This window comes from Callospermophilus lateralis, chromosome 13 (assembly GCF_048772815.1).
Source record: "Callospermophilus lateralis isolate mCalLat2 chromosome 13, mCalLat2.hap1, whole genome shotgun sequence".
NCBI classification, from domain to species: domain Eukaryota; kingdom Metazoa; phylum Chordata; class Mammalia; order Rodentia; family Sciuridae; genus Callospermophilus; species Callospermophilus lateralis.
The window spans coordinates 69,777,830-69,849,918 of NC_135317.1; positions in this window are offsets into that span (position 1 = coordinate 69,777,830).

The window sequence follows — 72,089 nt, forward strand, 5'->3', positions numbered from 1 at the left end:
TTACCAACTGTATAGTCAGTTTTCCATCACTGTGACAAAACACATGCCAGAATCAACTTAAACAGAGGAAAGGATTATTTTGGCTCACAATTTTTGAGGTTTCTGTCCATGGTCAATTGACCCATTGCTTTTGGGTCTGTGACAAGGCAGTATATTATGGAGGAAGCATGTGGCAGAGGAAGCTGCTCACCTCATGGTAGCCAGAAAACAAAGGAAGAGAGAAAGGAATTGGGATATCAATATCCCCTCAAGGACATGCCCGAAATGACCTAACTTCTTCCCACTAAGTACCATCTCTTAAATGTTCCACTACCTCTCAAAAGCTCCAGACTGGTGACTAAGCCTTAATACATGGGTTTCTTAGGGACACTTATCAACAGCAGTAAAAGCCAAGGAGCTATTTTTAATGAGCCTATTAAAAACCTATGGTTTGGCAATTAAATCCTGCTTGGAATTTCATAACACTAAGAGTACAGAACATTCCTCAGCAGAAATTCTATCAATGTTCTATCAACAATGAAAAGTGAACTACACAGTACTTACTTCCATCAAATGAGCTCACATGACAAAGCTAAAAGTGTGTCTAACTTTTGGATAAAAGAATCTAGGCATTTGGGGACACTGAAGAGTATGTTATGGATCTTCAGGATCTGATGATTGGCACTAGGAATCACCACAGTATGTGATGGGAGAAAACATGTTTACAGACAGGTGCAGGTAATACATTGGGTTAGGGAAACACCGGAGCAATGTCACTGAGTGAGGCATGATTTTGGTTGCTGTGCATTATACCATGAAGCATGATAATGCTGTTTGATGTTACCTTGGCAATTAGGCTTCCAGTAAATAGATTAGCACCCTATTATAAGTAAGAACCCAAGGAGTTATTAGGAAACAAGCAATGCCAGAAACAGAGACAGAGTGTGAGAATTGGTCCGCCCATCTAGCAAAGAGACCAGATATCCTGCTGCTTCACAAAGCAGCAAAAAACTTACTGGTGTTCATCTCCCCTCAATGAAATAAATTTCAGAGCATGTGTTTCAATAACAAAAATACACCTATGGACATAGGAAAAGAACTGAAAAATGGCTGTCAGTTATCTAAGAAATGAGGATGGTTTTCGTATGCCAGTATTAAAGTTTGCAATGGTTGGGTGATGCCGGATGCAGGTAAGAACATTATAAACACCATTCATCATGGTACTGCTTACCCTCCAATACCTAAGCACTGGCTTTTATAAGTGTGCAGATTTCACGTGTCATTATTTGATTGTGTTGACTGAGCCCATATCCCTGCTAAGGAACTTAAGTTGGATGAAGTAAAAGACTTCATTCAGAATAGTGCCACAGAAATGCTCTCCATGAGGTTTGAATAAATTAAATTACAAACACAAGCAGGTTGCTGGCTAGGAATCTGGTAAATCTTGGAACAAATATTTTGAAAGGTGAGGTACTCACCAATTAACCTATTATGCAATTTTCACTTACTATGTTTCTTTACAATTGTTTACTTGGCTTTGTGGGTTTTAATTCCTCAAAAAAAAAAAAAAAAAAGAACCAAAAATATATATCAACTATCTTTCTTTAAAGTAAAACAATGACCAACCTCAAAAGAAAGGTATAGTCAGAGTCTCAAGTCACAAGTTTACCATACTCTTTCACTGCTAGATTTGGTGTCCAAACCTATGATGTTAGGGTGATGCTAGGTACTTTTGAAATAAATTTTGAAATATTTAGGTACTAGGTACTTTGCCCAGGACAGTGTAGTGCATACCTGATGTCCTGACATAATTATTAAACACACTCTCTCCCAAAACATCCCAAGTTAATAATGGCAATCCTATATAGAACAGATTCTAAAGAACCAGGAATGTATAGCTTGGATGTTATTCATGTCACCTCCAAGAATAGAAGCCACAGCTTTTTGACTACTCACTTGGGAGGTTTTACTAAGTATCGTCAGTTATCTCTCAGGGTCCTGGGGGATTGATTCCAGAATCACCTGAAGATTCCAAAATCCAGGGATGCTCAAATCATTTACATCAAATGGTATAGTATTTGCATGTCACCTAAGCCAACCCTCACCATCTTCTCCTACACCTTAAATCATCTCTAGATAATACCTAACACAATATAAATATTATACCATATTGTTTAGGGAATAGTAAGAAAGGGAAAAGTCCCTACAGGTTCAATACCTATGCCCCTTTTGAAAATTGTTTTTACTATGTGGTTGGTTGAATCCCTGGATGTGGGGGAGCCGGGGACAACTCAAACCTCCACCTATGAATTTCCTGAGTTTGCATTTTCAGTCCCAAATCAAAATCCTGCTCTTACCTCTCTCTCCCGTGAGACTCACCCTCTTTTGTCAGTGGACAAGGTAGACATGGTCAATATTATTTGCAGGTTAGCAACTGAAATCAATCAACAAAAATTTATTGAACCCCCAAACATACTTCAGAAGATGCAAAATTCCTGGTAGTCTCAATGATTTGACCAAATAATGATTTCTCACCACTTACAATGCCTTTGTACTTGAAATGTGGCTTCTTGGACTTATATGTGGTAAACAGAACTTAAGAGGAAAAATTCATGGTGAACACAGCTTAGTAGCAAATCTAAGATCTGCCCAGCAATGACCACTCACAAACCCCCCTGTGGTGGACACACACAAACTCTCATACACACACACACACACACACACACACACACACACCTTTCTGGGGATAGCAGAGAATCTTCAAACGAGACACAAATTCATTCTATAAATGTCCTATTTTCTGGCTCTCCACATTTTTTTTCCTGTGCTGAATTGGTAATAGAGCTAATAAAGGTTCAAGATTGCTCTTTCTGGGGGCCAAATTTTTCTTTTTTTTCCATGTCATGCTTTTTATTCAGAAAATAATTTTCTTCGCATTGTTTTCACAAAAGCTTTCCAACACCCCCAAATAATGCAGAGAAATTGCCTTTTTATTTTGAACAGGCTTTTTCAATGCCCACTGTATCTCTCAGCATATCTATTATATTAATCCAAGCCTTAATGATACAATGGGTAAAAACAGTGTACGGATGTGTATAAATGAAAAATTTAATAGATTTCCCTCTTAATGTAATAGAATTGGCATGAGGCATTGGGAACAGGAGTGAAAGTAGTCACTCAAGCATTGTGTTTACATGATATTTAAATACAAGTGGCTGGGGTGTAAGTACTGCTAAGTACACCTGAAAGGGATGGTGCCTCCTAATCATTGTTTCAGCAATTGACAGTTGTTTACACAACAGCAGCACATTCGCTGCTGATTTGAATAATAAACATGCTTAAATACCAGCTGGATAATAGAAGGATAATTGAAACATAGTTTAAAGCTCTGATTTACAGGCATTGTAGCAACACTTTTATTTGCTGTACAATGCCACACTTCTGTGCAGTCTCTGAAAAAAAAAAATTTAAGGCATTGTTTCAAACATTGGGGTCTATTAAACTTGATTAATACACCCAGCCTATGTATCCATAGCACAAGCCATGCCTGGGCATACTTGAGACAGCTATTGTGCCATGTGTTTTATTAAAACACTCGAAGGTTATAATAGAACCACTCAAGAGACCCACAATGTATTGTGTCCACAGGGCCCCAGAGTAGTGGATGGGACCACAGGTACTAGAATTAGAACCAGAGCACATTTCCAGATGTCACAATGCACGGGTGAAAAACAGGAGAGTGGACCTGGATCATCTCTGACTGTGAAATTCTACTAAGGGACGATTCTGAACTCTGTCCCATCTGCCCAGTCTCTGCCCCTGTGCCCTTTTCCTCTTTGCATGCCCATTGCCCCCAGGCCAAGTTTACTTCTCACCTGGTCATTCCAAGAGGCCTCATCTGAGCATCTACTTCCAGGGCCTCTCTGATTCAAGCATCCCACCCCATGTCACACCACACAATGGTCCCTTTGCAGATTGGAGCATCACAGCCATGCAGGCTGGCCAGCTCAAGTTGACCCTGAATGTCAGCTGCCACTGTCAGGTGTCAGCTACCACTCAAGTCCTCAGATTTGAGGATCCTAAAATATGATTGAACCTGTTCACGTGGAATGGGTCCTACTTGGGGAAGTTGTTTCATGTAACCGAATTAGCAGGAGCCTAATTTACCAACCAGAATGTTAATCTGCTCATTGATTTATCAATTTATCATGGGAGATACATCTTAGAGGATCATTTACATGGGTCATTCATAGCACTCTCTCCCGGAACGATTGCCTCAGAGGAGCAAATTATGTGTCAGAAAGTTGCTTAATGAACATAAAGTAAGAGCAAAAGGCACGGGATGAATTGCCACTTTCCACTCCAGAGAAAATACTGCCTAAATGTAATGGCATCCAGGCACCAAGCCAGACATCTATTATCTCTTAATTTTTTTAACCCCCCCGAGGAATTATTATTACCTTTTAAATACAAGGGGCTGATCTAAAGCCACACAGTTGTTGAGTTACAGAAAACCACACTATTGCTAACTAATCACTAATCATTATATTGGTGACCAACATTGACACATTGATATATTCCTTGCCTCCCCCTTCCTGTATTAAGTTAAATAAAAAAAGACAGGTGTTTATTTTCTGACTACCTTTTTAGGGAATCACCTGTCCTCATGACAGGGGCTTTTCTACCTCCTGTTAGACCTGGTAGATGGATGTTCCACAAATATTGAGTAAGTGACTAAAGTGAAAGGTTAAATAATGGACCTTAAATGATTGCTACTTAATGCCAGACGTGTCTCTCTGAGAACTGAGTCTCCTACATGGCAAGAGAGTTTGGACCATCATTGTATCTCCAATCCATTAAGAAATGGTGTTGCCTCTGCAAATAGCTCATCTCATCAGGTATGAGTGGTGCATGAAGATTCAGTTTCCATCACAACCATATCTTGAAATTCTAAAGACACATTACCAGCAGCTCCCCATTGCCAAATGCATGAAATCCATTTCCTTCATTTTGTTACTCACCTATTCAAAACCAGATGTGAAACTAGGAGATCCATTTCCAGAAGGAAAGACACCAGGGCGAAGAGTCTTCACTGCACGGCAGGATGGCATCAGTCAATCATGGTGCCATCTTGCCCTCAGAGTCCCTTCTATGAGAATTTGCCCTGGTCACAATCACTATTGAAGCAGTAAATCTGGCTGAGTAGAGAGGTGGGCACCTGATCCCAGGACGGCTGATGCAGAGGTCAGCCAACAACCTGAGACATGGTCTGACACAAAAGAGGAGCTGGGTTAATCTCCCCCACCACACACACACACACACACACTCATATAGTCAGGCATCCAGTGAAGCCTAAGGCAGGAACCCAAACAATGGTACAGCAAAGTGGTCAGGATCATGAACTCTGGCACTAGACAGCCTGGGCTTTAATCCTGGTTAGTTTATCTTTTTCCTAGAGTGCTTCCTGGGGCTGATCACTCTACCTTTAACAGAACATGGCACGGTGAACACGTGTGTATGATGGCACATTAGCCATGAGATGGAACACTCCCACATGCCAGCCAGTGTGTTCAGCCTGCTAGGGGTGCTAACTCCATTCATCCTCACATGACCCGCCCCCAACACTGTCATTACCCCAGTTCTCACATAAGGAGCCTGAGGCACAAGGAGGTTAAGTGTCTCATCTCAGGTCAGGCTGCTGGCAAGGGATGGACCTGGGATTTGGATGCAGATAACCGGGCTCTAAAGCAGCACAGACCACAGGAAGGGAGGGCATGTGCCTTGGGACAGAGACAGCACTCAGGGGATGCTCTGGCAGAGACACAGTCCTGACGCACCTCAGAGTCTTTTGCCTCAGTGGTCTTCGGGATCTCTGTTTCTGGAAACTGCAAGAAGTGAAGCTGGATTGGTCCTGAATGGGGATGGGGAAGGTGAACTCGTGGGATTCAAAACAGGGGGGGACCCAGATCTTGAGCCCACTAGAGACCATCTCTCGAGGCATTTGGTGGCTGGTGGCTGGATTATCTAAGGCTGGGTGGCTAGGTAACATAAAAAGCATGAAATGGTAGCTAATAATAAAATATTATAGATTGCCAGTAAGGAAAAAAGCAGGGGAGGAAAGCCTAAAGGAAAAATAACAACAAAAACAAAGCAAAACAGCAGAGTCCTCCAGAAACCAAAGAGTAGCCTCCTCCCTTTTCTGAAAGAAAAAGTTACCTTTGATTGTACACATAGTATAATTCACACCAATTCATGTCTGTACTTTGGATAATAATGATCATCACATTCCACCATCATTAATTACCCCTTCCCCTCTCATCCCTCAGCTCTATCTAGAGTTCATATATTCATCCTCCCATGTTCCCACTCCCTATGCCACTATGAATCAGCCTCCTTATATCAAAGAAAACATTGGGCATTTAGTTTTCTGAGATTGGCTAACTTCACTTAGCATTATCTTCTCTAACTCCATCCATTTACCTGCAAATGCCATGATTTTATTCTCTTTTATTGCTGACTAATATTCCATTGTGCATATATACCACATTTTTTTTTAAATCTATTCATCTATTGAAGGGCTTCTATATTGGTTCCACACTTAGCTATTGTGATTTGTGCTGCTTTGAGACAGTGACCAAGGAAGCAGGCTGGGGGAACTAACGTTCTGAAAGCTCATAAAGGAGCCAGAGGTCCAGGAACGAGCTTGTCCAACAACTTGAATGGATTGGGAATACAGCAGGGGACAAGAGAAGAAGGAATGCATTGGAATTCTGTAGTGACCAGCCAATCCTCACATCCCTGACTAACTCAGACTTTTGCTTTGTTTTATTTTTGTTTATATTATCTTAGATTTCTTTTTTTTTTTCAAAAAATCAAGTACTTACTGCTAAAATAACTGAGTTAACCAAGTAGAACTAGGACACTTAGCAAAGAATTTTATTTGGACACCCAGGGGTGTCTACCATAGAAGGAAGCCTGATGGGCAACATACTACCCAAATACCTGGGTCTTGGTCCATATTTTCACTGCCTTACTTTATAAATAAATGGACACACAAGGACTACTGGACACTTGAAGACAGGCAGCAACATGAAAGAGAATTTTCAAGATAACTCAAAAGGACCTGTGGGCTGGGGATGTGGCTCAAGCGGTAGCGCACTCACCTGGCATGCATGCAGCCCTGGGGTTGGATCCTCAGCACCACATACAAACAAAGATGTTGTGTATGCCGAAAACTAAAAAATAAATATTAAAAAATTCTCTCTCTCTCTCTCTCTCTCTCTCTCTCTCTCTCTAAAAAAAGGACCTGTAGATAAAACAGGTAATTATAGAATAAATAAAGAACAAATACAAAAAACAAACAAAAAAATCTATCTCATGTATTAAAAATATTTCAAAAGAACCATAAACAAGGATAGGGTGCTATTTCAAAAAATAGAAAGAGAATATAGGAAAGCACATAGATAATAAACATGATTGAGAAAAAAATTGAGAATGAATTTGAAAAATAAAATTAAGGAAATCAACAAAAGTAATTTAAAGAGACACAAAACATCAGAGAAAAGGTGATAAGAAATATAAAACAATCCAATAGCTTCAATATCTACTTAGTAGAAGTCCCGAACAGTACAGAAATAATAGCATAATTGTTCCTGCACCTAAGAACGTAAGTTTTTGACAAATGGATCCATTATGAGTAACACAATGAATCAAAAAGGAACTATAAATGTAAAATTTATTTCTCCAAGGACTAATAAAAGGTTCCAGAGGCTGGCAGAGAACTAACCCCCACCCCCACCCCCCCCCACACACACACGCCTGTGAAGAAATGAGAATAAAATTTGCACCTAATTTCCCAAGAGCAACACTGCATGATAGAAAAAGAATGGAGAAGATAATACTTTAAAAAGTCTGAGAGAAATTGTATTTAATACCAAGTTAAACTGCCAAGCAAGAATGTCATTTAAGATATGAAAAAACTGAAATGTGATCTCCTGCACCCAGTATTAGAGAATTACTTTGAGGATGTTCCCCAGCAAAACAAAAAAGTAGCGCAAGAGAGTGAAAGGCCTGGACTACTAAAAACATTGGCCCTGTGCCAGAAATGAAGTAAGGCCAGAAATAATAGCTTTGCCACAGATTTAGAGAGCAATCACTCTGGATGGACAAAGAACATCAGAAGGGAAGAATCACAATAAATAAGGGATTCCACAAATTTGATATCATGCTTGAGAAGTTGGAAATTTTTTAAAGATAAACTTAAGGCAGAAAGTATGGGGGGTGGGTACAATGATAAACTCAAAGAAAAACAAAAATCCTATTTAAAAGAGAAAGTATAATCCATAAGTAACCACCTGTCTATGATAAAATTATTTCTGTTGCCTGCAGTATACTTTAACATATGCCACCTCCCTTTGTATTTTCTTTTTTATATAAAAACATAATTTTTAAAAGATTATCATACCTCACATATTTACGCACTTGGATTGTGTTTTTTTTAAAATTTTGCATACTATTATTTGAACACCTTTCTGGATATAAGTATAATTCACAGTTGTTCTGTTTAACAAGTTTTTAAGAATGTACCTGAATCATGATGACATGTTCACACATTGCCCTTTCAGTTTCCATAGTTTTGTTATTACAAATAATTTTACTACATTGATACCCTTGTGGGGTTATAGAATAAAAAAAAAATAGATGCTTTCCTAATTTTAACAGACACTTTTGGATTATTTTTTCAGAAGGTTTCAGCAGCTCACACTTACATCAGCAGTACACAAGAATGGCAGTTTCCATGTATCCTTTCTAGTGCTGGATGTTACTAATTTTCGATGGTTTGTGTTTTGATCTACTGCATGAACATGGTATCTGATTATTGTTTTAATTTTTGCAAGTAGATTTTTAAATGTCATAATCTCTAGATATAGAGACATATGGAAGTTGTTTTGGTCCTGTATGTGATGATTAAATGTTGATAGACAGTAACATCTTCTTTAGATCAATGAGTGTGAGGACAAGCAAGAGGTCCTACAAGTGTTCTACATGTGTCAATCATACTGAGAGTAGTGACTGCTACACCTCATCAGAGCCCCCACTGGAGGGGACTGCCATGACACCTGTCTTTTTACTATACCATCACCCTGCCCACCAGTGAAGGAACCTGACCCAGAGCCACAATCATCAGTTGTCTCTAACATGGCTTGGTAAAAGACTGGCTAAGCTAACCACATTTTCAATCTCAGGGATTCAACTTGAGGAAGTGTGCAAAGAACCATGTGACTCACCTTGGCAAATGAAACTGAATGGCCAAGAGGTACCGTTAAAGATCTTGGCAAGCCCAGGTTACAAAGGAGCTACACAATGGAGGAGAGGAGATAGAGCCACTGTGGTGGGCAGGGAGAACTGAGAAGTAACAAAGAACACACAGAATACAAAGAAAAGCTAAGCAACTTGTTAGGAAGAAGAAAATAGCATATATGCAAATTGGAAAGCAGAGATGCCCTCACAATAGGGCTGTCTGATCATGAGAAAAGAGAGGAGCCAGCCCTTCAGTCATCCTGAATTCCTGAGGCTTTCTTAGCTCCTTTCTGTTGCAGTTTCAATTCATACTTTATCATTATAATAATTTTATTGGCTGTGTTTTCTTAATACAAATTAATTTAAATATATTGTAGAATATTAAGAAAAGGAAAATGAGAGGAAGAAAACAGAGATTCATCCATGATTTTATCATCTAAAGCTAACTACTAAATACTCTTTATCTTTTCTTCTACTAATTTTTATAAGATCAGGTGGTCTATATCATTTGGCAAAATAATTTTTCACACTAATTTGAGACCTGGAAATATTAATAATATTAACAATATGTAATGAACATTATCTATGTAATCATGGAAAATGTATTTTTAGTGACCACATGATAATTTGATCTTTAGATAAACCATAATTAATTTAACCAAGTCTCTCATCTTGGACATCTATGGTGATTTAATTGTCACTACATAGAGGAATAAATCTCCTTGTACAGATATCTTTTTGTGTAATCTTTACAAATTCAATAGATCTGACTTTAATTCGTATTTAGTAAATTACTGGGGAAGCTAACCATTTAATGTGTCAATTGGCCTTTTATATCTTCTCCTGTTAATGTCCTATTTATGCAACTTTTTTTGCTAGTTTCTTTCAATTATATCTAGAAGTTGTTTATTTATTGAGGATATTAACCTTTGTCTTACAGAGTAGGAATATTTTCCTCGATTTGCCTTTCAATTTTGTTTATTGTGTGAGGGACATCCAAAAGCCATTTACAACCTGTATCTCACCAGCACCCCTCCTATGATCACCAGCCTTCCTTACAGTGGTCATGAGATCCATTATGGCCAATAAATATGAAAGGAAGTTGCTAGTGAGAATTCGGGATTTTTCTTTAATAAAGAATAGTCTTTGCCGACATACCTCTTAGGGATTTTGCCTATTAGCCTGGAAGTAGAACATGAGCCTAAAGTCAGAGCAAAAAGCATGTAACCAGGAAGTAAATTGTAGAAGGACCGTGTTCTACACTCCCAGGAGAGGAACTGGAAAGATGGAGATAGCCCAGTGAGCCACATCATCAGTCATATTCCCACTTTCCATATTACTAGTTGCTTGAGATAAATCATTATCTGTTTAGCAGAGATTTAAGTAAGGCTTTTTATAATTATTAGCCATAGATATTTTTAATAAAAAATTATGATATTTTTATGAACATAATTTTAATATAATAAAAATCTATCCAGTTTTTTCTAAGCATACAAAGTGAGAACCAAGCTCCAAAAATAAATGAATGAATGGTTTATGGCTTTTGACCTGTGAAGAAATATTTTCCTTACCTTGAGATTCTGTCAGTGTTCAGAAGCATTTGCTTTTAATACTTGTATGTGTTTTATTTTTAAACCTTACGTCCATCTGAGAATTGTGGAGTGAATTGGAGGAATTTTTCTCTAAATGACAATCTAATTTTTAAAGCACAGTTTCTTGAGTAATCTTTGGTATGTCCTGAAATGACTTAGGCTGTCACCTTACCTTACTTTAATTATTCAACTTCTATAACAGATTTATATTATGTACAGTAAGCCTGGTATTCCTCATTATTTCCCCCCAAATTCTAAGCTATTATCTCATATTTAATCATCAAGTTAACTTTAGAATGATTTTATTACATTTCAATATAATCTCTTGGAAATTTTAATTGAAATTGAATTAAATCTATAGATCATTGATATCTTTAATTATTGATTCTTTTTAGCCATTCATTTGTTGTATTTTCTAATAGATTCTGTGATATTAATGCAAGCAATTTTTTGTTTGCTTTGTATATGAGCACCTTCCGAACCCTTTGACTCAGTCTAAATGTTTTTATTTGGTTATTTGTATAATAGATGTATAACCATATCTTCTGATAGAAATGATTTTGTCATGCTTACTCCAGTTCTAAACCTGTAGCTGTTTGTCTCAGTTTATGTATTGTCTACAACTACAGAACAATTGCAAAAGGAAGATAGAAAAGGCCATCATGTCTTTAATGGACCTTCCTCAAGTGTGACAACACTGTTTATGATGCTGAATGTCCATATAGACAAAGTACTCTTCAGCATGTAAAGACAGTACACTTCTATTCTCAGGAGATGCTTAATTTTTTCAAAAATGTTTTTTGGCATCCATTAGAAAGATCTTCTTTCTTTCCCTCTAAACTATTGTAATCAATTATATGAATATTTCCTAATATGGGAAAATCCTGTAAAACTGGAATGAAAATTCTTGGTCGTGATGTATTTCTTGAACTTGCTAGTGTATTTTATTTGTTAACATATCACTTATATTTCTTTTAGAATACAGCTATCATATATGTTCATAATGGACATATTTTCAAAGAAATTAGTTGTGCGTTTCAGTGGTTGTTGTCTTTGTCAGGTTATAGTATAAGATAATGCTCATTCAGGAAATGAAATCTCAAATGTTTCAAATGTTTTCATAGTTAGAAGTAATTTGAAAGCATCTTTAACAGATTGAACATAAACTGTTCACTCAACATAAAAAGACCTTGAGCCTTTTATTTTCTTTGTCACATAACTGAAAACTTTTCCAACTTTTTGATCATTATTTAGTTTTACCTTGACAGTTTTCATAATTATTGGTATTAACTGTAGCTATAAATTCTTAAAAATTTTTAACTTTTTCTACATATTTAGTCAAATCCCATTCTGATTTGTACCTTACGAGTTTTTTCTTTATTTTCTAAGTTTTGAAATCTTAGCTCATAGGTCTATTTTTCATCATTTTTACCTCTTCTGCATATACAAACTTTAACATTAGTCCCCCAACATGATATGATTTTCTGATGTCTCATTTAGTATTCTCCATTGTCTCTAAGTATTACTATTAAAATTTTACAGTTTTTCCTATCCTTCCATATATTCTTCATTTTTCTTTTTTACCTCACCCTATAGCCTCTTCCTTTCATCCATGTTGATTTGATTCTATTGAAGATGTCAAAGGATTTTCTGAATATTAAATCTGGATCCTGACATTGATAATTCTTAGACTTATACATCTGCTTGAATCTTCCTTTTTCACAGTAGTTTGATAGGACATACAAGGTGAGCCACATCTGCCCTTGGAGTTTGTCAAAAAGACATGGTAAATGGATTGCATTAGTTCCGCACTACCTGTGTCTGACAACCTGGTTACAATCATTCCCATGGCTGGGGAGAAGTTCCATGTGAACGTCTTCACATTAAATTCCTAAATACAGTAAGTCCACTTCCAATATATCACCTCCACTCTAGGATCACATCATTATCACTACAATGGTTCTTAAATTTTGATGACGGTTGAGCCACAGATTGATGACTTTGCCAGATTTCTGATTTTGCATTCCTAGCGTGGTCCATGGTGATTCTGCTGGTCCAGGACCACACCTTGAGAACTATTGATCTATAAAATCATGGTCTAGTTCTCTGGACCTCGGAATGAATGTAGGCATAAAATACAATGATTTATGCAACATGTTTCCCTCTGGACACTTTCCCTTCTGCTGTGCTTCACTTGTGGGGGCTTTAGAATAGAAAGTATCACCATAATCCCTCATTCTGCTTCCTACCCAGTTGTTGTAAGATGATGGAGTGTGGAGAGCAGTGGGAGGAGAGAAGATATTGACTCCCCCCGAGTAGTTACATTTTAGGTTGGTATTTATATACATTCAAACCCAGGCACATGGGCAAAGGGAGACCATGAAGGGCCTTCCCTCCATTTTCCAGGTTCTCGCTGTTTCATTTGGCTGGGAAGACATTCATCTTTATCTGTGCAGCTATTTTTATAGTTAGTATAGCTTCTCTTTAAATGTTGGCACTTAGTTGTCTGCCCATCTATTTTTAACATTCATAAATATTTCAGTTGATCTTTGGTGAAAGCCATGCCAGAGAATTGGCCAGGCACCATTTTGAACTAAGACATTGTCTTGAAGCAAAGCCTTTTTTTTTTGCAAAAACTTGACCAAAATAGAAAGCTCAGGGATCCTGATTTCTTAATTTTATATCCAGCCCATTTCTGACTCCATAACTCTAAGAGAGAACCCAAAGTCATCAACCTTGTGCGATTGAAGATTCCTGTAACTAAGAGCCACTGCCACTAACTTCATTCCTTATAACCTCTGAATACAACCTTTCATGAAAAGGGGGAGTGATTTTCTATTGGGGGAATAGGCTTTCCTGTTATATAGGGCATGACGATGACGATACAAGGGTCTCCTCTTGCATTTTTAGACCCCAGTACGACAGCAAACACCATCACCACTATCTCCACCACTCCTCTCACCACCAACTCTTCCAAATGTCACCCTCTCTACCCAACCATTCCAGGCACCACTGAGACTCAGCTGGGATCTACTGAGGAACTGGATGCCAAACAGCTTCCTAGGAGAACAGCAGTTACCATACAGCATCCCAAGGACATCAATGCTTTAGGGGAAAAAAAGATGGGGGGACAAATGTTTTCAGGAACTGTTCAGAGCCAGTTTATAAAGAAGGAGAGAGCATTCGCACACAAGAGAGGAGTGTTCAGAAACACTGAAAAGGACATTTCTCTATCGGTGACCATGCCTATTACATGACATCCAAATACCGCAAGTGCTATTCAGCTGCTTGTAAGTCACGATAGGTGAGCAAAAACACTTATCTCCTTTGTAGAAAGGGAAAAGGAGGTGGAGAATCCTTCACACAAAGATCCACTTTGACTTAAAACACAGGGTAAGCAGTACTAGAAATCTATGTGTACAAAGCCCACCTATTAAGATTCCGAACAAACAGGGAGCCTCTGATACTACAAAGCTCCATTGTTAATATGTGGTTAGTTATGTCAAGGACACTAAACAAAGCTGCTTTTCATGTGTCAGTTTGAGCTCTCCCAGTTGATAACCACGGGGACTCCTGGGTCACAACCCCAAACGGGCAGCCATTGTGCAGAAGAAAACAGCAGATGGGCCCCAACACAGATAGCACAACTAGGAATCCTTGTGAATCTGGGCCTTGAGCCACCTGGGCTGGGTCTCGGCAAAATTCAGAAGTAGATAAAGTTTTACATTGGGGTCTGTTTGTTCTCCTCCATACACGTGACAGTCACCTGTTCCAACAGCTTGGAGTTGTACCTAGAGCCACCTCCTTCCCAGGCAAATCCTGCCCCTGACTCCAGTGCCCCATGAAAGCCTTCCCTAAGGCCGCTGGTTTCTTCCAGCCTGATAACCTGCTCGATGCTGAGGCACTGATGGCTGCTGAGAGATTAATCAGTCTCTTTGCCAGATAACAGATGCATTTTGTTCCAGATAAAAGTAGCATTTTAACAGCTGCTTTCAGTGCCTGATCCCCATTAGGCTGGGAGGTGAACATGAGGGTGGTTGAGGAGGGACGTCTCCTTGAGTCATGGCAGCTTCCAGCTATACCAGGGAACAAGACTGATCTGCTTTCACCCCTATCCCATTGCACTGAGTTTGGGACAGTGTCTCCATAGTCCTTGGCTTCACTAGTGATTTGCAAGTATGAATAAGAAATCTGCAGAAGAGAGACAGAAGGTGAGGTCTCACCCAAGCCTGCCATAATCTGAGCTGTTCCGTGACCTTCCCTGGGAAACCGTCTTGTCCCCACCTGAAAGACAAAGTTAAATGCGCTGCCATTTTTTAAAGCTCCTAGTCAAAGTGAGGAACTGGCCCTGGACAGTAGTGAATTCCACTCTCCCTCTCCTTACACAGCAGCCTCAGTCTGCCATGTTGAACCACCCACCCGAGCATTGAACTTGTTCCAGGAGCCAAAGGCCAAGTGTCTCCCCTTCCTCTGAAGACCACAGAGCACTCCAGGTGTCCTGCTGTGCGGGATGCAGAACCTTTGTCAGTGCAGGAGCACGATGAGCCTGTGAGTGAATGGATGTCCAGGCAGAGGCCCCACCTCACCCTGCACAGTCAAAGAGGGAAGCAAAAAAAGATTGGTCTCCGAGAGCCCCTCCCAGAAAGTCAGGAGGGCACTGAACACAATGTTGATCCCCTCAACCAGCGCTGCTAAGAGCTCACGTCGACTGTTTTACCAGAGTGGAGTTCACTGTAGGGATTGCTATATTAAGCTGCTTTCAAATTCTATAGAGGAAAGGTGAAGGAAAGGGACCTGAATTTCCATTCAATAGGACATTAATGGAAGTAGGAGTGAAAGAGCATCTTCTGGAAGGAGTGCAAACTATGCCAAGCAAGTCTTCAGGAATAACCCTTCCTCCACCACCCCCCCACTCCCGCCCAGGGCCCATTGCAAGCCCATTGTCACTCATTTGTTAGGACTGTCACAAAATACTTCTTGTTAACTGTGGTCCCTGCCCTGAGTTTGTCCAGACTCCACTCAGTCCTCCACAGCATTTCCTGAGCTCTTATTCTGGAAATAAACGTGCCCCTGCTTGTTGGGATCTGCTAGCTCCTCACCTGCAGAATAGGGGCTCAGTGTCTCCACGTGGCTCTAAAGCTGCTTCTCAAGCTGCATGGCCACACCACTCCCATCTGGTCCCAAGAGCTCCAACCTCTCTGAATAGATCAGGTTCATTGGAGCCAGTCATATTATACCCACTCAGGATCCTAAGCCACTGGGATATTTCTTTTTGCCCCAAATACCCTTCTGTGCCTGTGTGGCCTGTGTGTCCCTCAGCCACACCACGCTGCCTCTATAAAGTCTTCTTTCTGAGTGTCTGCTCCCCTGGGGTGCCACTATTCCCCTTCATCCTAGTCTGCAGCAGATTGAGGTATGATATTCTGATCCTGTGTCTTCCCCCACTCACTTCTGAAATAAGGAGGATGTCTCATGATCCAGTTTAGAGTCTGGAATTAAACAGAGATTCAGTACATGTTTAATGAATGAGGAGCCCTGGGAAAAAGAAGTCTTCTTCATTCTTAGATTTCTGATTCCATCAGAATAGCCTAAACACTGTTGACCCCACAAATCCCCTTCTCACATTGACACTCCCTCCTGCTGGTTTTCCTGCCTTTGGTCTCTTGTCTCTCTCCTCAGGACGCTTCTCCACACCTGGGATGCCACCTCTCCATACTTAGAATCATGGTTGGAACCTACCTTCATCCCTGCAGTCTCTTCCTTTGCACTCAGGTCTGATGATCCCCTCTGCCTTATCCCACCAGATTAAGGGCATATGTCACATTACGCTTTTCGGCTGCTGTAGTTCTCAAGTTTTCATTGTTGTTGTTGTGGATGTTTTTCTTATCCCTTGGGTGCATGTTCTGGGTCCCTGATTGGAGCCCAGGATCCCTAGGAGCTAAACTACTGAATCCTTCCAAAACTTACCCGGTGCATTGCAATAGGTCAGATCGCGTTTAAGGGGAAAAGGGGAGAACACAAAACCATCTGCTCTTTAGTTTAGATTCAATTTGGGGATAATTACATGAATCATCAAAGGATACACTGCTGTGTTACACTTTTCTAGAGGATTTAATTACTTTTTGACAATTTGCAAGGCAGAGAGCTACAAAGTAGGTAAAGTGCTAACTAGAGCCAACCAAACTCAGAGCCATTTCCAAATGAAGATCAGAATCTTTGAAAAGATATCAGCACAACTTGAGACAAACGGGATGCCTTATTCCAGAGCTGTTTTTTAGATACAACTTTGCAGGAAATGAAGTATTCTTAGAGCCCAAACTCCAGATACCATGTCCAAGGTGTTTAATGCAGCTTATATGTTCTCTGGGGTAGATTCAGCCTATTCCAGAAACCATTTGGGTCCTTCGCTTTCTTGGGTGCAATTCACTCTTAAGAGGTTGCCAGAATCTGGTAGGCATAAAGAAACAGACACTGTAACAGACAGCCTACCAACACCACCAAACCTAGCCCCTGCTGCCATCTCCCTGTCATTGGGAAGCCTGTTGGAGAGATGGAATTCCTGTCCTCCAGGCAGGACACTTTTTGCTTTGTGCTGAACCTCAAGGAGGCATGTATCCATGCGTCCATGATAGTTTATGATAGTCTTGTTACAGCATGTTACACTGTTATAGATAAGCACAGCTCCATTGCATTGTTAATACAGCCATCCATTGCCACCCACCTGCCAGGTACTTGCCAGGGACCATGCCTGAGCTAAGGATGAGGAATGGCATCCTTGACTCAAGGAGTTTGGGTCTTGCTGAGAAAACAGGCACTCTTGAGGCAATCACAACTACGATGAGTAACACAGAAGTAAGATAAAAGTTCCCATGGGCACAGAATCTGAGAGAGGGATGGAGAGAGAGAGAGAGAGAGAGAAAGAGAGAGAGAGAGAGAGAGAGAGAGAGAGAGAGAGAGTGAAAGAGAAAGAGAGAGAGTGTATGTGTGTAATTGGTCTAGGGAGGAAAACAGAAAGGTCACCTGGAGATGTGACTCTTACATTGAGGCCTAAGGATTACAAGAATGTAGCCAAAGAAGGGGGAAGAAACAGAGGGAATAGCATCGTCAGAGGCCAGAGGCTGGAGAAAGAAAGGCAACAGAAAGAATGAGAGCACATGTGAAGCACGGTATGAAGAAAACATGGCTGAGATCAGGTAAGAAAGGTAAAAACATCATGCTTTGACCACATTCCAGGCACCAATCTAGGTGCTTTTCTTGCCTCACCTCCTGGAACCCTCCTAATAACCTTAGATACCTTTATCAACCCCATGGGACTGAGGAAATTGGGTGCCCAGGGAGGTTACATGTCTTACCCGTGATCCCCTTGCACAAAGTGGCAGAGCTGGGATTTAAACCCATGCAGACAAAACACAGATGCATTAGCTTCTCTGTCCTCCTGGGGTGCAGGTTAAATCAAGCAGGGCTTTGTTGGATTTTATCCTTAGATGAATGAGAAGGAATCGAAGAGTCGTGAGCTAAGAAATGCCATCATCATTCTTGAACCTTAAAAAAATTTCTCTGGATGCTATCTTGAGAATGGACTGGAGACGACAAGAATGATTAGAGGCACCCCTGAGAAAACTAGCTGTAGTTATTTGAAGGACAGAGGATGGTGGCTTGGGACCAGGCAGAAGCAGTGGAGGTGGAGGAATATAAATGGACCCAAAAGATGTTCAGGTGTTCAGGGTGAAAAATGTCAGGCTTGACTGGTTGACAGGATGTAACCAGAAGGCAGACCAGACCACTTGGCTAGATGCTTTCATATGCTTTAAATTTAATACTTGCAACAATTCTAGGTAATAATCTAATTTCAAGGTCAGAGAGCTCTAAATGGTAAAGACAGGGTTTGAACTCAGAATTTGAAGCATTTATTTATATGCTTATCTTTCTTATTCTTTAAAGTCTAGGCCAATAACTTGGTCATGCTGTATTTCCAGCCCACGAAACCCATGCTGGGCTCATGGCTGGGACTCTGTAAATTGTTAATTAATGTGCAGAAGGAAAGGAGTGCATGGGTTCCAGCTCTGCCCTGACATCGTATCTTATGAAATCATCACACAGTGGGCAGATTCCCTGTCCTCATCAGTATCTTCCAGGCCTAGTGAACAGAGAGGCCCAGATGGTGACACCTGCCCACTGGCCCTTTCTCACCTGACCATCTGGAGTCTTATGTCTGTACTTCCCGGCCCCTTCAGTCCTTAAAGTTGAAAAAAAAGAATTAATCCAAATTAAGCTGGGCAGCTCAGATATTTAAGTTCCTCCAAAGTCTTAATAAATTTTACAAATATTTAACAAGCAAATTAATTTATGTAAAGATCTGTACATATTTGATAAACTTGAACCAATTTAATAAGTCCTTTCCTGTTTTAATAAATTTTGGATTAGGGTTAGACTTCCTACAAACAGTAAATACATAAGGAAAATATTTGTTATGTGTGTATATGTATTGTACCTTCCTTTCAAAGATCAAGAAAAGATTATCTTTGCTATAAAGACTTGAAACCTCCTGTGTTGTGTGCATGTTTGTTGGGAGAGAAGAAGGCAGGTGAACCAGCACGTGCTCAGACTGTCAAGCTGGGGAGGATTTCACGGACGAGAGGGAGTGCCAGGAAGATCACCTGAAGCTCAGACCACACAAAACTTCTAGAGTAAGCTGATGGGTGAGAGTAGGGTGAGAACAAGAAGGTCCAAAGTACCCACAGTTTTTTTTTTTCTTTTTTTAACTGAGGGTTGAAGTCAGGGGCATTCTACCACTGAGCTACATTCCCAGCCCTTTTATTTTGTTTTGTTTTGTTAATTTTTGAGACAAGGTCTCACTAAGTTATCAAGGCTGGTCTCAAACTTGGGATCCTCCTGCCTCAGCCCCCTGAGTTGCTGGGATATGTCATTGTGCCTGGCTCCCAACATTCTCTTTTTATGAAGAACAAAAGCCTCTGCTAATCTTTTTTTTTTTTAACACTGCTTCCTACATTATGTGAGCCATAAAATCTGCTCACAAATCTCCTCATGTGTTAGCTAAGACATCTATTCTTGCATGAAACCTTCTTTAGTCTCTTATCCACCTCTAGGAAGAGTTGGCACTTGCTGTCATAGATTTTGATAGCACCCCATGAGTATCTACCGTATAGTACTTCTCTGATTGTCTTGCAGTCTGTGGCTGCAAGTCTGTTGCCCTTATTGCATGGTCAGTTCCTTCATGGTGTGATCATCAGCAGCCTGCCTTTTTTTACTGAATATTTACTGAGGAACAAACAGTATGTGTTAGATGATAGGTGATACATCATATAATGATGATGCAATGGAGAGAAAGTAATGAACATGCAGTTCTTGCTTCATGAGGTTTACCATTTAGCTGGGTATAGCAGACATTGTCAGTGTTCGCATTAGTTAGCTTTCTGTTACTGTAACAAAAAGCCTGAGGTAATTGACTTAAAACCCTTAAAAGGGTTTTTTGGGGTTCATAGTTTTGGTGATTTGGGTCCATGGTTTAATTCTATTACTTGTGGATCTGCAGCAACTTAGAACTTCACGGAGGAAACACATGTCAGAGGAACCCTATTTATTTTATGGTGCCTGGGAAGTGAAAGACAGAAAGGAAGACATCAGTTTCTCACAATCCCCTTGAAGGGATCTCACTATGACCTAAGGCCTTCCATTAGGCCCCACTTCTTAAAGGTTCTACCACCTTCCGAGAGCACCAAGCTGACAACATTCTCTTAATGGACTTTCTCATATTTCCCATATCACTTTCTCCATTTTCTTTTCTTTTGCTGATTCAATTTCTGTGGTCTTCTTTCCTGGTTTCAGACCATCTTCTTCCCACTGTGTCTTCACCTGCCCTTTCCTGAGTACATAGTGAATGAGTTCTCGGATGTCACTTCTTGTAATTAAGGATACTAATCTTATGAGATTAGGGACAACCCTTATGACTTCATTTAACATTAATTATCTTCTCAAGGTCCCATCTTTAGAGACAGTTGCACTGGGTGTTAGGGTTTCGACATCACCCATTTGAAGAGGCACAAACATTCAGTCCCCAAAAGAGGGGATATCTTAGTCTGTCTTCTCCTGCTATAATTAGATACAACCGGTGATTTATAAAGAAAATGGATTTATTTCTTCAAGTTCCGGAGGCCTGGACTCACTTCCCCACTTTCTACTAGCATTGCCTGGGCCCATATCCCTGCAAAACACTATATGCAACTATTTGAATCCCTTCTTCAGAGTTTGCTTCTGAGGAAACCTAAACCAAGACACTGGAGGATACACAGTTGAATGAGGAAGTCTGTGACCTCTACCTGCTGGCCTTCGTACCCTATGCAGTCCCATCCCTTTAATGTGTGATTTACTGACTTGCTTCTGATGAACCAAATTATGGCATATGTGATGGAATCTCGCATCTGAAATCAGGCTATTCAAAGGCGGTGGCTTCCATCTGGGGGCTCTCTCACTTTCTCTGGGGAAAGCCAATCGCCATGCTGTGGGGCAATTCCTGGGAGAGGTCCACAGGGAAGGAACTGAGGCTGGCCAGCTCCACATGGATGAGCTTGGGAACAGATCTGAGGTTTGCAGACAGTCCAGTGAGTGAGTTGGGAAGGGCATCCTTCTCCAGTCAAGCCTTGAGGTGTCTGTGGCCCCAAGCTTGACTGCACCCTTGTGAAAAGTGTTGAGCCAGAACGACCCAAGGAAGCAGCACCTAGATTCCTGACCCACCGGAGATAATGTTTGTTGTGTTCACCTGCTAAATCTGGGGTGATCTGCAATAGCAGAACACGGCTACAAGTGATGTGAAGGAACTCTAGGAAGAAGACAATGGGATTATTTCATGGCCTGTCTTCCTTTACCCCAAGTTCAATCCCCAGCACTGGGGAAAAAAAAAATGTGGCCTAGAGTAGGGAGGAATGCCTGCCACCGCCCTATTCCACATGCAGCTTGAGGACCTTTCTTCCATGTCAGCTTTTTAAAACCTCTGCCCACACCCTCAGAAAAGCCCTAGATTCTTCCAGGCAAACAACTGCAGAATAAAAGACTGTTCAGTGCAAAATAAAAGTTCCCAAAGCTACCCTCCTTTCCTATGGGGCTTCATTTGGAACGAATGACACACAGCTGCCTGCTCACTTGCCAGGAGTTCATGCTAGGAGCTGTGTCCATTGTGAATACAACTGCTTTCGAGACACTGATAGGGGCACAAGATGGCAAAACTGCCCTTTGTTGCCAGTCCTCTCTGGGCCTGATATTTTTCCAAAAACTTCTACCTTGGTCAAAATTATTTGAAAGCCACAAGCTAGCAAAGCTTACTCAAGAAGAAATGGAACTCTTGTGCATTGCTTAGAGCAATGCAAAATTTTAAACTATTTTGAAGCATGTGGAAGCTTCTTGTCAAATTAAATACACACTTACTATATGACCCATCAGTCCCAAAACTTTGTACATGCATTGACTTGTACATGAATTTTCATGGCATTTTTATTCATTATGTTCAAAACCTTGGTGAGAGAGACGTCCCCAGTTGGTAAACAGATAAAAATTTGTTTATTCATTAAAAAGAATAGCATGAATATATAAAAAGCAGTAAACTATTGCTATGTATAACAACATGCATGAATCTCAAAAGCATTGTGCTAAATGAAAGATGTCAGGCACAAAGAGTAAGGAATGACTCCATTTATATGCAATTATAGAAAAGGCAAAACTACAGTGACAGGAAACAGATGGGTTATTGCCAAGAAAGAATTAACCACAAACTGGCAAAAGAGTACTTATTTGGATTATGGAAATATTCTACATGATCACTGTAGTGAGAGTTATACAACTGCATACAATTTGCCAAATGTTATTGCATTATACACTGAGAAGTGCTGAATTTTATCATATGCCTCAACGAAAAAGGATTTTTTAAATAGCAACAATTTTTTCTCTTTTAAAAGAGTTGGAACAATGTGAGAATAATACAAGTCCATATTCTTTGATTATAAAATAATAATTCAGTGGAACAAGTGAACCACTGAAGAAATAATAATGAAACTTGATCTGGGATGTAGAAGATTGTCTTAAGAATTCTCCCAAAATAAAGAACCTAAAGACAAAAATACTAGTACTTGAGAAAGAAATGACAGAACTCATGGGAGATGGAGCCAAGGAAATTAATATCAGTATGAAAAAATGTTCAGAAGAAAAGAGTGGAGGGTGAGAGAAAACTAATAATCAAAAAACTAATAGATGAAAATTTTCCACATTGGAGAAAGACCTAATCCTTCACATTGAAATTATTTGCCAAGTATCAGAGGGAGTAGAGAAATGATCCATAGTTTAAAATGTGTGAAACCCTAAGAATTAAAGAACAAATATTGTTTGATTTCCAGATAATTTAATTTTCATTTAAAAAAAATTCAGCTGGGTGCAGTGGCTCACACATGTAATCCCAGTAGCTGTGGAGACTGAGGCAGGGGGATTATGAGTTCAAAGTCAGCCTCAGCAATTTAGCAAGGCTCTAAGCAATTTAGCAAGATCCCGTCTCCAAATAAAACATAAAAAATGGCTGGGAATGTGGCTCAGTGGTTGACCACCTCTAGTTCTATCCTCAGTACTAATAAACAAACAAACAAACCCAGACTATCATTAAATTCTCACTAACAACACTAAGAACGAAAAGGGGAAAAAAAGATATTTATATGTGATTCTTAAATAAAAAGTCTGCCAGAGAATTCTATACTTGGTATAGCAAACATTTCTGTGTGGGTACTGTATTAGGCTGCTTTCTGTCACTGTGACAAAATGCCTGAGATAAACGATTTAAAGGAAGGAAAGATTTATTTTGGCTCATGGTTTCAAAAGTTTCAATTCATGGACACTTGAAACTTTTGGACACTTGCTTTGGGCCTAAACATCATTGCAAAGCTTCATACCTCATGGCTGCCAGGAAGCAGAAAGAGAAAGAAAGGGGGTGAAAGGGGCTGGGCATAAAGTATACTCTTCTAGGATATGCTCCCAATAACCTATTCTCTCCAACTATGTTCCATTTTCTAAAGCTTCCACCCCTTCCCAATAGCCCATTAAGCTATGAAACTATAAATGGATTAATCCATTCATGAAGTCAGATCCCTTATGGTTCAGTCACCTTTTAAAGACCCCAATTCTGAGCATTGCTATGCTGGAGACTCAGCATTCAACACATGAACTTTGGAAGGATATTTAAGATCCAAACCATAACGGGTACAAAGGAAGAAAATTCTTGACATAAATATTCAGAAATCCACCATTATATCTCTTTCTTAAAAAAAAGAAAAAACTGGCAAATGGAATGTACATTCAAATGAAGAGTTCATGACAGAAGAAGACCTGTGCACAAATTAATTGTGATCAATGAAACCAGGAATAATTACTCCTAAACGAGTGTTGGTGGTATGGCCATGAAAAAAGAGGAGGTGACATTTAAAAAATAATAGGTATCAATTTGGGAATAAGAAGTCAAATGTTTTATGATAATCCAAAGAGATAAATGGAAGTGTGGTTATCTAAGAGGATCATTTAAATTCATGAAACTAGTGATGAAACATGTATTTTTTAAAAAATGTTTATTAAAATTGTAACGATTCTCACTGGTAGAATACAATCAAGATGTTAGAATTCCAAATGGCTTCCCACAAGGGAGGAGAGGAGAAAACAACAAAGAGGCATCATTCCAGCAAAGCTAGGGAAAGGGAAAGAAGGATGTGAGAAAACAGGATAAACAGCCTGGGAACAATAAAGGGCAGGAGCAAAGCCAAACGCATAACACTTATCCCCAAAGCACCGAGCTGAGTAGGTTAAACTCCCTTATCTGAAGACAAAGGTTCTCAAGTGAGATGGAGAAACAAAAAAAACAAAGCAAAATTCACTTGAAAATGAAATGACACCAGAAACAAAAGAAAGAAATGTACCTATGATTTTTACAGGTAAAGTTTTTGCTCCACTACAAACACAAAATAGGTTTAATTACATGTATAAGGCTAAGAGTTAGCCGTGAAATCAATTCACCATTTCCATGGACCAAAAGTGAAATTAAAATCACTGCAAAGTTGGAGAGTGAAGCCGAAAACTTGATACTTTATCAATTCAAGAGAAGCATTAGAGAGAGAGAGAGATAAGGAAAAAATGGTAAACAGGGATGGGAAAGGGAGAGAAAGGGAGGGGGCAGGGGATTAGCAAGGATGGTGGAATGTGATGGACATCATTATCCAAAGTACATGTATGAAGACACAAATTGATGTGAATATTCTTTATATATGAGAGAGATATGAAAAGTTGTGCTGTATATGTGTAATAAGAATTGTAATGCATTCCACTGTCATTTATTTTTTTAAAAGTCAATTAAAAATGGTGAACAGAAAAATAAAAAAGATGGTAGATATAATCCATAATTTATTTGTAATAATAGCAGATTTCAATAGATTAAATGAGCCTGTTAAAGATAGAAGCCTCAAAATGATTTTTTAAATTAGTAACAAAAAAAATCCATTTGTTATTTTGTTTAAAAGATCCAAACCAAAATAACATGTTTGAAAAAAAAAACAAAAAACAGGAGATGGCCAAGTGTGGTGGCACACACCTGTAATCCCAGAGACTCGGAAGGCTATGGCAGGAGGATTGCAAGTTCAAGGCAAGCCTTAGCAACTTAGTGAGGCCCTAAGCAACTTAGCAAGGTCCTGAGAATGTGACTCAGTGGTGAAGCATCCCTGGGTTCAATGCTGGTCTCAAAAAAAAATTTTTTTTTTTAATGAGATAAAGGAAGATACACTAGACAAACCGTAACCAAATAAAGCTGATTTGGTGTGAGCATCACCAAGTGAAATTGGACTTCAGGTGAAAAACCCTCATAGAACGAATGAGAAACACCAGCACATTGAAACAAAAACCTAGAAATTAGGTTTACCATCAGGATTCCTGTATAAAGGGTGAAACTTTAAAACTGGTTCTGGTCCACCTTTTTTTTTAAGACTTTACTTTTGAGAACAACCCTTTGTTTTGGCAGGTGATGCCTAGCTTACATTGCTGCACTCACCAAAAGCTCAATGTAAATATCTCAGTATGATTCAAAGACCTGAATTTCTTTTTTTTTTGAAATTTTATTTTATTTTTTAACACATGTATTTGGTATTTTTATTTGTTTATTTATTTTTGTTGATTTTATTTTTTTAAATACACAACAACAGTGGAATGCATTACAATCCTTATTACACATATAGAGCACAATTTTTCGTATCTCTGTATATATAAAGTATGTTCACGCCAATTTATGTCATTAATCATGTATTTTTTTGCATTACAATTCTTAATACCATATATACCACAATTTTTCATATCTTTGTTTGTATATAAGATATGTTGACACCTAATTCAAGTCTTCATACATATACTTCATTTCTATCTACATTTTCTCTTCTTTTCATGGAACATTTACCATTGACTCTATTCTAGCTATTGTTTTCAAAGGACTGACATCATGTAACCCAGTTTTACTTAATCTTCAGGGAAAGAAAATTTTATACAATGCGTTTAAAGAAAAATAAAATTAGAGCAAGACCTTCCTATTTGTTGTATTATATGAGACTAATGTAGCCTTGATGATGCAAATACAAAATGACAAGGCAAAAAATTAAAGCAGACCTATTTCATGAATGAATAAAGAGAAGAAACCAAACAAAATTTAGTAAGTTGAATCCAGCAGTATATTAAAATATGTCATTTTCCAAAAAAAAAAAGAATTGATTCCAGAGATGCAAGGATGGTTTAGCATCAAACCCTTCTTAAAAAAAAAAAAAAAAAAACTGCCTATATTAACAGCTTGAAGATAAAAAATGCATATGACTAACTCAACACATATAGAATTTGAATAGCATTTAACACTATACACAAAAGGCTATTAGCTAGCTAGAAATCAAAAAGAATTTCCTTAATGTGACCAAACATATCTTCCAAAAAAGCTACTTGTTACATGATATTGAGTAGTAGGAGATGAAGTTAAGAGATGTCTTTTTTCCTGATTTTAAGGGAAACGCACTTAAAATTTTTACTACGAAGTTTACCATTACATATGATATGTGCTATAATTTTTGGTCAGTCAGTACCCTTTATCAGATCAAGGAAATTACCCCCTCCCTCATTTATAAGAGTTTTTATTCTGATATTAAATTTTAGCCAAAGCAACAAGACAAGAATAAAACAAAATTATCATTATCTGCAAATAAACTACTAGAATTGATAAGAAATTTGATAAGCACATAAAAATGAAAAGCATTTAAACATAGGTGATAATCAATTGAAAAATGTAATAGTAGCTATAAAAATGCAAAGTATCTTAACAAGATATCACTACCAAAGTTAATCTAACAAACTATATGTAAAACTTTATGAGGAAAATGCATTAAATGTTACTAAAGAACATAAAAAGAAATCCTGAATAAATAGCAAGATAAAAATGATCATAGATAGAAAAACTCAATACCATACATGTTTCTCTATAAATTATTCTGTAAATTCAATGTAATTCCAATCAAAATACCAAGAGAATGTTTCTAGGGTATTTTAGCACTATTCTAAAATGTATGAAGAATAGTAAAAGTAGACAAATATCCAAGATAATTCAGAAAAGGAAAAATGAGCAAGAGGATTTGTTCTATGAAAAATCAAAATTTTTTATAAAGTTATAAATAAGGGGGACCAGAGTGGCATAGAGATAGACAAGTAATCAGTGGAACAAATTTGAAACACCAAAAACAGACATGATAAAATAGAGGAAAAAAAATAGCACTTCAAACATCTCACAGCATTTGTGTAAATTGGCATAACCCTAGTGAAAAGAAATTTGGCAATATTCTAGGGCAGCTAAAAAATAAACATGCACATCCCAAAGCAGAGAAACTCTACTTCTAGTCTCACATACTAGAGAACCTCTCACAAACAAATGAGACATTGAAGATTTGTTCATAAGAAAAAAAAGTTAGAAATAATAGACATGTGCAATCCAGAGAAGGAATATCAAAATGTGATATATTCGTGTTAAAGAATACTCCACATCAGTTAAAATAAATGAGTAAATCCATACTTATTAACATGGACAGATCTCTGAAAAACCTAGATAGACTATAAGAAAAGGCCTTGAAATGTAGTGTACGGTATGAGATTTTTTAAGTCATTGTTAAAAGCACAAATTTATTACATACTCTTTGCAAATGCATTTAGTAAATACATAAAAATCTGCTCTGTACAGACCCCTAAATTCATGATAATTTTTCTTCCGAGGAGGGAAAGCATTGGACCAAAAAGGGAAATAGAGGAGATTTAAACTTTATATTTGGTGTCTTATCTCTTTAAAAACAAATCTGCCACAGACTAGGAGAAAATATTTATAAAGGACATATCTGATATAGGTGTCTTATCCAAAATATACAAAGAGCTCTTAAAACTTAACAATAAGAAAACAACTCAATGTAAAAAGGGCAAAAGAGCCGAACCCCTAATCAAAGAAAGTACACAGATGGTAAATAAGCATATGAAAAGATGTTCAGCATCATGCATCATTAGGGATTTGCAAATTAAAACAATGCGATACCGCTGCACACCTATGTAGCCAAAATCCAAAGCACTGAGAACACCAAATGCTGCCAAAATGTGAAGCAACAGGAACTATCATTCATTGCTGATGGGAATGCAAAATGGTACAGCCACTTTGGAAGACAGTTGGCAATTTCTTTAAAAACTAAACATATTCTTACTATAGGATCCAGTAAGTGTGTTTTTTTTTTATATTTACCCAAATGAGTTGAAACTTTATATTCATACAAAAACATGCACATGAATATTTATAACAAATTACTTATAGATGCCCATATTTGGAAGCAACCAAGATGTTCTTCAGAAGGGGAATGGACAAACTATGGTACATCCAGACGATGGAATATTTATCAAGCTCTGTTTTAGTCAGCTTTTTCACTGCTGTGACTAAAAGGATCTGACCAGAACACTTTTAGGGAAGGAAAAGTTTATTTGGGGGCTCGCGGTTTCAGAGGTCTCAATCCATAGACAGCAGACTCTATTCCTCTGGGACTCAGGGTGAGGCGGGACATCATGGTAGAAGAGTGTGGCAGAGGGAAGCAGCTCACAGGATGATCAGAAAGCAGAGAGAGAGAGAGAGAGGTCTCCACTCAACAGATACAAACATATACCCCAAAGCCATGCCTCCAATACCCATCTCCTCCAGCCACATCCTACCACTTCAGTTACCACTCAGTTAATCCCTGTCTGGGGATTAATTCACTGATTGGGTTAAAATTCTCACACCCCGATCATTTCTCCTCTGAACCTTCTTGCATAGTCTTACACGTGAGCTTTTAGGGGACACCTCACATCCAAACCATAACAAGCCCTAAATAGGAATTTGCTGTCCAACTATAAACAAGCAACAGATGCATATTACTAAGTGAAAGAAGACAATCTGAAAAGGCTAAATATTATATGATTCCAAGTATATGCCATTATGAAGAAAACAAAACTAGGGAGATAGTAAAAAGATCAGTGGTTTCCAGGAATCAGGGTTAAGAGAGGGATGAATTGGCAGAACCCAAGAGATTTTTAGGGCAGTGAAACTACCCTGTATCATACTGTATTTGTGGATTCATATCATCACACATTTGTGCAAACCTATAGAATGTACAACACCAAGAATAAACCCTAACAGAAATTAGGGAGTTTAATTAGTAATATGTCAATGTTCGTCCACTGATTGTGACAAATGTACCCCACTGGTGTGGAATGTGAATGAAAGGGGAGACTGTAGGGGGAGGGGAAGAGGGATATGGGAAATCCCTGGATTTTTCCACTTTCCACTCTTTTGCTGTGAACCTGAAACATCTCTAAAAATAAAATATATTTCACTTTAAAAATCTGAATTACATATGAAAAATGTTAGGCATTTGTTCATTTTGGCTGGTGGTTTTCTTTTTGTTGACTTTTAATTTTCAAATAAAATATTTCAAAGAAAAATTGATAAGAAATATCAACAACTGTAAATTTAGAAAAAATAATGATTGATATTTAATAGTCGTAAGAGGCAAAATTCACAAGGATATAACCATCATAGACATTTATGCTTCTAAAAGTTTAGGAATTTGTGAAGTAAAATCTATTAAAAGCATAAAGAAACACTGAAAAAACCACATCAATGGTGGGAAATATTAACTTTCATTTAAAAAAATCAATAGATAAAATAGATAAAAAATAAATAAAGACATAACAGATTTGAAGATCATCATCATAAACCCAATTTAATAGAGTTTGAACTTCATAATAGAAAACAGAATACTTATACTTTTCAAATATCCTTGGAACACTTTTTAAAATTGATTATATATTAGACTGCAAATAAAACTCAAAATAACTTAAAGATAACAATAGAGCTGACCGGTGTCTTTTCCCTTATTAGATCATAGTAGGAACAGGTCAGGCAGCCAAAGAAGGTGCCCCCTTACCAAGCTCAGCCCAACACTGGGATCTTAATTCAGGAGCAAAGTTTCCTGCCTCTCCTATGGTAAAGAGATGCCAGAGTAACTGTGTTCCTCTTCAGATATAATCTTTCCTCAGAAGAAATAAAAAATAGAGTTCAGTGGAGGAAAGCCATAGTCTAAATTTTTTCTGACCTAATTTGCTTAAGTGCTAACCCTCTCTTTCACCCAAGCCCAAACCCAACCTTTTAGGACAACGGATATGGATTCTCTGTAGAACCTTGGCTGGTTAAATTTCCCTTTAAATTAGTTGGACTTGGTGGAATGAAAGAAACAAACAGGGAAAGAACACAAGAGGCGATTCAAGAGAGAGAAGGGTGAGGTATTGGTGAATCTCAAATGCCCAAGGGAAGCCCTAGGTGCAAAGCACATTCCTCAGGCTTCCCAAATGAAATTTCTCTCTGGCTGATTTAACACATGTCAGCTGGGCTTGCTCTCCATTACAAGCAGTCGGTGTTAGGGTTTCAATGGCCGTGTGTAAAACGGCAGAATGGACTAGGTCTGCACCCTCCCCATAAACCTGAGTCAGAGATAAATGGAAAGATTTATAAAGGGGAGGTACAATTCTTCAGCTACATTGGTTTAAAGATGGTGAAATAAATGAGTTAAATTGTTCACTCAGGGTGTTTCATGAAGCAGATCTAATGTGCAGTTTTGTGATCTGATGTGACTTTAACTTCTCAGTAAATCAAAAAAGCTTAACAAATATTAAGATGGCAAAGATTACCTGTGTGGGACAGATTTTGATCTTTCATTCATTATCGTTTAAGAAACCAAGGGCTCCAGAAGAAAGCAGCCAGCCAGCATGTCATGTGACCAAGAGAAAGCACAGAGTGGGTAGAAAGGGCCAAGCCACCGCCAAGAGCCTCCCAGTGACACTGGTGTCTCCAGTCCTCCAGGAAGGATGCCTGAGATTTATGACCAGGGAAGTTCCAGAAAGTCAAGTCGGCCCTTTGCTGGATGTTTCCCAAGGACATCTGTTTCAGCTCCTGACACCCCCTCAAAACAGACCAGTTCATTGAGGTGCCAAATACAAGGTATGGTGACCCTCTTTGGGGCACTGATGTGGGTGTTACCCTGGACCCTCCCAAATCAACTGGGAAAACACCATGTGGGAGAAGTTTCCCCAAGTATGCAGTTTTATAAAATTGGTTTAGAAGCAGGGTGCCATGGTACATGCTTGTAACCCCAGCAACTCAGGAGGCTGAGTCAGGAGGATCTCAAGTTCAAAACTAGCCTCAGCAACTTAGCAAGGCCCTGTCTCAGAATAAAAATAAACAAATAAATAAATAAATAAATAAATAAGGCTGGAGCTGGGATTGTGGCTCAGCGGCAGAGCGCTTGCCTAACACGTGCGAGGCCCTGGGTTTGATCCTCAGCACCATAAAAATAAATAAATAAATAAAGATATAAAATAAATAAATAGGGCTAGAGATGTGGTTCAGTAGTTAAACACCCTTGGGTTCCATACCCGTTACCAAAACAATCAAATAAGTAAAAAATAAAAATAAATTGACTTAGAAGACCCCAAATTATCCAGCTTTTTCATCTGAAGAGGGTAAACCACTAGGAAGACAAAAGCTAGAGGCTCCACCCTTTTTACCTTACATATACCAAAACAATCCTGGAGACTGGAGGTGGTCATTTGCCCATGGAATAACTGGAACCTCCAAATCTGAGAGTTGGAAAGACTTAGCAGTCATCTAGTCCTGGAGACTCAAGTAGTGACTGGTGGAACCTGGACCATTCTGGCCTTGTGGGCCTCAGAGACCATCAAAGCAATTGAGGAAAAAAAAACAAGCAGAGATGAGGTTCCGGGTTTCCTTGCTTATTCTGGCAAAACAGCTCTACCAGCACATTATTTTACCTATTGAAATTACACATAGGTTTTGTGGAGAAAGAAAGTCTGCCTCTGCTTATTTTACAGATGATGAAAGTGGGGTCTAGGAGAGAACAGCAGGGCACAGTACATAACCCAGCTATATAAGAGTTTCAGTGCTATAGGAAGAAAGAAGACCCAATGGCCAGGGGGTCCCAAGGTCCCCTCAGTAAATATACCTTTACAAGGGGAGATGAGAAAAGTCTGGGCCTCCAAGGTGAATGGATGACTAAACTTGAAAAATGGTACCTAAACTTGGGAGTGGTGAAATGGGAGCCATGGCAGAAATGTTTTCCAAGTCAAAGGCACCACACATCTGCCTCTCAGGTCTCTATTGTGCAGGGGTCATGGGTTCATCTGGGATGATGTGGATCTGTGCTTCCCCCAGGGCCCATTTAATAAAATGTCCAGGCAGAGACCTCTCCCCCAGCCACTCCCCTTGTCTGCACAAAGACTTAGAGTCAATGCTGAGAACACTCCCAATTGCTCCTCTTTAGTTTCTGGGGGGCCATGACAGGAGACATTCTTGGTAACAAGGGTTAGAGGTCTCAGTGTTTCTTAGAGCCCAGGAAAACACTTTCTCATGTATCCAGCGTTTTGCCTTGCCTGTGTTAAAGAGAGAGAATGCAGAAAGAAATGAGTTGTGGAGGTTTATATTGAACTTTGTCCTGATAGATAACCAAAATGACTGGCTTGTTTTTTTTAATTTTGAATTTTTAAAGGTATTAGTCTCCATTATGACTTGCCCGGGAGTCCATAATAGCCTCATTTTATTAGATCCAAATTTCCTATTTAGACAAAAGAGCCTAAGAGCCTCTTCAGAACAAGTAAATAATATGCATTTTCCAAAGTAATTTGCAGACACAAACACATATGCACGCTGCTCAGATTACCAATAGGACAAAATCACCCAGAAGAAGATGATGGTGTTTTATAATTTTAAAACTAAATGTTTTTGCACCCAAACAGAAATACCTACTGTGTCCTGGAAAGGTCCCTCGGTGTGCTGAATAAATTGCACCTCATTTTTATCTCCTCCTGTACACGGTTTCTGATGGCTTTGAAAAGGCAGCTGGGAGAACACCATCTTCAAACCTGTACACCACTTTCAAGAATAGATTTCCCTGTCTCTCTCCCACTTCCACAATCAGCCAGATGAAATAGCCTCGTGCCCATTCTCAGACATCACTTTTGCAAAGGAATTAGAGCACCAGCTTACCACAAGCTCCAGGTCCCTTCTGCTGGCTGTCTCCAGGCTCAGCTCAGTTGGGGACTGGGATCTGGGCCAAGAAGAGCCCAGCTAACCGCTGACATCCACTCAGCACCCACAGGCAGACCAATAGGAGTAGTAGATTTGTCTACCCTAAGCCCAGTAACAGTAGGGCTAAAATTAGTCATCCAGAGGCCTGAGGACAGACTATTGGAAGCAAAAATGGAGGCTGGGAGAGGGAGGGGAAAGACCAACTATGGAGAAGCAGCCTGGGCATCTCCTAACTCCTTCTAGAGGAGGAAGTGGGAAGTACTGGATTCTTCGATAGGGGCTGCATGGCAGCTGCCTCTGACCCTCAGGACAGACTTGGGGTCAGTGACTCTCTGCTGTCCACTCAGGCAGAGTCACCACCCCACTAAAAAACCTTTTCCACTCCTATCTGTTAAATCCTATCAGTTTAATTCTTCAAACTTCTACCTTCCTTATAGAAACTTCTTTAAATTAATTTGGGAAGATTGAAGTTGTTAAATCATAGTCTAAAACAGTTAAAAATGGAGCTGATGATGCAAGTCCAAGTGGCACATAGAATGACGTGTGAATGTTTGCATATATCCCAAGATTGTTGGCACTTGGGTGGTGGGGAGGACATATCTTTCAGGGTTAGTATTTGTTCCTACTTCTTTCCCAATAAATCAATTGAATTCAATTTTCTTCCTAGGAATTTGCTTAAAGCAAAAGTTATGACCCTCTTCACAAATTCCCTACAATAAATTTATTATTTTTACCAAAACAACCAAATGGAGAAGGGTACTGAATTGCAATGCCCAACAGACAGTCATGGTGACACAATCGATATCATGGACCACATAATCCCACTCCATCCTACTCCATTTACATAAGAAAGAAAGAGAGGTAGGGTCAAGGGGAAGGGGAAGTGATTTCATGACTTACGTGTTTTATTGGGGTCAGTTTTATGGTTAATACAAAACCAAAAGGACCTTGGACACTAATTGGCAATGGAGGATATTGTACCAAGTGTTGGTCTTTGTGTTAGTAATGGATAAAAGAAGGCTGAGGTCTGAGCCACAGGAGAAGCTTATTTGGCATTGACTTTTGTCATTGCCACTAAATGTTGTCACAAGTAGACAAGGTAAGCTGGGTTAATTGTAACTTTGCTCGTGGTTCTTTGTTCTAACAAGGGCCATTTTTCCTGCTACAAAGGTAAGACAGGTGATCCATCCAAGGCATTTAAAATGGCAGGTGCCAGATTCTCCTAAAGCAGAGCTCATTCAGATGGTCCCAGTAATACCAGCATGAATTGCTGCACTGATTACCTTGAAAGAGATAACATTAAAGATGATGTAAAATTTCTAATATATCCTCCAAGAAGACAGTCATGGAACCTTGGAGCCATACCTTGATATAGATAAAACTACTTCTAGTTGAATATATTGTGATTTCTCCAGAATGGACATCCTTTATACTTTCCTAGAAGGCTCTTCTGTTTTCTCCATTACTTTGTGTGTTCCTCTAGGAAAGGAGTCAGGTTTATTCTTTCTAGAAACACCTCACTGCATGCCAACCACAGAGCACAGAAGTCTCCTATGCATGTGCTCCAGACAAATTTTTTGAAGTTTTATTGGTGCTTTCCAGCTCTTGAGGTTGGTCCTGTTTCCATCTCGTGAAGACATGCACTCACAGAATCAAACATTTTAAAAGCTGATTGTAGATGAAGACACCCACTTACAAACATCAAACACCGCTGATTTCCCAAAGCCTCACAAGTTCCATCAGAAGGCCGAGAGAGTCACAATGGCGATTTAATGATGAGACTCTTCCAGGTGCTTTCAGATTAACATGGTCCAATGTAATGTCAAGCTAGGAAGAATAAAGGTTAATTTATTCTATTAGTCCCAATTGTCATAAGAATTTTACCCAACAATATGGTTCATTACATGCTGAATCTAACAATTATGTTCACCATAATAGAAATTATTCAGACAGATATGATCTGAATAGTTGTGATTTATTAATTTAGACACAAATTTAATTAGCGATTGATTTCCATTGTGTCTCTCTCTGAACATAAGTTTTGTGGAAAAGCATCCTGGAAAGAAAATATCAACTAAGAAATGTAAGGTAACAATAACTAAGCAACTACTCCACTTTTGAAATGCTATTTTGGCTTTCCCCTGAAACAGTAACAACAAAACTCATTCCAAGCAGCTTGAAGAGGTGCCTATTTTCCTTCCATCTGAGACACTGCTCCTGATCCCAGAGGTAATGATACCCCAGTGAGTCCTACAGCTGTGCTGGTGCAGATGTGCTCTCATAAAAATGTGAGAGCCCCCATTCTTCTTGATCCATTGGAAAACCATCTCCAGCTTTAGGTCCACTGGTCCTGCTGCAGCTCCCAACTCTGGTCCCTGCCCTCACCACCTCCATGAGTCTCTGATAACCAATACTTGTTTGGTATCAAACATAAAAGAATGGTCATATAATTTTTTAAAATGAGGCAAAGAAATAGAAAGAGAGAGGAACACTTTGTTTTTAAAAGATGCAAGTGGAATTTCCAATCAGTAGTCCTCTGATCAGTTCCCTATATCCAACTTTATTCCCATTCCAAACACACCTGATAGTCTGGTAGCAACTTTTCATTTAGAGAAAAATGAAACATTTTGCCTTTCATGATTCTGAGAGTGGGATAGGAGAATTACAGGGTAGGAAAGACAGATGAGGATGGAGAGAAGAATTGGAATTGATATTTTCCTTCCATACCTCATTTCTCCTTGTACTAGACTTAGCCCTGTTTCCTCCTCTCTTTGTTTCATGTCTTGAATGATCAAAGATCCTCAACTATATTACTTTTAAAAATAAGTATATTAATAACAGAAGTGGACATTTGGAATTCTGGACTTAAATGTTCATATATACAACTTTTGGTGATTTTCCAATGAAAGAAAGGAGGGCTTATTACAGTTGGATCTGGAATTTTCCCCAAAGTCCCAGGTTGAAAGCACTGTTCCCAATGCAGCAAGGTTCAGAAGTGGAACTTTTAGGCAATGATTGGATCTGAGGGTTCTGATATCATCAGTGGATTAATCCATTTGATGAATTATCAAATGGATTAATCCACTGGTAACTGAATGGACTCCTAGGAGTTGAGACCTAGTTGGAAGAAGTAAGTCACTGGGGTGTGCCTGGAAGGGTTTATCTTGTCCCCAGCCCTTTCCTTCCTCACTGCACCCCCCCACATACACTCTTCCTCCCTCCAGCTGCCCTGAATTGAGTAGCTTTCCACCCCACTCTCTTCCACCATGATAGTCTGCCTCATCTCAGGCCTAGAGCAATGAAGTCCACTGACCATGGACTGAGACCTCTGAAAACATGAACCAAAATAAACTTTTCCAAGGACTGAGACCTCTGAAAACAGGAGCCAAAATAAATAACCCAAGTTGTTCTTGTTAGGTACTTTGGTCATAGTGACACAAAGCTGACTAACACAGAATCTCTTGGTAAAATGGCCAGTTCTAGGTCTGGGGCTGGAAATATGCAAGATGATACCAGAAAGTATGGTCAGACCAGGCAATAAGGAAGACAATGTGCCTTGTTGAAAAGAAGGCAAGTGTCAAGTTAAAGGGGCAACCGCAAAACATTGAAACAACTTTCTTCAAATACACCAAATCCATTATAAGTCCATTATTTCCTAAACGATACCAAAACAAACAATCCCACCTTTGGTCACCACTGGAGAACAAAGAAAATCTACTCAATATTCTGCAAAGTGGCACAGAAGGGAGAAAATGAAGCATTTACCTGCCCTTTCTGTACAAACTTTACCTCAAAGTAAACAAATGGTTGATTAGGGGCATTTCTTTTGATGAAAGTATTCCAGCTGACAAAGGAAGAATAGTAAAATTTGAATATTGCCATTTTATAACCCTAATTAATAATGAATCTAGGCAATGATTTTCAATGGTAACCTACACTTGGGAAGATGACCAGGCATTATGTACAGTGGCTGTACAGCACTCATCCATGAAGTATCCTTTTGAAAACACAGAATCTGGTCAAGCCACTAGACTAATTACCAGTTTGCAGGACATACTGGAGGTAGATGAACACACACAGTGTGTTTAATGATTTTTCATGCAGCAAAATTCAGAATGCAGAAAGCTTTACAGGAAAAATCACCTGCTTTTCTTTTAACCCATACATTGCAAGGAAAAAAGCAATAGCAAGAGAAATGGGAAGCCAACAGACTGAAAGAGACTTGGAGTTTCTATGGACAAAGTGTGACATCAGACCTTGTTGGGGCCCTCCTTCAAACCAACCAACCTAAAAATGTATTGTGAAATAATCAGAAAAATTAGAACACTGACTGGATATTTGGCGATAGGAAAGAAATTTTATTTTTAGACATGATAATGGTAATGTAGTGGGTTTTATTAATCAAAGGGTTACTGTCTTACAAAGACACACATATACTCATATACTTACTGGTGAAATGATATAATGCAGGAAGTGAAATGATATAATGCATCAGTGAGAAAAGTTGGACATACTGACAAAGGCCTCGCTCTGGGGTCCTCCGGTCATGACAAGGAAGGATTAGCACCTATGGACAGGGGCTCCTTTTTATGAACACTCTAGACAGCTGGCTTGTCCCACCCATGTGATGCCTGGGATTGGCTTCAAAATCATCCACAAATAAGGGAAGGATTGGTATATGGACATATAAATGAGAGAACATGTGAAACTTTCTATAATTTAAAAAAAAACACAATTTTTAAAAATCCTTAAAATTGACCATCCTGGGTTTTTTTTTAATGTTAAGTAAATAGTAACTTTTGAAATAACTGTGACAGTAATTACTGTTTTCAGGTTTACTATCACTCAGCACTAAACTGTGAGCTCTTTCACATTAGAACTTATTCAGCTTTGGTGGATTGACGCAAAAAAAAGGCAGCACACATCTTTCTGATCCTGGCTCTGTGCTAGGAGCTAGAGATGACATGAACAAGAGAGGCCCTGCCCACAGGACCCTTACAGTCCAGGACTAAGACAAAAAGAATCAAACTAGCACCAAAAAAAAAAAAAAAGGAAAGATTTCCAACATAGAAAATCATAAAAGGGGATGTTTTAGGAAGGGAACAAAGGAAGGTCTCTGAGGTGGTGCTACTGATAGACAGTAAGGGCTTGCTGCCCAATAAGCATAGAAGACAATATCATAGCATCAGGGTTTTTTTGCAAAAAGAAAAAGCTTTACTGACCAGTGACCAGCAAGGATGCCAGGGGATACACTTAGATCATCTGTTGTTAGTGGAGGAATTTTCAGGAGGGGAGAGGAAAGGGACTGATTGTAAGTTGAATGATGAGAAGAAGGAGCTCTGGGGTTCTTTTGCACAGGTGTAGACAGCCATCGTGCCTCTTCCTAGGGTGCATGTTTCTTTGGTGAGAAATAGTTGTCATGTCCTGCTTGGGGGATTCTGAGCTTGAGACATCAAAAGGTCGTTGACCCGATGAACTGGCTTCTTCTGCACATAGTCATTCTTGAAAAGCTGGTTCCAAACAAATCCTTGAATAGGCTTTTCCTGAGAGACAATTTAAGCACTTTGTTATTTAAGGGATTTATGTCCAGATGTATCCGATAGGTCTCGGGTGATTTCGCTGCTGAGGCTGAGAGCTAAAGGAAGGGGAAGAGTCAGCCACCAGTGGGCTGATGGAGAATTCCAGGCAGAGGCAAGGAATCAAGCACACAAAGGCTCATGGTCCACAAACACCTGACATGTTGAAGAAAACAAGAGAGGAGAGTGGGGCTGGCACCTCATGAGCAAGGGGCAGGCAGGAGCAGAAGAGGCTGAAGATCCAGATAGGAGCTAGCCCATTTCAGCCTTTAAAGGAAGAATAAGGTGTTTGCCTGTTTTGTTTTTCATCTTATATTCACTAAAGATTGAAGGGTGCATAGTAAATTGGAATATGGATCTGCATTAGCTCTTATATTCAGAAACTTGCTCTGTTAGAACCCCAGACACAGGTTTTTAATGGATTAATTCATAAATTCGTGTTAGCCACAGTTCTGTTGACTTCGTAATGCTATTTACTTCAGGAGACCTATTAAAACTGGTCTACTTAACTCCTTCCCTGCTTCAGCACAGATTTGGCAGAGAATAAAGTATGGACGAATCCGAGAGTCCTTCATTCTTTTCCAGAGCTTGAAGTGAGTTTCAAGGTAGAATTAATCAAGTCTGGCAGGACCAGAAATTGGACATAGCCTCTTAGTTCCAACAGCATGAAGTCTTCTCAGTTTGGCTTCGTCATTTGGTTTGAAATAAGTTTTTGGAATGTCAAACATTCTCATATTCAAAGGTAAGTATATATGTATATTGCAAAGCCAAATTAGAATATCTTTTGGATTATCTGCCATTTTCTATTACTCATGATACAGTGCCCCTCATTTAGTGCCTATGATCAAGAATTAACATTATACCTCAAATGCAAATGAGTGGGAAAGGTAACAGAGGGGAAAGTCTTTCAAAATAGCCTGAAATAGCAATTTATCTGTGTCAATTTGCTGGGTAAAAGGACTTTCACCTGTTAGGAGAATGAGACGATGTAGTTTGAGGTCCTAAAAGAGAAAACAAATAACATATTCTCTTTCTTCATAATTGTTTACATTTAATGGAATTTTAAGGGCATTAGCTATTCCATACTGAAAGCAGCTTTATGAAAAGATATGCACAGTGGTGGCATTGATTTGTTAATGTTGGGCATGACATATATAAATTTGGAGGGGAAGAATGCTAAAGAAGACACAAAAGGCTTTGCTTGTCAATTCACATGGAATTGTATTCCAGAAAAAAAAAAAAAAAACCTGAAATATGTTCTCCCTATGAGCTATGGATGGTGGGGACTTCAGGCAAACAGAGATGGGAAGATGATCAGCTGGGATCTCTGGGGTCTAAAGCCACTACCTGGAACTTACACCCCTGTCCTCAAATCCCAATCTATGTCTTCATTTGCCAAAAGAAAGAAAAGGAAAAAAAAAAGCAAAAAACAAAACAAAAAAAACACGAAACCATGTAAAATTCATCTTTAGCAAATCTTCCTTGATTAACCCCATCCAGATTGGTCACTCCTCTTGGTTTCCATTTACATACAGAACTTTTGCACATGTTGATATATTGCTTCAAAGAACACAATTTGCTGATACATTGTTCCAGATCATTTCATCTGAATATTTTTGTGTTCATTTGAGAATTCAGGTGCCTGGAACTTTTCCCTTTCATTTGGGAATTCAGGTATAAAGTCAATTTTCTATAATTGTTTGTGGCATTATTCCCAGAAGAGGAACTATTGGATGACATTTCCATCCCAGATGAAAACTGATCATCCATTTTGTTTAAACATTGCCTGGTCACTGGAATTCCAATTCAGTTGGTATAATTTCTATTGATTTTCCCCATATGTTCTTTAATCAATTCCCAGTATCTCCACTTCCTCCTCCTGACCTTTTATCAGTAGACTCTGGGAACACAGACATCTGCCAAGAGATGGTCAATTCTGCTGCCAATATGGATTTTAAACCCAAATACAAAAAAGTAAAACTAAAAGTATAAAATTAGTAGAGAGAGACAGACAGACAGAGAGAGGTTTGGACTCACTTCCTTAAAGTTCTTGAACATGCTTTCTATGACACTTGATGACTAGTTTCCTCCAGGCTTTAGCTAGGACACAGGTCATTTATTTTCATGGCTGACTGTGCATCTTTGCACATGAATCCAAGGTCCTGCCTCTCAGGGAAAACCAGAGAATCCTTCCAGTAGCTCCCTGCTTATATTTTTAGCTCCACCCCAAAATCTCAAGAGAATAGAGTCTACAACTCCAAACACACACACACAAATAAATAAAAAATAAACAAATAAATAAACAAATAGTGTCACTGTTGAAACGGATATCTTAACGGCAATGTTGGGCCTTACCCAGAGCAGATTCCAAGGGCCCTTGAGCATCTCATAAAGTTGACTGTAAGTTTAGCTTCTGTTAGTTTCTCTGCAGGATGAAGCATTAAACATGTGCAACCAGAAGCAGAATAAACAATATCAGCTCATTTCCTCCTTCTTTTCCATTCTTCTGATATCACTTCAACCTCCATTCCTTCAGCAAGGACTCCTTGGGCATCCCCAGGACAGATTAGCCTTCACTCCAGACTACACCTGTAGTACTGTGTTTAGATCATGTCCTGGGGTTGGCTTTTATTCATTTGAGCATGTGTGCAACATCAGACCACGTGCCTTGAGGGGAGAAATAGAGTCTCATTCAACTTATATTCCCATAGTTACAAAAATGGTATCAATAAATATTTTTTCAATCAATATTGATTCATCTAAAAACCTTAACTTTTAAATAACCAGAACTTTGTTACTTGTTTTGCATGGCCTTTCAAACAAAATAGAACTAGATAAAAAACAATTAAACAGCAATTGATAAACAGTGTCTCTAGACCAGGAAGCAGAAACTCAGTCAGAATCTAAGTTAGAAGGAGGGTGGAAGTGGGTGTGAAGGAAGGAAGATATCCATTCCAATTTTTTCCTCCTCACTTCTGAGCTGGATCCATAGCCCCTGATCACCATCAGAAGCAAAAGATTCTCTAAGAGAGAGAGGCCCAGTGGGAAGGACATGGGGAAGTTTTCTAATCCCTGGTTCTATGTTTTCAATTATCTAAGACAACTATCACTTTAACAAAAAAATATTGGAAGTCAGCATTCATAATTGATCTATTGAAGGTAGAGATTCTTGGATTAAAAAAAAAAACTCCCTATAAACTATTAGAAATACACCTGTGTGACCTTGGAAAGCTCTAGCAAAAGGAGTGGTTACAAGTGTGGGCAAGGATGCGAAGCACACTGCTGACAGGAGGGTCACTTGGCACAGCCACTTCAGAGAGCTAGCAAGCTGCAGCTGATAGAGTCAAAGATGCCCATCCCCTTCAGCTCAGCCACACACTTCTAGGTGTAGAAACTTTCCTGTGTGTGCATGAGAAAAAGTGTTCATGGGCGTAAATTATATTAGAAATAACAACCCAAAGATGGCCCTGTCAGAGGTCAGATTCTCCAGTTTGGAGAATGTCAGGGACAGACATCTGTGTGCAAGAGGTTTTACATAGTGTTTTCTAGAGCAACGTTGTGAGAGGCAGGAAGCAGGACTGGGCAGCAGTAACAGAGTCCTTGACTGATCCTACAGAGAATTCTGGACCAGGACTGCCTGTAATGGTTTGGATGTGAGGTGTCCCCCAAAAGCTCAGGTGTGAGACAATGCAAGAATGTTCAGAGGAGAAATGATTGGGCCTTAACCTAATCAATGAATTAATCCCCTGATGGGATTAACTGAGTGGTGCTAAAGGCAGGTAGGATGTGGCTGGAGGAGGTGGGTCATTGAAGGCATTCCTGTGGGGTGTATATTTTCTATCTGGTGAGCAGTCTGTCTCTTTGCTCTCTGATCAACCTGTGAGCTGCTTCCCTCCACCACACTCTTGCAGCATGTTGTTCGGCATCACCTTGAGCCCCAAGGAATGGAGCCTGCTGTCTATGGACTGAGACCTCTGAAACTGTGAGCCCCTAGAATAAAAATTTTTCTTCCTCTAAAATTGTTTGTGTAGGTCTTTTAGTCACAGCGGTAAAAATGCCAACTCAGAGTTGTCCCAAGTGGAGACATGGAGGTCAGCATCTGTACCCCTCATGATAGTCAATGGACAGAAGCTGGAATGGGTGTGGCTTGGGGTAAGCAGTTCCCTTTGGTTGCAGCAATGTCTAAACAAGATTTTGGCTATCATCTATTAGCACACAAAGTTCCTATAGCTAGGAGAATGAAGGTCTTGGTCCTGGTTGGCATACCATAGCATCCTCCACAGCACCCCTCTGCCCCAAAATCTGCATCCAGAAATGTACACATACTTACAAAAAAATAAAATAAAATAAGATATAGATTTGCAAATAACAAACTATTTATAAAAGAAAACACAAACGAAATAAGACATATCAAGATCAATGGTGTGCACCCTAAGTGAATCCCAAGGAAATTTATGGTCTTAAATATATTATATCAATCACAATGGACTAATTAAAAACATAGAAAATGAAAAATACATAATACTAAATAAAGCAGAAAGAATTAATAAAAAATAAACTCAAACTAATGAAAGATAATATTCTTAAAAATCTTTGAACAATAAAACTGAGTGTTATTTGACAGAAAAGTCAAATAAAATAAATAAGCTAGCAAAGTCAGATCAAGAAAAGAATGAGAGCTATAGATTAATGGAAAAGGACATTTCACTATGGCTCTTTTTAAGAGAATTCTGTGCACAATGTCATGTCAATAGATTTGAAACTTAGATTAAAAATGATGATTTTATAGGGAAATATAAATTACAACAGTGTCAAAAGAAACATAAACAATGAACAAATAACCTTTTCTAAAATTCTACCAAATAGTCTTAAGAACAGAGAATATTCAATTTTTATCAAATTTTTCATAATGTGAAAGAAGCTTGAAATCTACCAAATTTATTTTATACAGCTATCATAATTCTGCTTCTAAAACTGTACAAGGGCAACACAGGAAAATAAAACTGTCAACCAATATCACCTGTGAACAGACATGTAGACATCCTAGAAAAAATATTAATGAATTAGCAGCATATTAAAAAAGATAATGAATCAAGTTAGCTATATCCTGTAAGAATGTCTCCAGCTTTGATTGTCTATTAATACAAGCCACTGCATTTATATATAAAGGAAAATTAATATAATTATCTCAGTAGATGCACCTAAATAAACACCCATTTATAATGTTGGTTATTTATGATATCAGTGACTACAGTGGCCTCCATGGTCCATAAGATCTAACCCAATCTAGCTTCTTATGACCTTTCTGACTTGATTTTGTTTTGTTTTGTTTTCTAACTTACTGGAGAGAGAAAGCAGAGAATAGCAATTAAGAGTTACCACGATGATTGAAATCTAAGGGACAGAGTTTCAGAAAGCTGGGACCAGACCTGAGAAGAAAGAACCCCAAAAGTCAGCATAAGACCCACATCTAGGGTTCAGCCAACATTTGAGAACAAAACCTCAAAACACCTAGTTTGTGGGAGTCTAGGGGCTTCCACAGGAACTCTAGGGACTGAGCAGAGACTTCAGAGGTCACATACTGGCAGGGAGATGCTGAGGCATAGTCCCAGCCAGGATGGACATGGTTTTCAATGCTACCTGAAGTTTTTCAGATTTACTCCTGGGGAAAACTGAATAAAAGCTATGCGAGGTCTTTCTATACTGTTTCTTACAGCTACATGTGAACCTATAATTATCAAAAAGTAAATAGTTTGATTTTTAAAAATGAAGAAAAAGAGAAAAAGAAATATTCCCAGACAAGCCAAAGCTGCAAAAAGTTGAGCCAACTCTTCACTGGCATGGCTGCACTACAGACACTAAGGGAAGGCCTTTGAGCTAAAGATGATCCCCCACAGAAGCCCAAGGGCAATAAGGAATAAATAATTTCAGGAAGGGTAAATGTGAAAGTCATTTTAAAGCAAGAATATTAATAATGTCCAAAACAGCACACACACACTCATACATAAATCACCACCCATAATGGTACAAACGTGTACGTCTGCTAACCCAGTATTTTCCCATTTCAGTATCTGCCCTAGAGAAATATAATCACATATGCAAACCAAAGGAGGCATGTCCAAGAGTATCCATTGCAGCTTTGTTAGTAATAGCAACAAATTAAAAAGAATATGAACATCAACCAGTGGGGGCCAGATAACAAATTATGTTATATACATATAAAATGAAAAACTATGCAGTAGCTAAAAAGAGAGAGGCTTTATATCTATAAAATGTTTACAAAGTAAGTCATAGAGATGGATACAGTGGCCCAGGCCTGTAATCCCAGAAGCTCAGGAAGTGGAGGCAGGAGGATCATGAGTTCAAAGCCAGCCTCAGCAACTTAGAGAGGCCCTAAGTAACTTAGCAAGACCCTGTCTCTAAATAAAATATAAAAAGGGCTGGGGATGTAGCTCAGTGGTTAAGCACCCCTGGGTTCAATCCCTGGTAGAAGAAGAAGGAGAGGGGAAGGAGGAGGAGGAGGAGGAAGAGGAGGAGGAGGAGGAGGAGGAGGAGAAAGTCATAGAAATATAATGTATAGTGTGGTACTGTGTATGTACAATATGGCTATAAAGTTCTTGATTGTATCTGTATACATACCTGCAACACTACTGAGCACTTATTGTTTGCCAGACATAGTTCTAAATGCTTTATACACATTAACTCTTTTAATCTTCACAGATGTCCCAAAAAGTAGGCACTATTATTGTCTCCGTTTTTTTTTTTTTTTTTTTTTTTCAGGGAAAGAAACAGAGAAGTAGAGTTAAGTAACTTGCCTAAATCGCTCAGCTGATTAGTGGCAGGACTGGAGTTCAAAGCCAAGCAGAATCCAAGGTTATCCAAGCAGATGGGCTCTTAAGTCCATGATCTTATGCTTTGCTGAACAGCCCTTCCAATAATGCTCAGAAAAAGGACTCACAAAGAAACTCCATATTTTTAACAGTGACCACCTCCAGCAAGAATGGGATTGACATGGTAGTATAAGGGAACTTCAGGGTTTTCTTGACTATTTGTGAATTCAACAAGAATAAAATCATGCACTGCTTAGGAATTTTAAATGACAATTCAATTGTTATGTATGTGTGTGTGGTATTAGGCATTGAACCCAGGGGTGCATTACCACTGAGCTATATCTTTCTTCTTCCTCTTCTCCTTCTCCTTCTCTTTCTTCTTCCTTTTTTTGAGATAAGTTCTTACTAAGTTGCCCAGACTGACCTCAAACTTGTGATGCTCCTGCCTCAGCTTCCTGAGTTACTGATATTACAGTTGCATGTCACCATACCTGGCACAATTCAGACTTAAGAGGAAAGTGGCTACTATGATTTGGGTAGCTGTCCCCAACAGTTCCCCCAATGGCCCATGTGTTAAAGGTAGAACCTTTAAGAGTTGTGACCCACTGGGAGGTTTTAGGTCATGGTGGGCATGCCCTTGAAAAGGATTTTGACATACTGGTCCCTTGCTCACTTTCCTTCACATTCTGACCATAATGTGAGCAGTTTGCTCATCTGTTCCCTGCCATGATGTGCTGCTTCACCACAGGCCCCAAAACAATGGTGTCGACCAACTATGGACTAAAACCTCGAAAACCATAAGTCAAGACCTTTGCTCTTTTAAAAATTGATTATCCCAGTTTTTTTTTTTTTGTTGTTGTTGTTGTTGTTGTTGTTGTTTTGTTTTTTGTTGCTGTTATAGTAATGGAAAGCTAACAAACACAATGATAAAACCTAACTTAAAAAAAAAAAGTTTGGAATGAATTAGAGAGCAAACATCTAATTTAGTAGTGGTTTGATTCTATATCAAGAGTAAGACCTCTAAATAGAAATATATGTGTACATGCATGATCACACACAAATGAAAGTAATTTGTAAAGTGGTTTCCAGAAGTATACTCACTGTGACAAAAATATCCCACTAAGTAAGAGGTAAAATGTCCTTCATATTTATGAATCTGAGGATTCACTTGGGTCTCAGATTATATCTTTTTTGCATGTCAAGAGTCTGTTGTGTTAAAATATATATGAACCCAGCAAATAAATTATTGATCCAATTGATCTTTTGCAGTAGACACAATATTATGTTAAAATCATCCTAGCCCCCAACAAGTTATTAATATATCTAGAATTCACTACTTGCTGATTCACTTTGTACTCAAAAAAAGAATTGAACAGGCTCCTAGTTAACTAGAACTATACCTGTAGTTACGTTGAAATCAGGTGACTGAACCAAATGGTTGATTCCAAAAGTAAGTGATCTAGTCAATGAAGCATAACAAGTGTCATGCAGAAAGGACAAGGTACAGACAGTCAGCATTTTCTCAGTGAAAGATGCCCGGGAAGTCCCTAGTGAGCTAACTAATGGAGGCAGGAGATCCCTGGAAGGGGTTTATCAGCTCCACGCACCATGGACCTTTCCTGGAAGCTAAACAGTCAAAGCGAATCAGAAGAGTCCATCAGTCCTGGTCTGGAGTCCCCAGAGAGCACAGGTCAGCCAGCTAGCACAAGGTCCTAGGTTGCCGAGGGTGACACAGAGCTGGGAGTTTCTCACTTAAGAGCTCACAGCTCCAGCGGGCAAAGCCTTGTATCCAAAACAGACAGCTGGGAAGGACAGAGCAATTACATCAAAGAATCTGGATTGGACCTTGAGAAGTCATTTAACTGTTCCCTTCCAGCCCTCATAGACACAGGGGGACCTACCCCATCTGTACTTTTTAAAATTATTGTTATCATTTTAGGGAAACATCCTGTGATCTCTCTGCATCAGCAAGTCTTTCCTAAGCTCTAGCCCAAATTCTCCTTTGGATATTTTGAAACTTTTTCTTTCCCTAGAGGAATCAGAGATAAAATATAAGACCCCCCAAAATCTGACAAACTTCCTATGGTTAGGAAGAGATTTGCACCCACTTTAAGAAACTATATATAAAATTCTGTTTTTGTAAAACAGATCAGTTATAGAACAAGGAGTAGGAAAAGGAGAGGAGTTTTAATAGTACAAAGGAGGCCATTTTTATTTCTTTAAAATTTTCCAAATTTTATTGGTGCATTATAGTTATACATCATGGTAGGATATATTGTTACATACCATTGCTGGTATCCTGGTATCCCAAGAAGCGAGGTGTTCTGCCTTTTTATATCTTAGGCTTCCTTTGTTCTCCTGCCCTCTTCCCATTATCTTTCTCCTCCCTACTTAGTGAGGACACCCAGGAAATGCTGGGTGAGATGGCCAAAAGCTGAGAAACAGGTGGGCTGAAGGGGGAAGGACAGGATGGAGCAGCCCAGGATGCATTAATTAACAATTTTATAAGTCCCTGTAGGGAGGGGCAATTCCTGGGACAGTTACCTTAGCAACAGACTGGAGCAGAGGCAGGATATCTTGATAGGGTGGAGGAAGGGCTGCAAAGGCATTTCAGTCCCTCATAGGATAGTCTTCAACTTCCTAGACTCACTCAAATTGTCCTCCTTGATGGACCTGACTTGATTTACCTATCTATACTGACTTCCTGTCTACTTCTGGCTTCACCCCCATGATGTTCTGACTCATCTCAAACCCAAGGAATGGAGTCTGCAATCTATGGATTGAGACCTCTGAAACCATGAGCTCCTAAATAAAATTCTCCTCCTCTACAGTTGTGCTGGCCAGGTCATTTAGTCACAGTAGCAAAAAAGTGACTAAAACACACCTTAAAATCTAGTTTTTCTCAAATTTCTGTTCTGTGCCTTTCTCTCCACTTCATCTACACTCTGAATTCCAAGACTTCTTCCTTCATCTTCTATCTGTGAATGACACCACATTTTCTATTTCTCATCTGGACAGGGATCCTAAGCTAGAGCCCTGTCCACTCAGCTGTTTGGTTGGCATCTCAATTTGGATAGACCCCAAGTACCTGGAATTCTCATGCCCAGGTAAAACAAGCATCTCTTCTCTCCATCTCTATTGTTTCCATCTTGGTAGCTGCCGCTGCCATCCACCATGATGCTCAAAGGAGGAATTCAGGCACTGTGCTTGACAGCTTCTTAGATTGATTTGTTCTCTCCTACGAATTTTCTGTTTAAGATAATTTCACCTGGACCCCACACTTCACCTTCTGAGTGCTTCCTGCTTCCACATTGGAGTCAGACAGAACCGGATGAAGGGGCCTAGTAGCCTGGAAGCTCCCTCAGGCACAAGTTTATGAAACACTCAGTTGGAGCATTGATCAAGCAGATCAAGCACATGGTGCCAGTTAACACAGGTTCCTATGTATGAGTTACATCACTGACAAGGTACAAATGGTGCCAAATAATGCCAAAGAAGAAGTTCTCCCTGTGGGAGTTGACCTCACTCTGTATTTCTAATAGGTGCAGCGTGACTTGCTGGGTGCAAGCCTGAGGCACAGCACCCACCTGGGACTGGCCAAATGATTTGCATCTGAAATTACTCTCCTCTGCCAGCTGGACTTTGGAAACTGAGTTACTGAGTTGCCACTCTGATTAGCAAACAAGCAGTTTATTTTTATCTAAATCTGAAGGTCTTTATTCAGCCTTTCAAGAAGCTGTTTCTCTGAGAAAAATCACCCATACAAAGGTGATCAAAGAGAGGAAAAAAGTAGCCAGGTGCCATGCCTATAATCCCAGTTATCCACAAGGCTGAAGCAAGAGGATCACAAGTTCAAGGCCAACCTGGGCGACTTAGCAAGAAAAGACAGAAAGGCAAAAAGAAAGGAGGAGGGGCAGAAAGGAAAGGAGGGAGAGAAGAACTGGGGATGTAGCTCAGTGGTACAACACTTACCTACTATATGTGAGGCCCTACAGTTAATCTCCTCTTCCAATACAATGTGAAAAACTTTAAATTTTGAAAAAAATTAAATTTTTTTTAAATTAAAAATTTTTCAAAATTTAAAAATTTCCACATTGCATTGGAAGAGATTAACTCCATTATTTTAAAAACAAAGATAGACAAATTTTATTAACAGAAAATCTGTTTCCCATTATCCTCTAAAAATAAATATTAAACAAACCATTTTTTAAAATAGTCCCTCAGAGGGTGTCAGATTATTTGATTCCTATTAAGAATATAAATAAATTGGACATGTGTGTTAAGTTTTTTTCATTCAGAGAGTGCATGGCAGAAAGATTCTAACATACTCAGAAACTTCACCACCACCTACTTAGGCAAACTTGTAAGGGCTCTTCTCTCTTCTGTTCTTAATTAGAACAAGAAGGGTTGAATCATTCAGTGACACCAAAGTGCTTACCATCCCTGCAAGCTCCTTCATCAGCTCCATCCTCCCCTTCTACGCAGGTGCTCCAACCTCACCACCTGCTGGCCTGCAGCCAGGGGCTAGCCCTGCCTAGCAACCCTCCCTCGAATGTCCTGGACAACTCTTTTCTTTCTGTCTCAGGGAAGATACTCTCTTGAAAGTCTCTCCTGTCCCCCAAGAAGTCTCCATTAGGTGTCCCTATCAGGTGACCCCGGAACAGCCTGCTCTGCTCACACTACAGCCCTGATCACAGCCACTGGTAAATGCCAGTGGATGTGACTAAATTTCTCCCTCAGCTCCATGACAACTTCACAGTTGTATCCCCAGGCCCTAACATGGCGCCTGGTGCCCATTGATGTTTAAGAATGTTTATTGAATAAATGAACCAATGGGTGAATTGCCTCTTCTCACCATCAAAGAGCAGAAATGAGTCAGATTCTATAGTATCCCTGAATGCTTTGAGTGGATAAAAATACAAACGAGGGGGAAATGGCCCAGAGATGAATGATGGGAGGATAAAGGGCTCAGTGATACTGCTTGTGGACTACCTTTGTCAGATACTCCTACCCAAATCGATTTCTCTTCCACACCAGCATGTTACTGGGGTGCAACCCACAGTATTGAAAATGCTAACGCTATTCACCCAAGCAAAGCGGAAACTGCCAGGTAAATCTGTCCTATACAAATCACACAAGGCGTTCCAACGCCAAGTAGAAATGAATATTGGATTAGCCCTCCACTCATGCAGATAATTGAGAGTTAGTCCAGTTTGGGGTTTGTTTGCTCGTGTACTTTTAAATCCTGGCCATGGGATCCTGCCAGCCTTGAGGACAGTACCGCCAGCAAGTCAGGACAGGGCAAAGCATGCAACTGAGTAGGTCCTGCTCCACAAGAGCAGGCCAGGAGGACAGGGCTGGCCACAGCCTCTGCTGAGCAGCCCACTGGGCTCTGCTGGGGAACCACAAGAAACTAATTCTGTACCAAGCTCTTTCATTATTTCTCCCAACCTAGAGAAAATGTGGGAAGAAAGGGCTAATAGCCATTTAATCTAGGTGCTAGAAACTCACATCAAGAAGCAATAAGAATTTGAATAAATACATTGTCCTCAGAGAGAAAAGAAGAAAGGGGAAAAGAGTAACCCACCCACCCGTGTATGCCAAGTCACAAAATTTAATTAGGAAGATAAGAATTGGGGAATGAGATTGGGTTGATGTTCCTTTTTTTTTTTTTTTTTTTCTTTCTCCCTAGTTATGAGCTCAGGAAAAGGAGAGAAATAATTTAAGCACAGAATTAACATCTTCTAATAATCTTAGACAAAACCCGAGTCTGTTTTGCTTTGGTTTGTAAATTAGCTCATGATTAAAGTGTCTCTTCAGCCATGCGCCATTGTCTCGGCAGCCTGTTTGCTGAATGCTGCCTGACCTAAACGCCCTTGGAGCTCAAGTACAAGATTCGAGAGCGTGAGGAAACAATTATTATAAAGTGAAGTACTTGCAGTTTTGCTGCAAAATCAATGAACTTTTCAAGTGATTTTTATCATATTTTGCAGCTGTTCTGTTGCCTCTTGAGTGGTTCTCACATCCTCAGCCCCAGTGTTTCTAAAGAGCCTTGTTCATCTGGACGCCTCCCCTTTCTGCAAGAGCAGCTGGCACGCCCTGGTGGGAGGGCCAAGCTGCTGGAAAGGGGATTTCCAGAGGATAGGGTGAGCTAAGGGAACATTCCATTTGGGGGGCTCTCCCGACTTTTACATTGTAACATTTAGGGTAGCTCTGGGCCTAGGTTCCAGCCCTGGCTCAGGTTTACCTGGCTTGCTTCAGAGAGAAAATGAAGGATTACTTATCTTAGGTCTTCTAACATCACAAACTGATGGTGTGTTAGTCAGCTTTCATTGCTGTGACAAAACATCCAAGAAAATCAAAGGGAAGAAAGATATATTTTGGCTCAAGTTTCAATCCAGAGTCCCTTGGCCCCATTACTGTGGACCTGTGACAAGGCAGACAATCATGGCAGCCAGGAAACAAAGTGAGCAAGAGAAGGAGGAGCCGAAACAAGACAGACATCTCTAGGGCATGCCCCAAATTGTATACTTCCTCCAAGTAGGCTCCACCTTTTACTTTCTACCACCTTCCACTAGTACATTGAATTATGAACCCATCAATGGATTAATCCATGATGAGAACAGAGCCCTCATGATTCAGTTGCTTTCCTAAAGCCCCACATCTGATGCACAGGGGACCAAGCCTTCAATGGATGAATCTTTGGGGAACATTCCAGATCCAAACTTTAATAGATGGGAGGGGAAAGAACGTTGGACACCAATTAGTGTCACTAATAGGGAGCTGCGGTTCATGGAGATGGTGGAATGCAATCTCCAAGAGTACCCAACATACTGGAAAAGCAGGTCCTCCTTAAACACTAGGGTCAGTGCAGACTGACCCAGGGACCCTGCACACCAATCCATGCACCACTCCCCTGCCTTCTGTGCAGGAACTCAGGAAGGACTGAAGTCACCATGGCTGGGAGTGGTAGGAGAAGGAAAAGGAACCTCCCTGTTCCACGTAATCTTCTCCTGCCTGAAAGGAGTTGAGCTTGAGGACACTGAGGAAGCCAAATCTAACGGGAATCTTTGCTTAAAACCTATTTGGTTCATTTTCTCCTATTCAACCAGAATCCAGGTGACCCACATAAATACAGAAGCTTCAGTGCATGGGTTTACTTAAAATGGCTCTAAAATGGGCCTATTTCATAACGTTAAATAATACTATATTTAGTTCTGGGACTGACTTAGTGAGAAATGGGAAAATATGTCCACTGTCCTCTTCTCCTTTAATGGTTCTGAATTCAGGGGACTTTCATTCCCAATAGAAGAATCCGAACTGGGGGTTAGATTTTACCCACAGGTCGGTGCCTTTTTGAATGTGGACTTGGTGAGTATTTTCTCCAATAAAGTTGCCCTTGATGATTGTGATCAATAACTAGTTAATCAATAAATATCTCTGAAGCACTAGCTATGTTCTCATCTCAGAAAGAGGTTCTCTTAGTTCCATAAAACAAGAATAAAATTTAATCCCAGACTGCAGAAGACAATTATTAAGGGCCGAAGTCCATGGCACTTACTCTAAGACAGACCTTGATTGGTCTCTTGGGATGGGTCAGAAGGGGGAGATCACTCACAAGTGGAGAAGGGGGAATATCACCCACAATAGGAACCAGCGCAAGAAGAGGTGATGTTAGTACAGAAGAGAGTACAAGCACCTCACTTGGGTTATTTAAAGATCCACCTGAATTAGGTAAAACTGGAGATGGGCAGTTTCAGTTGTATCTGATGATGCTAATTTGGGGAGAATCAGAAGGGGAGTGTACTGTGGTTACCCCCAGGTAAGTATTCACAATCTCAGATATTGCTCTGTGTCTTTTATTTAACCTGCTCAGTTTGAGAACACTACAGCAAATCAGAAAATTTTACCATAAATAGATTGGTCGTTGAGAAAAAAATAATGCTGACCACAGTAATTCATGAACAGGTACTGGGTTTCTTTTACATACCAGGTGCTATGTGAAGTACTTAATCGTTATGTGGGTTATTCTGACAACCACCCTTAAGGCAGGCATGGTCATTAGCTCCATTTTATAGATGAGAAAATTGAGTCAGAGAGATGAAGTAGTTGCAAGGATTAAGGCAACTAGTTCCTGTTCTCCCACCAAAATAGGGTTCATGGAGAAGAGGACAGGTCTCTAAGGGAAAGAAGAGGCAATGGTGTCATTTGCACAAAAATCAGGTTTTAGGTAAATCCTGGAATCATTTCTAAAGAGTAGGGAGTGGAAAGCAGCCTCTAATAGAATTCACTGCTACACCCCCCCACTTCCTGCTCTGCCAAACACTCTCCTAACCACCACAGGCAGAAACTAATGCACCTTTAAAGGCTGATGACCACCAGGGTAAGATGGGAAGGAAAGCAAACACTGATCCCAGAAGTGGGCAACAGAGCTCTCCCAAAATCCAGAGGAATGCTGGGCAACAAGCAAAGGTCAACTTGGAAGTTGTCATGGACTGAACTGTATGTCTCCAAGCATACATGTTGAAATCCAAAACCTCAGTGACTATCCTTGGACACAGGGCCTCTGGAGAGGTAATTAAGATTAAATGAGGTCATAAGGGTGAGATGCTAATTCAATAGGACTGAGGAAGAGAAAGAGACACCAGGCATGCCCACACAGAGAAAAGGCCATGTCAGGACACAGACCTCCACCTGCAAGTCAAGGAGAAGACAAACCAAGTCTGCCAACACCTTCATCTGAGACTTCTAACTTCTACAACCATGAGGAGATAGATGTCTGTTGTTTAAGCCACCCAGCCTGTGGGGTTGGCTATGGTTGTCCTTAGTTTATTGAGATATTGCAGGAAGAAATGAAATCTCTTGCTGTGTGTGAATTGGGCTGATGAGGTGGGTTACAGAACCCCAAACAGCTCCACCAGCAGCTATGAAGGAGCAGAGGCAAAGGCCTCCTTTTCCTTGCAGAAATTCTGGCCTGAAGGCTGATTTAAAAGTTTCAAGCCACACAGGAAAGATCCTGTGAGGAAAGCCTCAGAGAGAGAGAGAAGATGACAAATTACAAAGGGCATCTGTGATGGTTTATATAAGGAAACTGCTTCCAATATCATCCAATCACCAAGACTTCCCGAGTTGAGGCCACTGGGATTTCTACAGGGAGCCTCAGCCCAAAACACAGCAGCAATGAACCCTGGGGGTCAGGGACAAAAAATCAATACACGCACTGCCTTTGAAAGCTCAAGATGTTCTATAAAAGCTTTGAGCAAGGACAAGAAAAAATAGAGTTCCTTTGGCTCTAGAGATTTTTTTTTCCTTTATTTTTTTTTAAACAGATTGCCTGTCTGCTCCAAGAGATGGAGATTGAAAAGTCTTATTCTCTGTGTGAAGGATCAGAGAAAACCTTGAAAATCCCAGTATCCTAGAAGATTCACAAAGGGTCTCAAGAAGAAGCAGGTCTGTGTGGGCCTCATGTCCTGGCTTGCGTGGATGTCGGGGTGGCAAAGAGCTCCCCATTGACCCTGGGACAGAGTCTTTGAAGTGAGCAGAGCTGCCCTTGTTAGGAAGACCCACTCAGGCCTGTGGCTCTGTGTCTGGATACAGCAATTTGGAGGGAATAAAATAAAATAAAAATAAAACCAGGTCTTTACTTCTTGGAGTTTTGGCCTACTTTCAGAGGGCTCAGACTTACATGTGACTGAGAATAGTCAGGCAGTGTTTAAAAACATGGTCTCCCCACCACCCCCAGTATCCTCCCTTAAGACTCTGCTTCTGTTATCAGGAGCAATGCTTCTTGAACTCTCTCTTCTAGAAGACCAGTTTTTACTTCTTTCTACTCCATCACACATGAAAGGTTTTTTAAAGTGTGGCATAAATGAATATATCAAAAAAATTTAAAAAGACATAGTCCCCCTTTTTTTATTATTAGATTGAAAGATTAAATCAGTCAATTGTTATAAAACTTTCTCAATGCTTAGCTTACTCTGGCCTTCCTGAGAATTGTCCATAAGTAGTCTGTGAACTATAAGGGCCTAAGTCCGTGAACTGTATGTAGTTGTGCTAAAGTAGGACCTGATATCGACATCCTGCCCAGCCCAGCCCAGCCCAGCCCCAGGGATTAGGATGTGATTTCTCAAGAGTTGAATTTGGAGAAATGCTCATCTAAGCCTATGTCATCCAATGCAGTGGGCACTTGCCACCTGTGGTTACTGAGCATTTGAAATGTGGCCAGTCCAAATGGCAATGTGCCATCAGCATAGCACACCTGTTGGATTTTGAAGCCTAGTATGGAAAAAAAAAAGAATGTAAAACATCCAATGAATAATTTCTATATTGATCATATGTTGAAACCATAAAATTTTGGAGAGCTATCTTTCTTTTCTTCATATGGTAACTAAAAAGTTTCAAATTACATATGTGGCTGGCATCATATGTGTATTGGACAGAACTGACCTAAACCACACTTCAAAGGAATTTAAGGGGAATGGAGGGAAGGAGGGGTGGTAGAATAGGAAAGGCAGTATAACAAATCAGACATAACTCTCTTGTGGTCATATATGAATAGCCGACCAGGGTAACTCCACATCATGTTCAACCACAAGAATGGGAAGTTATACTTCATGTATGTATAATATGTCAAAAAAACACTCTACTGTAAAGTATATCTAAAAAGAACAACAACAACAACAAAATAACAATGAAGGCCTAAATAAATAAATAAATAAATAAAGGGCATCTACTAATATTTTTTATGGTGCAGGGCTGCGGGTAATAAATTCTTTCAGTTTTTTGGTAAAACAAAAAAGGACTGTCTTCATTCATGCATTCATTTTTTTCATGCGTGTTGAGCATTTACGCTGAGTTATGCATAAACCAGATGTATGCTTGCCCTCCAGTAGCTGACTTCCTGGTTCCCAGAGCCCCCTCCTGTTCTCATAGCAAGTATCACATGTATGTGATGTCAGAGTAGCAAACACCTAGGAAACAAGCACCAGATTTGTGTTGAATCACTAGAAAACAAGCCAAAAAATAAAAATAGTATCATTAGCAATAATACCAATGATGAATAAATGTTCCACATGCACCAGGTTCTATGCTTCACACGTTGCATACAGTATCTTACTTGATCCTTAGAACTTTCCTAGGAAACTTTGCAACCGTCAAGTTTACACGTCAACTTGGCCAGCCTAGAAGAGCCAGCTATTTAATCAAACACTAATCTAGGTGTTGCTGTGAAAGCATTTTGTAGGTGTGGTTAACATCTGCCATCAGTTTAAATAAACTTTATTACTTTCATATAATATGGACGAGCGTCACCCATCAGTTGAAGGCTTTAAGAGCACAACTGAAGTTTTTGTCCCTCAAGACTTTGGTGTCAACTCCTGCCTAAGATTCCAGCCCTCCAACCTACCCTTCAAATTTTGGACTTGCCATCTCACACAATTGCACAAGCCAATTGCTTAAAATAACCCAAGATGCCTTGGATGATACCCAATTGGGGATGCCCTATTGGTTCTGTCTCTGTGGAGACCCCAGACTGTTGTGCGACACTTTTCCCTCACTTTATGATAGTTGAGATTAGTAAATTTGCCAAATATTGGCGTCAGTATGTGGCAGAGCTGGGTCCAAGGTCCTCTCTGTTGGACTTGAATCCCACAATTTTCCCCTGCTGGGCTCACTCGGGTTCTCAGAAAGAAGAGAGTGGGACATGAGGGGCACTGGCCTGTCATAAAACACCAAGGAGCCCCCACTAAACCTGCCCCAGGGTCACAGAGGACTGAAGTGCTGGTCGCAGGTGGGTTGGGCCATTTAACTGCATAAGAGTGGTGTCTGCTGTGGGATCGGGAATACAGGTCATTCAGGAGACTCTGCTCAGTGGCTGGTCAGGGTCAAGAGCCCCTCATAGGTGCTGGTGAGATGCACCCAGGAAGGCCCCATCACAGCACTCTTGAGCCTGCAGCACCAGTTCCAAGGACTTAATCTATAAGAAGGGGTTAGACATCTCTCAGGGTCCAGAGACCACACAGCAGACTGACATGATGGATTACAAGTCCCACCATGTCCATCTTGAGCCACAGGAAGGTTCTGGTGAGTCTAGATTTCCATGTTTCATCTGCTGGGTCTGAGGTATGGAATAAAAGGTTTATTCACATTTTGACCCTTGACTGTCCTCTGCATTTGTGTGTTTTACAGAAATATTTGGTTTATCCGTATATATCTTTCTGTTTCTCCAGCTCTATTAAAGGCAGGACTGTCTTTTTTTGTCTTTTTTTTTTTTTTTTTTGGTACTGGGGATTGAACTCGGGGCCCCTAAACCACTGAGCCACATCTTCAGCCCTTTTTTCTATTTTATTTAGAGACAGGGTCTCACTGAGTTGCTTAGCACCTCACTTCTGCTGAGGCTGGCTTTGAACTTGTCATCCTCCTGCCTCAGCCTCCTGAGCCACTGGGATTAAAGGCGTGCACCACAGCATCCAGCTGTGGGACCATCTTTATTCCTCCAGATGAATATAATGCTTGGCACACAGGTGAAGGTCAATATAGGTATGTCAGAGGACCAAGGAGTGAACGAATGCATGAATGAATGAGTAAAGAGGCTCTAGAGATGGTGACCATTACAGATGAAGCATATAAGTCTAAAAGAAAATTATCCCATGTGTGCATCCAGGGTCCATATACTTTCATTGAACTAACTCCAGGTAGAAAATAAAGTGGGAGAAAAGAGAAATTTGGGTAAGGGCCTGCCTAATTCGCAGAAGCAAGCAAATCAGTCTCAGGCCCCCTTGGCAGGCGTGGAGACCCTGGAGGGGAAGACATGAAGAATGGCGGTGGCTGGAAGCCGGGTGGAAAGCCTCGCAGGCCCGCGAAGCCCAGGCTCCAAAGTTTGGATGGATGCTCGTTTCAAAAGCACGATCCTCTCCAGAAGACTCCAAGAGGCAGCACGGTCTGGGAGATAAAGCTCAGGTTTGGAAGCAGAAGACCTGGACGGTGTTTGTGCCACCTCTGTCTCACCCTGTGGTCGCCAAGGGTGGGAGGAGACATGGGGGTGGAAGGCCCGGCATCTCTGTGCACCGGGCTTCTGGGTCTGTAAAATGGAGATAACACCTCCCATTAGGAAAGGCTTGGGATGGCTTTGTGCACTGTGAATGGGAATGGCTACTGGGCACTCTGAGCCAGAAACGGGCCTCTCAGCAGTCAGCAGCAGAGTTCTGCCTTCTGTGGCTTTCCAGGCCCCCCTCCCAGGAGAAAGTGTGAGCCACAGTCTGGAAGTGGCTTCCCGGAAAACTTCAGATTCTTGTTTTGTCATGTTTTGATTTCCCAGGAAAGCGCTGTTCTCCTCCCTTGAGTCTGTCCCTCCAGAGACAAAGCCAGCTTGGCCCTGCCTGCTGTGTGCCTGTCTAGTGGCACGATATGACCTTGCCTTCCCATCCACCCGACTGACTGGAGTTCATCAGCATTCCTCCTGGGACTGCTTCTCCCAGCCACCAAAAAGCTCAATAAGGCAAGAATGTCACTCCCATAGAGAAAAACAGAATTAGGAAAAGGTTGGAACAACCCCCTTCAGGAGGATTGATGAGGATTCTGGTTCCTAGAGCTCTGGGGAGACTGCCCAGGATATGTCTTTTCCATGCCCATCCTTATTCCCGAACTCCCAGACCACATGTGTCCCAAGGAGACTTTCCTGGGATCAGCTTCCCACAGAGGGAAGATCCCCAATATTCAGTCCCTGAGTGACCCCACCCTACCATATCACAAGGTAGTAGTTCTGCAAAGAGGGGGACAATGACAGTTGGTTTTTATTATTATTATTATTATTATTATTATTATTATTATTATTATTTTGTATGTGGTGGTGCTGGAGATGGAACCCAGGGCCTCATGCATGCTAGGCAAGAGCTCTACCCCTGAGCCACATAAAAAGGAATCCTTGCCATTACATGGTCTTTAGCTAAGTTGAGTGACTTTCTCTTCTCTAAGCCTCAGTTTCCTCCCTTGTAAAATGGAGAGATCTTCTAGATCTGGGGCTGATACCCACAGCTGAATCACTTTGAATATGGTTTGAATTTGGAACTACTTCATTCCTTCAACAAATAATTATTAGGTACCTACTAAGGACAGGCAATGTTCTAGCGCTTGGAATATATCAGGTAATGAAGCTAAGGTTGTGAGTATCTTCCTAACTAATAACACAACACTGTGAGCCACCTGGAGGCTGTTAGCTGCCAGGAAGCACAGGAAACTTCACACTGTGCCTTGTGTCTGGGGTGGGTGCAAGGGCAACAAGGAGTACATTATTTTTTTTTTAATTTATTATTTTTAGATGTACATGACAGCAGAGTGTATTTTGACAACTTATACATACGTGTAGTATAACTTATTCTAATTAGGATCCCACTTTTGTAGTTGAACATGATGTGGAGTTACCTTGTTGTGTATTCACTTATGAACATAAGAAAGTTATGTTTTTCCTCTTCTCAGATTGCTGGGCTTCAATTTATTCCATTAGAAATTAGGATCTGGGCCTATTGTTAATAAACACAGGTAGCTTTGGAAAATTCTCTTAATGTCTCAGAGCCTCAGTTTACTTACCTGCAAATCAAATAAGAGCTCAAGTGTAGCATTTAACTTATGCTGCCACCAACAACTATTTGGAATACTTCGCAAGTGTAAACTCACTGAGACTCAACATGACTCATGAGTTAAGTCAATATTAGTCCCATTTTATAGAAAAGGAAATGAGACACAGAGAGGTTAAAGCCAAATGTCTTTACAGCTAATAACTGGTGCAATGTTGGATTTGATAGCTCATCCTCCTGCCTTCTAAGGAGAGGTAATATGGCTATGCACGGAGCTCAAATAAGTCTTTAGACACCCCACAAAAGGAAGACAGTACCCTTGTTATGATGTTTGCTATTATTTTTTTTAATTAATTTTTATTGTAGGTTGTTCAAAACATTACATAGTTCTTGATATATCATATTTCACACTTTGATTCAAGTGGGATATGAGCTCCCATTTTTACCCCATATACAGATTGCAGAATCACATCAGTTGCACAACCATTGGATGTTTGCTATTATTAAAATGACTAACAACACATAGTTAAGACCAAGTCAGGAACCTACCTCTTCTTCCACCTTATGCCAAACAACTAGCAAGCATATTAAAGGTTGGAACAACACACCCGCATCAGAAAAATAGTGTCACACTGAAGAATTCCAAATGAGGAACTTCCTGGCCCATATCAACTCCATCTCAGCAAAAATAGCTCCTTTGAATTTACTGGTGCGTACTATGCATTATTCTACCCCAAATCTGTGTCTCTCATATGCTCAGAAGCAGATATGAGGTGTTTCTATTCATTTCCAATTTACAGACTCTCTTTTCCCAGAAAGCACCTGATCATGTGTGTCAGGAACATAAACTAGAACCTCCACCAGTCCCCAAAGATTGTGCTGAGGATGTGACTAAAAAAAACAGATGTATGGAGATCCACCCATACCTGCCTGCATGGGACCAAGGCTCACAGTAGGTCCCGGTCCATCCCACCTCTGGCAGACACATCCCCCTCTCCACAGAGACCAGCCTCTGGCACGGGACCATCCCTTTCAACCAGCAGACTACAGAGGGAGCTCAGGCCCAGACCAGATCTGTCCTCACCGATTTGCATGGGACCCAGGATCCACACTGCAAGAAAGGAAGATACATAAACAACATGAAAAAACAAGGGAGGAAAGTGTCCCAAATAAACCAGGACACTACAATAACAGAACCCATGGACAGAGAAGTTGATGAAATGTCAGAGAAAGAGTTCAGAAGTTTCATAATTAAAATGATCCGTTAATTAAAGAATGACCTAAATGAGAAAATATAGGCAAAAATTGATAAGAGAGCAAATACAGTACAGGTAGCAAAACATTACTTCAAGAAAGAAATAGACTCTGTGAAAAAAAAAAAAACAGAAATCCTTGAAATAAAGGATACAATAAACCAAATAAAAATCTCAATAGAAAGCAACAGACTGGATTACTTGGGAGAAAGAACATCAGATAATGAAGACAAAGTATACAATCTGGATAATAAAGTTGAACACAGTGAAGATAGTAAGAAATCATGAACAGAACATCCAAGAACTCAAATCCAAGAGTTATTGGGATAGAGGAAGGCACAGAGTTTCAAACCAAAGGAATACACAATCTCTTCAATGAGATAATATCAGAAAATTTCCCAAGCATGAAGAATAAATTGGAAAACCAAATACAAGAGGCTTACAGAACACCAAATGTACAAAATTACAACAGATCTACACCAAGGCACATTAGAATGAAAATGCCTAGCATACAGAATAAAGATAGAATCTTAACTAAAGCCACAAGAGAGAGAAATCAGATCACATATAGGTGGGAGACCAATTTGTATCTCAGCAGATTTTTCAATCCAGACCATCAAAGTCAGGAGATCATGGAACAAAATATACCAAGCTCTGAAAAAAAATGGATGCCAATCAAGAATCTTATATACAGCAAAACTAAGCTTTAGATTAGATGATAAAATACAAACCTTTCATGATAAACAAAAGTTAAAAGAATTTACAACTAGAAAGCCTGCATTACAGAACATCCTCAGCAAAATATTCCATGAAAATGAAATGAAACAAGGATGAAAAATCACCAGAGGGAGGTATTATGCTAAAGGAAAACCTAATCAGAGGAGAAACCAAGTCACATTAAATACCAAAAATAAACAAAAATGGCTGCATATACAAATTATGTCTCAATAATAACCCTGAATGTTAGTGGCCTAAACTCACCAATCAAAAGACATAGACTAGCAGATTGGATTTAAAAAATATCCAATAATATGCTGACTCCAAGATACTCATCTCATAGGAAAAGACATCCACGGACTGAAGGTAAAGGATTGGGAAAAATCATACCACTCACATGGACTGCAGAAGCAAGCAGGAGTTTCTATCCACATATCAAATAAAGCAGACTTCAAGCTAAAGTTAATCAAAAGGAATAAAGAAGGACACTACATACTGCTCAAAGGAACCATACACCAACAAGACTTGACAATTATAAATATATATATGCCTCAAACAATGGAGCATCTATATTCATGAAACAAACTCTTCTCAAGAGTCAAATAGACAACACAATACTTTTGGGTGACTTTAACACACCCCTTTCACCACTGGATAGATCTTCCAAACAAAAGCTGAAAAAAGAAACTATAGAACTAAATAACACAATCAATAACTTAGACTTAACTGACATATATAGAATATTTCATCCTTCAACAAGCGAGCGAGTACACTTTCTTCTCAGGAGTATATGGGTCCTTCTCTAAAATAAGCCATATTTTATACCACAAAGCAACTCTTAGCAAATATAAAAAAAGTAGAGATACTACCCCCCCATTCTATCAGATCATAATGGAATGAAATTAGAAATCAATTATAAAATAAGAAATAAAAGCTACTCCAACACCTGATGACTAAATAATATGCTAATGAATGAACAGTAGGTTGCAGAAGACATCAAGGAGGAGATTTAAAAATTTTTAGAGGTGAATGGGAACACAGATACAACATATCGAAATCTCTTTGACACCATGAAGGCAGTTGTAAGAGGAAAGTTCATTGCATGAACTTCATTCCTTAAAAGAAGAAAAAGTCAACAAATAAATGACTTCACATTACATCTTGAAGCCCTAGAAAAAGAAGAACAAATCTACACCAAAAGCAGTAGAAGACAAGAAATAATTAAAATAAGAGCTGAAATCAATAAAATTGAAACAAAAGAAACAATTGAAAAAATTGACAGAACAAAAAGTTGATTCTTTGAAAAAATAAATAAAATTGAGAAACCCTTAGCCATGCTAACGAAGAGAAGGAGAGAGAAAACTCAAATTACTAACATATGTGATGAAAAAGGAAATATCACAACAGACACTATAGAAATACAGAAGATAATTAGAAACTATTTTGGAAACATGTACTCCAGTAAAATAGAAAATATTGAAGGCATTGACAAATTTCTACAGTCATATGATTTGCCCAAATTGAATCAGGATGATATACACAATTTAAAAAGATCAATTTCAAGTGACGAAATAGAAGATGCCATCAGAAGCCTTCCAACAAAGAAAAGCCCAGGACCAGATGGATACACAGCTGAGTTCTACAAGATCTTTAAAGAAGAACTAATACCAATACTCTTCAATTTATTTCAGGAAATAGAAAAAGAGGCAGCACTTCCAAACTCATTCTATGAGCCCAATATCACCCTGATTCCAAAACCAGGCAAACACACATCAAAGAAAGAAAACTTCAGACCAATATCTCTAATGAACACAGATGCTAAAATTCTCAATAAAATTCTGGCAAATCAAATACAAAAACATATCAAAAAGATAGTGCACCACAATCAAGTGAGGTTCATCCCAAGGATGCAAGGTTGGTTCAACATACAAAAATCAATAAATGTAGTTCATCATATCAATAGACTTTAGAAAAGAAAAACTCAAATTAGCACTATTTTCTGATGATATGATTCTATACCTAGAAGACCCAAAAATTTCCACCAGCAAACTTCTAGAACTAGTAAATGAATTCAGCAAAGCAGCAGGATATAAAATCAACACCCATAAATCAAAGGCATTTCTGTATATCAGTGACAAATCCTCAGAAGAGGAAAACTAACCTATTTACAATAGCCTCAAAAAAAAAAATAAAATAAAATACTTGGGAATCAACTTAACGAAAGAGGTAAAAGATCTATACAATGAAAACTACAGAACCCTAAAGAAAAAAATCAAAGAAAACCTTAGAAGATGGAAAGATCCACCTTGCTCTTAGATAGGCAGAATTAATATTATCAAAATGATCATATTACCAAAAGCACTGTACAGATTTAATGCAATTCTGATCAAAATTCCAATCATATTCCTCATAGAAATAGAAAAAACAGTCATGAAATTCATCTGGAAAAATAAGAGACCCAGAATAGCTAAAGCAATCCTTAGTAAGAAGAATGAAGCAGGTGGCACCACTATATCAAACCTCAAACTAGACTATAGAGCAATAGTAACAAAAACAGCATGGTATTGGCACCAAAACAGACTGGTAGACCAATGGCACAGAAGAGAGCACACAGAGACTAACCCACATAATTACAATTATCTTATATTAGACAAAGGCACCGAAAACATGCATTGGAGAAAAGTTAGCCTCTTTAACAAATGGTGCTAGGAAAACTAGAAATCCATATGCAGCAAAATGAAATTAAACCCCTATCTCTCACCATGTACAAAAACCAACTCAAAATGTATCAAGAACATAAGAATAAAACCATAGACCCTGTGTCTAATAGAAGAAAAAGTAGGCCCTAATCTCCATCATGTGGGATTAGGCCCCCAACTTCCTTAATAAGACTCCTTTAGCACATTTAAAATAAAGAATCTTGAATTAAAATCAAGAATCAATAAATAGGATTGATTCAAACTAAAAAGTTTCTTCTCAGCAAGAGAAACAATATGTGAGATGAATAGAGAGCCTACATCTTAAAAGCAAATTTTTACCCAGCACACATCAAATAGAGCACTAATGTCTAGGGTATATAAAGAACTCAAAAAGCTAAACACCAAAAGAACAGATAACCCAATCAATAAATGGGCCAAGGACCTGAACAGACACTTCTCAGAAGATGATATACAATCAGTCAACAAATATATGAAGAAATGTTCAACATGTCTAGCAATTAGAGAAATGCAAATCAAAACTACTGTAAGATTTCATCTCACTCCAGTCAGAATGGCAGCTATTTTGAATACAAATAACAATAAGTATTGGTGAGGATGTGGGGAAAAAAGCACACTCTACATTGCTGGTAGGACTACAAATTGGTGCAGTCAATATGGAAAGCAGTATGGAGATTCCTTGGAAAATTGGGAATGGAACCATCATTTGACCCAGCTATCCCTCTCCTCGGTCTATATCCAAAGGACTTAAAAACAGCATACTACAAGGACACAGCCACATCAATGTTTATAGCAGCACAATTCACAATAGCTAAACTGTGAAGCCAATCTAGATGCCTTTCAATAGATGAATGGATTTTTTAAAATGTGGCATATATACACAATGGAATATTACTCAACAATAAAATAGAATAAAATCATAGCATCTGCAGGTAAATAGATGAGTTGGAGGAGATAATGCTAAGTGAAGTTAGCCAATCCGAATAAACCAAATTCTGAATGTCTTCTGTGATATAAGGAGGCTGATTCATAGTGGGGTAGGGAGGGGGAGCATGGGAGGAATAGACAAATTCTAGATAGGGCAGAGGGGTGGGAGAGGAAGGGGGGGCATGGGGTTAGAAGTTATGGTCATCATTATTCAAAGTACATGTATGAAGACACAAATTGGTGTAAATATACTTTGTATATAACCAGAAAAAAAGAGTCATTTGATCCTATATGTCAAAGTTGAGTCCTAGCATTCATTATTTCTAGTTTACTTCATTTGCAACTAATAATAATACTAGCTAAGGATTACTGAGCTCTTGTTATGTGCTAGTCTCTTGTTGAGCAAGAAACTTTAATTTGTATTACTGTTAATGCAAGTGAATGACAGCTTTCAAATAAAATTGAGTTAAATTTGAAAAAAGAAACAGATGTATATGTAGCATTCACAGGCACTAGGATGTCTATAAACAAAAGACAAGACAATAACAAGTGTTGACAAAAACATGAGCAATTGAACTCTCACACATTGCTGATGTGAAATGGTGCCACTTCTTTGGAAAAGTTTGGCAATTCCTCAAAAATGTTAAAAATAAAGTTATCATATAACCCAGCAATTCCACTCCAAGGTCTATACCTAGGAGAAATAGAAATATGTGTTCACACAAATACTCATGCATGAATGTTCATAGTGACATTATTCACAATAGCCAAAAGAGTAGAAACAACCCTAACATTCACCAATTGATGAATGGATAAATAAAATGTGACATCCAAATAATGTAATGTTATTCAACCATAAAAAAAGAACAGAATATTGATTCATGATTCAACAGGGATGAACCTTGACAAAATTATGCTAAGTTTAAGAAGCCAGACATAGAAGGCAACATATTGTGTGACTCCAAATTTGTCCTAATAGACAGTAGAGTCAGAATGTGGATTAGTGGTATCCCAAGGCTGGAGGAAAGGGGACAGAGAGAGTGGGAGTGGGGATGGATGAGTGGCATGTGGGTTTCCTTTCAAGGAAATGAAAATGTTCAAAAATTTATTATGGTGATGGATGCATAACACACTGAATAAATTAAAGGTCATTGAATTGTACTTTTTTAAATGGATGAATTTTATGGTATGTGAATTATGTCTCAATAAAGCCATTTTAAAAAATAGATATGCATATGGACCCTACATTCCATCAATATCATTTGAAAAAAGTCTCATTCAAGTTTTCAATACACACTCAGAAAATAAAAGGGAATACTCTTCCTAAAGCTTTTATACATGGAGCACATACAACTCCCGTGAAGGAAAATTCAATTTACTCCAGGGAACAATGATATGGAAATCAGCTTAACAGGGCCCATCATCCCACATGTCATCCTAGAGGGAACACCCCAAAGGAAGTACTATGAGTTGAATTTGGAATCCTGAACCCCCAGTACATGTGAATGTGACCTTATTTGGAAACAAGGCCCTTCGCTATGAACATTCATGCATGAGTATTTGTGTGAACACATATTTCTATTTCTCCTGGGTATAGTAAAACAAGGTCAACTAGAGAGAGCCCTAATCCAATATGACTGGGGACCTTATAAAAAGGGAAAATTTGGACAAAGAGAAAAAGCCATGTGAGGATGGAAGCAGTATTGCCACAAACCAAGGAACACTGAAGACTGCTAGCAATTACCAGATTCCAGGAGGGAGGCATGAACAGACTCCCCCGCACAGACCTCAAAGGGAATGCTGGCCTCTGGATGATGGATTCCTAGCTGCCAGAACTGTGAGACAAATGTTTCTGTGGTGTAAGTTGCCCAGTCAGTGGTACTTGTTGTAGCAGCTCTCAAAGCCTAATACAGGAAGAAAAGGCTGGCAATGCTTGATGCTGCCAGTCTCCAGCTCAGGCAGCCCCACAACTGCCCCACAGTCTCCTTGTCAAAGGAAAGGAAGCCCAAGCCCTAGTCCAGCATGTTCATGTACAGGCAGAGACTTTGAGAGCAGGTTGGTCACACTGACACAGCCTTGGAGATATGTCCCAGACCTGGCTGAGGGAAAGGGATTATTACCACTCCAGACAGAGTCCAAATACCAGTTTTAATAGGGTATCCTCCACAAAGCAGCAGCAGAGCGGCTTGAACAATTGCAAAGCTCACCATCCAAAATTACCAAAGTAAAAGGTCTTAAGCCCTATATGTGGTTAATTGGAGCTAAGGATCAAGATCTGTAAGCAAGGGCACATAGAAACCTTCACTGTTCCTGTGTCATGCAGCCTGATGCCCAAAAGTTCCTGTAGTACCCAGGAACCCAGAATCTCAAGAGGACACAATTGAGTTAGAGGTTTGTTGATGAATTTTTACTAATGTATTTGTTTATTCATCCATTCATTTGAGCATATATTTATTCCACAAATTTATCAGTGCCCCCTATAAACAGGGTACAATGTCACTGTGTGACATGAGCTGTATCAGTTAGGAGTCTTGGCTGAAACTGACAAAAACTCAATTTGGGTTAATTTTATGGTATGTGAATTATATTTCAATAAAGCTATTTTAAAAAATAGATATGTGTATGGACCCTACATTTTGAGAACACAATAGTGATTGAAGAATTTGAACATCAGTGAATGTAATTAATCATAGTGACAAAAATTGCAGAATAAAAGATATCATTGTCTCAATAGATGCAAAAAAGCATTTGCTGACATCCATTACCTTTTCATAATTTTCAAAAAGCCAGGACAAATTTAAAAAATAGCTTCCTTAATCTAATATAAGGAATCTTTATAAATTATTACTCTGAGATCAGAATTAAGATAAGGATGCCTATTATCACAATATACTCCTAGAAGTCCTAGCCAATGTAATAAGGCAAGAAAAAGATTTTTTTAAATGTACATATTTGAAGACTGTCATTATTCATAGACTTATAATTGGTTATATACAAATTCCAAAAATAATTTTTGTATATCTAAATTAATGAGTGAGTCCATCAAGGTCACTGATAAAAAGTCAACATACAAGATGAATTGCATTTTTATATTTTAGAAACCAAAGATTGGTGGGGAGATTAAAAAATTAAATTTTACAGTTAGGCAATTTACAGAAAATAACTAAGATTTCAAATTCTTAGGAATAAGTCTCCTGAAAATATAAGACCTTTACCTAGAAAACTAAAAAATATTTTTACTGAGAGAAATTAGAGAATAAAGGAATAAATTGTAAATGGGAAAATACAAATTTTAAATATGTCAGATATCCCCCAATTGTTATATAGAGTCAATGGATGTCCCAGAATGAGTTTTTTTCTGAAAATTGTTTATTCATTTCTAGAAGCCTTTATTGGAAATGTGAAGGTCAAAAAAAAAAAAAAAAAAACCACCACAAATGGACATTTTGATATTGGAAAAGCATTATCTTGAGTCTTAATTCAGACCACCCACAACAACAACTCTGGGCTTTTTTAAATCAAAATAGCTATACATTTATATTGGGGCTTTCCAGATAAATTTTCTACAATGATGGAAATGTTTTATATATGGTCAGTCCAATGATGTAGACACCAGCTACATGTGCTTGTTGAACAGGCAAAGTGTAGACAGTGGTACTGAAGATCAGAAATTTTAATTTAATTTAATTTAATTTCATACTAAGTAATTCAAATTTAAATTACCACAAAGACTGCTGCTTTCAGTCTGGATGCAATAGAAACCCAGATTTACTCTCCCACATGAAAAAGATCCAAAAAGGACAAAAGTGTAAGGGGTGTTTTTCTACACACTGAACATTAAGCAACAACAAAGAGTGATCCCTGAAACATAGAAAATAAACAAGGTGAGCCCTATTATTGCCTCAGCAAAGTGCCCTGAGTGAGTTTCCAGGATGCACTGCAGGGAAAGGGGACCTCAGGCAGAGCCCAGAGGACTCCCTGACTTGAGGAGATGGAATTCAGCCTCCAGGGAAACCAAGGCTAATGGAATTCACAGAAAAGAATAGCAACATGCGGGCAGGATGGGGGGAAAACTGTAAATGAAGAACTCTGTAGATTTGAAGAAGTGCCCATTGGGTATTTAAAGAACTGATCTGCACATGAGTGAGGAAATCACCTAACCGGAGTGAAAGAACTGCAAGAAAGAATTGGAAAGAAACGTACCTAGCACTCACAAGGGGAAGAATACCTGCTCCCACCAGCCACATGGAGAGACCCATAATCCACAGGCTAACGAGTAGAGTACTCTCAGGATCTTGCCTCATCAGTGAGCAAGCATTAACTTAGACTAAACACTGCTTTGTTTCTGACTAATAGAACTGAAGACCAAAACTTATCAAACTGTTTCAAGTGATTTTACTGCTTCCCAGAACAAAACCAAGAACATTTATAGGAATATAAAAATATATGAGGGTTAGGGATGTAGCTCAGTGGTAGAGTGCTTGCCTAACATGTGAAAAGACCTGGATTCAATAAAAAGGAATATACAAAATCTAGCAGCTTATGAGCTTACGATATCTCATGTACAATAGAAAAATCACCAGGCATGCAGACAGTGGGATAAGACTGCTGCAGTCCGGCTGTAGCAAAATAACGGGGGGGGGGGGGGGGGGGGGGGGGGGGGGTGACGAGCAACTGGTGTACATTGATACAGCAGGAGTGGGAGCCGTTTATTGTAGGACAAGAGGGGTATATATATATTCCACACAGCTTATCTTAATTAACATAAACTAGATACAGCAGTCAACCAATAAGGAATCTCCACACTTAATGGCTCGCTGGCGTTACTTCACAAACCACTCCCTCTGCAAAATGCCAGGCACCATCTTGACTTGTTTACAGACTCTAACATAAGACAACAAATAATGAAGATTAAAAATTACTCAAAACAGACCCAGAACTGACAAAAGTTAGAAAGAACATTAAAACAGTTATTATAACTGTATTTCCTACGTCCATAAAATTAAGGAGTGGAATATACGAAAAAAAACAAATTAAATTTCAAGATAAAATTACAATACCCATTGTGGAAAAAATATACTAAATAAAATTAACAATAAAATAAATCACCCAGGAGAAAAGATTAATGAGCTTGAAGACATGATAATAAAAACTAACCAAAATTAAATAGAGAAAAAGAATTTTTAAATAAAGACAGCCTCAATAGTTGTGGGACCAACTTCAAACAGCTTAATTATATGAATAATTGGAATAACTGAAGAGGAGGAGAGAGAAAGAGAAAAATATTTAAAGGAAAAAAATCATTAAATTTTTTCAAAATTTGATGAAAACCATAAACCCACAAGTTCAAAATGCTCTATGAATTCTACAAAAGTAAATACAGAGAAAACCACACCAATTCACATTATCATTAATTGCTCCAAACCAATGACAGAGAAAGTTTTTAAAACAATCAAAAGAAACAAAGATTGGAGTGTTACAGATTCCCCATCGGAAACAATGCAAATGAGAAAGTAGTAGAACAACTTCTTTAAAATACTTAGGAGGAAAAAAAATCTAAATTTTTATACCTGTGACAATATCTTACAAAATTATAGGTAAAATGAAGACATGTTCGGACATACAAACACGAATACAATTCATCACTCAGAGATTAATACTATAAGAAAGGTTAGAGGAAATCCTTCAAGCAGAGGGAAATGCTTCCGGATGGAAAAAGGAGCTGTATAAATGGTGGAAGAACAGCAGAAATGGTAACCAAGTGAGTAAACATGTATTTTTTTAATTACCGTCATGAGTTGCATAACCACTTTTTAGTTAGTCACAGACCATGTATAGGATGGTGATCCCAAAAGATGATAATGGAGCTGAAACATTTCTACCACCTAGTGGCATAGTGGCTTCTGTAGTG